This window comes from Castor canadensis, chromosome 9 (genome assembly GCF_047511655.1).
Source record: "Castor canadensis chromosome 9, mCasCan1.hap1v2, whole genome shotgun sequence".
Classification (NCBI taxonomy): domain Eukaryota; kingdom Metazoa; phylum Chordata; class Mammalia; order Rodentia; family Castoridae; genus Castor; species Castor canadensis.
In genome coordinates this window covers 23183270-23255358 of record NC_133394.1, presented here as the reverse complement: position 1 = coordinate 23255358, position 72089 = coordinate 23183270, and the positions used below count along the sequence as shown (strand labels likewise).

Sequence of the window (72089 nt, the reverse complement as noted above, 5' to 3'; positions counted from 1 at the left end):
AAAACGGTTTACTTTAAAAATGGTACAAATATAAAATAAATGTTTTTCAGAGATACATGTTTCTGGAAAAATAATTTCTCAATTTTCTAACTCTTTACTTTTGAATGTATAAGTATTCTTGTGTCAAAACTGCCATATGAAGAAAAAACACTAATCAACATTATTTTATTTCAAATTATAGCATTTTAACCAATATATGCCTTCAGATCTTTTTAGTTCTATGTGGTTACCAGTATTTTTCCAAATTTTTATTTTGTTCTAAAATTGAAAGCAGATATTTCTACAAATTCTATCCAGAAGAAGAAACCAAAATACCCTGAGCAAAAATTTTTGTTTTCCATTGATAAATTAGATTCTATAATACTCTCATATGGGTTATTTGGGTTTTTTTTGTTTGGAGAAAAATTTTGTGACTTATAAATGTAACTTTAAGTAAAATGATTAAACATTTAGATATTTATGTTGTATCAATGATTAGATGTTCAAAATTTAAAACAATACTTGGAGTATGTAAACATTTTGTTTTACAGGAGAGTCAGCTCTAGAACAGATCTTGTTGATAATGAACCTGGTGTAATATAACCATTACCTTCTACTTACCCCTTTTGTAATCTGTTTTCATTTACTTTTGTAACTTTTCTCAGTTGTCTTATTCCTGTTCCTTCCAAGTGATCTTATAGTTGAACTAGGATAGGCAAGAACCTGAAAGATAGCAAGTGGATTTCTTGCTAGCAAGTTAAAGCTAATCTTGAGAAATGAAGGCTAAATAAAGTCTTTTCCAGACAAGCAAAAAGGAAGGAATTCATCACCACTAGATCTGTCTTACAAAAATGTTTAAGGGAGTTCTTCAAGCAGAAATGAAAGAACAGTAATTACTGTCATGAATATATATGAAAGTATGGAATTTACAAATTGAGGTGACTACCTACTGCAGTGGTGGTGGGTAAGTCATACAAAACTCTAGCATGAGTGTTAAAAGCCAAAGTAGCCAAAATTAACAATGGATGTGATAAGTTGTTGTGGAACATACAATATAAAAGATATAAATTTTGATATCAAAAAGATAAACTGAAGGAGAGCAACAATAAAAGTCTAGAGTTTTTTGTATGTTATGTTGTTATCGGTTTAAAATAGTTGACTGTAACTATAAGATGGTTTATATAAACTTCATAGTAATCACAAAAAAGTACAGCAGATATACAGATAAATGATAAAGAGAAAGGAATCAAAGTTTAGTACTACAGAAGATTACCAAATCCAGTAGATTTATAGGAAAGGAAGAAAGGTGCTCGGAAAGCAAATAACAAAAAAGCATAATAGCAAGTCTTTACTTTACTACAATGTTATTAGTAATAGCTTTGAATGTAAATTGGTTCAATTCTCCAATCAAAAGAGATAGAGTGGCTGGACAGAGTTTTTAAAAATGGTCCAACCTTCATGAATTAGAACTTCCACATGATCCAGAAATCCCTCTTATGGAAATATACTCAAATAAATCATCACCCCATAAAGTTACCAATACATGCATGCTTATTACAGCATTATCCACAGTTACCAAGATTTGCAAACAACCTATTCTACCAGTGGAAAAATAAATAAGCAATAGTGTGTGTATGTATACATGCATGTACATATGTACACATATATGTGAATATATATATAAACCAATATTATTCAACCCTAAAAAGAGAAAAGATCTTGCCATTTTTCACAATAGGGATGAGACTGAAAGACATTATGCTAAGTGAAATAAGTCAAACAGAAAAATAAAAATATTGCATAACACACTTACATGTGGAATAAAAAAATCAAACATATACAGATAGAAAACAAAATTACCAGGGATGGGCTGACTGTAGAGATACAGGGCATAGAATACAAAGTAGCAAGCATGTATGGAAATCTAATGTAGAACATGAAAACCATAAAATGGTAATGAATTTGGGATTCCTGATAAATGAGTGGATTTTTAGCTCCCTTGCTATGAAAACAAAAGCCACAGACAATTATGATAGATGACAGGTGTGTTAATTTGCTTCACTATAGTAATATTTTCACTATCTCTGCATTCTGTGTCAGTGTGCTGTATACTTAAGTATATTCAATGCAATTTATTCAGAAAAAAGATATAGCTGTGTCCTTGCATTTTATAACAGCAGCTAAGCAATACACCAAAAAGAGAGAAAACTGCAGTGTTGACCAAATAAATATAAACCAGAGAAATAAAGTCAGACCAGATGATATTTAGGCTATTCAACTCTTTTGATCTCAGGACTTGCTGTTCATTAAACATAATCATAGATCGTTTAGAAGATATCATTATGTTCCTTCCAAGCTCACACGCCCACATGAGCTAGGTCACAGGGAAAGATATGGAGCACAACTGCAGACTTAAGAATTGAATTTGCACCCCATGTGCCTAAAGCCCTGAGCAATTAAATGAAGCTTCTCCACTCACTCTCTGTATTGAGTTTTCTAAATGCAGGTCATTTGCCTACAGCACAAGGACTGCCTATCCTCAGGACTGAGCCACATCCATCAGTCTAGCATTTCAATCAATTCAGGTCAATGATTACAGTGAAAACAGCTTTTTTTCCCCAATATCCCCCTTCAAATTACTCCAAAAAACAAGAGTCAAACAGCAATTATTTAGAACTGAGTTTAAAAAATAGTTTCATTATTCAATTTCAAAATTAAGTAACTTGGGTTAAAAATGTTTTTCTGATAACATTTTGTCTGTTAATTTTAAGTATAAATGTACATTTATTGTTACAATAGTGAAAACTAAACAATAATTCATGTAAAAATTATTATCTTGACTGAATCTTTTCTAAGCACTGTGAAACAGTAAAATGAATTGGAAAACAGATCAACCTTTATGGATATTTAAAAAATATATCACATAGATAATTTTAGGCAGAACACTATGTTCATTTGGAGCCAATAAGTTGCTATGAATAATTTCAACACAAGTAAATCAGAAGAATAAATAGAATATTATTTTTTAATCTTATATTACCTTTATAATATATAAGAATATATTTCTAATCTATGTAGACTTTTTTAGGGACTAGTATACATGAAACATTAAATAAGACAAACTCTAAGAACTGTACTGTATGTACTGTTTATTTAATTCATTGCATTTAATGTTTACTTGTTTGATTCCCATTTGGGCCACAAGTGTTTCAAGGAAAAGTCCCACATGGTGAGTTTTTTTGTTTGTTTCTTTTTTTCAGTTCTGAGTTTGAACTCAGAGCTTCTTATTCATTAAATAAGTGCTCTTTCATTTAAGCCACATCCCCAGCCCTAGTGAGTTCTTTATTCTTAGGAAAGGTGATTTAAAACACAGACCCCCAACTTTGCCTCCTTTTATTTGAGACAGGCAGTAATTATTTAATCACCAGTATCCTAAGCAGAATGAGCCAAATGATACCCACATTAATTTAGTGTTCCAAATGTTCAATGTAGTAACTAGAGGAGCAATCTTGTATCCCAGAGTATTACATTATTATTCCTGCAGTGTAACTACAAACAACTAATTATTAAAATAATTGATTTGTAAATTAAAATGTCAGAATTACTCTTTTATGCTAGATGTTCATTCTAGAAGTTAATAGTCTATGTAGGCCAAATAACTGATTTTTTGGTAAATATCTTTGGGAAAATATTTTTAACAATAAAGGAAATTCACATTGACTATAGAAAACCATGAAAATTTAGAAGAATTTTTTAAATTCAACAAATACATTTCTCATCTCTGTAAAACTATGGTATATAATTGTCTCTGTATGTATAATTCAAATACACAAAAACACTCATAAATACCATCTTTGGGTTGTATACATAAATCAACAACTCTGAGGGAATACTTCTTGATAGAATTTTTTTATTTTTTGCAAATGATTATTCTCCACTGTTAAAGACCTACCTCTGCATTTATTTACTAATTCATCTAGGCAACCTGCACATCTTTATATGAGACAATCTTCACCATAATTTGTCCAATAGGAACAGAATACCAAATTTTCACTAGATATGATAATTCAACACTTTGTGCATGTATATGTAGACCAAAAATAAATAGCTTAGAATACAAGAGTTTATGAAACAAATTAGAAAATATTTTCTATAAATTGCTCAAACTAACTTTGAGAAAGTTGCCCAGATGGTTGATTTTCTGGATATTTCCTTTCGCTCCTTTTTATAATCACGATGAAATAAGTCGCATTTGTCTAGGAAAAGAAACATATGCATCTGTGAGCAGAAACAACTTAGTCTATATTTAAACATGAAACACTATCTCAATCACCTTTTTCTGCCAAAGAATTGCTGGTGAACCAATACAGTATTTTCATAAGTATTTATTACCAAGAGAAATGTGGTAATTTCTCTTGTTCCATATCCAGTGTTAGTATTATTTCATCTAAACTAGAAGGGCCATGATTTAAAAATAAAGATAAGTGTAGAAGTTCACATGAGATCCCTCATTTTCTGCCCTTCTGTTCTAAATTTTAATGTTTAAAGTCTGATACTGCATCTCTATTTCTATTTTCTCCCTGCCAATCCTAACAATTTTTAACAAGTTGTAACTATGTTCTCTGCTTCAGTTTCTAGAGGTAATGGTCACATATCATGACATCATTGTGAGTAGATTAGCTCTGTGGGTTTTTTTTTTAATGTGGCATGATCTCCTTAGTTTTTGCTCAAGCTCACAAAGTTTAATGGGTTCTGAGATCTCTTCCCGTTGATTGACTGTTGTGTTCCAACTGAACTTCATATAGGCTCTGTGTTTCAGGACCTGCCTGTGGAACTTGAGGTTTTTCAATCAGAGAGCTTTTATGGAGATTTGTGCAACTCTCTGTATCAATTTATTTTTTATTTCAGTTTACATTTAAATTAATAAAACTATTTTAGGACCCTTTAAAGATTACTTTTATTCTTCTGATGATCTCTATCATTTTCATATGGAAACATTAGGAAAGCTATTTTTTGAAGTGGAAATTGCAGTAGAAAATGTTTTAAAGAAAAAATCTAAACTACAAAACAAGTAATTGATTATGGGATTCCTTTAGAGTTAATTGTCCTGTCATTCAAATTAATTTTTTGGTGGTACTGGGATTTGAACTCGGTTCCTTGCACTTGCTAAGAAAGTGATCTACCATTTAATCTAGGATCCCTGCCCTCCAATCCCTTTTTGCTTTAGTTTATTTTTCAGATAGAGCCTTTGTGTTTTTGCATTGATTCCAGTCTCCAACCTTGATCCTGCTGCCTCAGCTTTCCATATAACTGGGATTACAGGCATGTACCACCATGCTCAACTTGTTTTTTGAGATAGGATCTCACTAACTTTTTGCTCAGACTGGCCTCAAAGTATGTTCCTCCCATCTCTACCTCTCTAATACGTGGGATTGCAAGCATGAACCATCACACCCGGTCCTAAACAGAATTTTGTGTGCTTTCTTATCTGATAGAATTCAATGAGAGAGCAAAGAATACAAGAACATAAATGAAGAATAAAATCAAATTATTAAATTATAGATTTAAAACAATAAAAGAAATTTTAAATAATAAATACAATTTTATAAGATACTGAAGAGAGCTCAAAAATCATATAATCCAACCATATAGCAAAGGGTGGTCTTTGCAGTCTTCTGTGGTTTGGCTGAGACACAGCTGTAGCTTGTATTTGAAGTGCCGCTTTGGCCTTGTTAAAGGCATGGTCATCAGGCTGCAGCATTATTGGGAGGATCTAGAACCTTTTGGAGGAGGGGCCTAGAGGAAGGAAATCAAGTCATTGAGGCTGTGACCTTGAAGGGATATTAGGACCCCTGCCCACCCCCTTTCTTTGCTTCCCAGTCACCATGAAGTGAACAGGCCTCCTCTGCCATGTGCCCCACCGTTCTATACCATGGCACCACAGGCCCAAAGGAACAGGGCCTGCAGTCACAGACTGAAACCTCTGATCCATGAACCAGAAAACCTTTCCTTCTTTTAAGATCACTAGCTCAGGTCATTTGTCACAGCAATGGAAAACTGACTAACAAAGGCACCTATTTGTATACACTAAACTCCATTTGTGAGGCAGGCTTGACATTTCTTGTTAGAACTAACCACTCCCTCCCTTGTATATTTATAGAGTTTGGAAAGGTCTGTATTCAGGCTGTAAAATTATTTTTATGTTTTTATATGTACATGTGTGCCACTTAGGTAAATACGCATATATAGAAGTCACTTTTTTATTTTCAGTGTTTTTTTAAGACCCTGGAATGCAAATGAACTAAAGAATTTTCCTCAATATTAAAAATCCTATATCCTTGGGAGTCAGCCCATCGCAGTTTTGACAGGGTAGACTTGGAGTGTAGTGCACTGGTGGAGTGCTGGTTTAGTACATGCAAAGTCCTGGGTTTGATCCCTAGCACTATAAAAAATCTTTGATAGTTACATTGTTAGTTGTTATATTGAGGTCAATTCTGTCGGCAGAATCTACTTAGTAACTTTGTTTTTTCTTGAGACCATTCACAAAACCCTAAACCTAATTCATAGGGAATAATTCCACATACAATTATTGAGGCAATCAATTGTATTTTCCCCATTTTACACCCCTTTTCTGAATGCTAGGTATCCCAGCCCCAATGTATCGAAACAGAAGCCATGGGGCATAAATTCTATGCCTCTATAAAACTTCTTGGTTCTTCTCAACAAATGAAAATATTCTTACATGAACAAATTATTGGAAAACTGGCTCTTAAAACTGACAAACCAAATGTTTGAACATAAAGGTCAGGATTCATTTGATTCTAGAAACTTCACTTCTGAGAGGCAATAACCTGCTTGTTACATGCTACATACAAAGTTTAGTGACCTATCTCTCTGGTTACAGCAGTATTTTACAGTGTTCGACGGAATATGGTAGGTCCTATACACATACACAGCACATGTACATAATTTATTCTCTGGACAAATTAACTCAGAAAACTTTCAGTTAATTTAAATTTCAGAGATGGAGGTGGGCAGTGCTGGGGATTAAACCTAGGGCCTTGTGCATGCTAAGCTAAATTACCACAGTGTTGTACCCAAGCCCTTTGTTTTTAAGTCATAGGACACATCAGAACCTTTAATATGCTACTGTACCTGATGACTCCTCAAGTGATAACTGCATTAGAATGTTTTCAGAACTTTTTAAACCCAAGAAGCTTGTTATAATGTGTATTGCAGGGTACACTTTGGATACCAGTACTCTTCGGGATGTGGAAAAGCATGTTTTATTCCAAGTATAAGAGACACAAGATCGCCTAAAAGATAAAATTAAGTTTATTCATGTAACAGGAGTCTGCTAATTGTTGTAAAAGTTCGTGTTTCTCATACTTAAATGCTAAACTGAACAGAAGTCTAGGCTGAAGCTGGGCACTAGTGAGTGGCTCGTGTCTGTAATCTCAGCTACTCAGGAGGCAAAGATCAGGAGGATCAGAGTTTGAAGTCAGCCCTGGGCAAAGAGTTCACAAGACCCTATCTCAAAAAAAACCTTTCACAATAAAGGGGTGGTGGAGTGGTCATGGTGTAGGCCCTGAGTTCAAACCCCAGTACTGCAAAAAAGAAGAAGACTAGGCTATATCAACAGAGCAAGGTGGATAGCCAGCTGATTTCTAGAAAAGACTCAAAAAACAAATTCTCCACTTCTGAGAGACCTAAGAGCTATAGGTAACTTTGGTCCTCAGAGATTTCTTTTTGGTTGTGTGCCCACTGTGAGAATCAACTTAGGTTAGGACTTTTCTGTTAATGAATGTCATCAGTAACCACCGCTGTTACAAATGTTACTCTCACTAACTCGCTTCCCATATGTTTGCTTCATGGAGTCTGCTTAATGTGATAAAAGTTTCTATTAAGAACAATGGGTTGTTATCCTCAGACAGAAAAAATTCTGCTAGATGCCCTGGTTCCAGAGCTGATAACCTAAAACAGTTATTGCTTCCCTGAGTTTTAAACTTTGTCTTCAAAGCTCCCTCTCAATGTCCTCTTTCCAATTAGCCAATCGCACAGACTTTGAACCCAAAACCTGCGCAAGTCAGGGGAAGGACAGCATTGCATTAGAGATAAAACCCCAGTGGTCTCCCCACTTGATGTGCTTTCTGTTTGTGTATGGCACACCCTTCTGCAGAAGTAAACTTTGACTTGCCCATTGACTTCTGAGTTGTTAGTCTTTGTCTCTCATGATACCCCAATATCGTAAAGATACTTCCAACAGTATTAAACTATGAGAGCATCCTAGAATGAAGGCAGGTGTCTCTTCTTTCTTTTGGGACAATCTGTAACCTAGGCCAAATTTCAGCATTAGATTAGTCATTGGGAAGAATTATTTCTATGTTTCTTGGAGTCTCTGGGAATTTCTGTTTCATTTTTTTCTCAGTGCTCATTAAAATCTATGAAAATTGCAACCAGGATCAGTTCTGTGATGCAAAATTAATATTTTTGTCCTCCTTTGTGTTGAGGACCAATGCAGACTGCTGTCCAACTTCCGATGGCAACTATATTCTGATGGTTGAATTCCATCAGTGAAGATGTACACACAGTCTCGTAAGATCTGTTTCATCAGATGCCTTTCCTCATCTACAGAATCCTCTTTAGCTGCTAGCTCCCCAAACCTGGAAGATTCTGCACTTACTAAGGGAAATGATCCCTTCACAAGTTGTGTTTCTTTCAATGTGAGTCAATGCCCTGTATAGCTATTCTTATCTCAACCAGCAAAAACCCTTGTTCCTTCCTATTATTGCTTATACTCTCTCTACAACAAAATTAGAAATAAGGGCAAAATAGTTTCTGCTGGGTATTGAGGGGGTGGGGGGGAGAGGGAGGGGACGGACTCTCTGGGTGGTAAGGGAGGGGTTGGGGGCAGGGGGGAGAAATGACCCAAGCCTTGTATGCACATATGAATAATAAAGGAAAAAAAAAAGTTGTGTTTCCTTTGGACAGGAATGACTTTCTCCTCTTTTAGTTTTGTTTTGCTTCTTTGAGGTGACCAGATTTCCCTATTGATTTACCTTGAACTGACAATTGAAAGAATACAACAGTCTTTTTTTAATTTATTCTACTTTTCCACCTCTGCTTTTTTATTCCCCTAATGTGCTACTATGATTATAGAAAAAAGAACAAGAATTTATTGTAATTCCTTTCAAATGCAATTTCTAAAGATTTAGCCCATTCTAATCTCATTGTATATCACTTGTCCCTGATTCTCCATTGTGTCTGTGTCATGTAAACAACCATATCATCTGCAAAGATAATAAGTGTGCTTCTTAATTTTTCATTACAGGCAAGGATACAGTGGTAACAGACTGGAAACAATCCATTGATAGTGTTATGCTGCAGTAATAGAAGTACTTCCTTTTCTCCTTATTATATTGAGTAAGCTTATTTCTTGGTATTATCTCTAAAGATATCTTGAGACACCTTGCAAAATATTTTGTCAATTGAGACAAAGGAAACAAGAGAATTCAGGATCATGTCAGAATGTACTATTTACCTGAGTAATGACTTTCTATAAAGATAATTGGAATTTTATAGTACTACTACCATTTCTTGCTTTATAATGGCTTTCTGATTGAGTTCAGAAAATGACCATACATCCATGTAATACCCATAAGCAAACCTGTACTATTTATTATAAAAACTTCCCAGTTTTTGTAATAGTTTGTAATTGGTCTGTGCTGCTGGGTTCTTAAAAAGTAGGTTGTGCAATGTATTTGGGAAGCAGTAAAATTGCTTCCACCAACAGTTCAGGATCACTCAGAGGAGAATTAAGAAAAGAGGCAGCATTTTGCTTTTATATAGAAATTTTAAGGGGAACATTTCTTGCTTAGGAAATGGTAAAGAATTTGGTGTGACTAGAACATTTGGTCTGGGCTGTCTTGTTCTTTTCCAAACAAAGAAATCCATTATGTGTTTGTTAACTTTGTATAACATGTTTAAAACTTTGAAACTTTTTCTTTAGATGTTGTTAATTTAAGGGGAATAAGATGTGCTTAAGAGCCATTTAGGAGAAATGATGGATTTGAAACTAGTTTTACTGAATAATGAAAGAGAAACAGATCAAAATGAATAAATATCTATCATGGGTGACTAAGTAAGCAGTGATTAAAGCAATAGAACTTGGAAATTATGAAACAGTAGCAGATTTGGGGGATATGTATGTAGCTTGAGGTTTCATGAAAATAATTCAGCAAGTAAATTCTGGCATTCACTGGAGACTAAAGCTATGCTATTAGTAGAAATTTTGTATGCCATATATATCATTTATTTTTATGATTAGATGAACCATATAGGTATATTGCAGAAAATATGAAATTCAGAAGATAGAAAATAAAATTTCTTCTAATTCTATTATCCATCAATACATACAGGGGTTAACATTTTGACAAATATTCTCCCAAAATTGGAGTAGTAATGTTCATTATTTTTTCAGTTAACTTTATATTGTTAGAATATTTCCATGTTCCTAAATAGTAAATACTATATTACATAGACACACCTAAAAATAATTTAATTAAATCCACACTTCTAAGTATTTCAATTTGCTATAGTAAATTGTTATTTCACAAGTATATGCATACATCTCTGACTTTTCCTCCATTGAATACATTTCTAGGAGTAGATTTGATTTAACAAAATGCTTGAAAATTTAATGAGATTGATGGAGAGTTTCAAACTGTCCTCAAGAAACTTGCACCTATTTTTCATTTACTTTCCCAAGCACTGTGTGTTAGCTGATGCACAAGATTAATGAATGAAGAGGGACATTATGCATTCTGATGCTATCTGAAGGTCACCAGATGTTCTGGGCTCTGTAACTCTAAAGCAGGATTATTTGTTAGTTAATATCTTAATTGTTTAGGTGAAGCTTTTCTTTAGAATTTAGAATGCCAGGCAAACCAGGAAGTAGTCTATGGAGTAGACTCCCAAAGGACTGGCCACTGTCACAATGTTAATGATTTTATTTTACTTTATTTTATTTTTCAAAGAAATTTCACATCTTGTTGAGTAGGCAAAAGTTGATTGAACACATAAGCTTTTTCATGGTGAAAGAATTTTCCTAATAACATCTGATGAAAATAGATTAAGAAAAACAATTGGATAATTGGATATCCCTATAACTAAATTTCAAGAAAGATTTAAAGATATTATACAAAGCAACTACTAATACAATTTTTTCCACTAAGCAAATTTATTTTCTTATCAGAGGTTTACACTGCATCTGCCTTTAGTAAATTTTCTTAATTTTTTGAGTGTTCAGATTACAATATATAAATTCTAGGGCCTAATTTAACTCTTCTATCTTAGCAATACAAGTTTATCTTAAAATACAAAAATGTACATCCTTTTTTAGTATCTGGATGACCCCAGGGAAATAGTGATCATTTGAACAAATTACAGAAATTGTAGCCAAAAATAAAATGAGGATTATGATACTATTTATTAATGTAGGTCTGTGATGTTACATATTAATTTCTCTTGAAGCTTCCAACTTGTTAGGAAATTGTGAGGTTGTTTTCTGTTGCATGAGTTTAAAATTTAGCTTCACTTTCTAATTAGAATTAATGTCTTATCATATTTGTTTTCATTCTGAAGAGGAAGATAGCCTTGAAACAGGGTTGTAAAACATGGTAAACTGTCAATTAAAAGCTGTAACCTTGGACAGAGCTGTGAGGAATTGCCCATTAGAGCCATGCAAAAGTTTGGGACCAAGATGAAAGGCACCATGTAGAGATAAGCACCCATTCCTGCCTTCCTTTGTCTCCACTTGTAAATAAACTTTCCAAAGCAGGCCTCCCCTGCTGTTCTTATCTAAACCTTAGGTCTCTAACCCACTACTGGCCCTATTTTATGGGAGAGCACATTACTTGTAACCTGATACCCTGCACTGCCTTTTAAATATCCTGTGAATCCTTTGTTCAGGGCTCAGACACAGGTATACGCCTGGGCCTGCTAGCGCAAAATTAAAATCTGAGTTCTCCACTCCTCCAAGTGTCGCTTGGTTTCTCCTCTGACTATATTGCCACAACAAATGGAGGCCCCAGCGAGATTCCAACCGACTGGCCCCTTGTGCCACCAGCTAGCAGCTGGGCTGCATTGGAGTAGGGAGGGACATGGGACTGAACGAGGTGGCGCACCACCCGATGGTATTCTGGGTCCTCCTTCACCCTGGTGCCCCAACTCTCTGAGCAGTCTTGACCCAGCTTGGACTCCAAGGAGAAGTGGACCAACTCATCTGGCAGTCTTGTCTAGACTTGGTAAGCAACCTCCGCCCCCCGCCCCACCCCGGAAATCAGTCTTAAGTCAGGAAGTCAGGTCCCACGGAGGGGAGCTTGATCCACTCCCAGGAACCTCCGAGAGGAGTTCCAGAAGTCAGGCACTTCTCCCAGAGTGGGGGAAGGAAGGTGTTATAACTTTGGTGTGAATGTGTGTGTGTGTGTGTGTGTGTGTGTGTGTGTGTGTGTGTGAATTTGTTTAAAGCACGGGCAAAACTTAATCTGCTCCTGGAATTCCAGCTCATTTTATGCGCGCTTAAGTTGACAGTTTTTCTGGCATGCTTAATTTATAAAACTTTTTGTGTGTGCATGTAAACATCTTAAAAATGGTTCTTAAATTGATACTATAAGGTTAATATGATATTCAAGGAAAAAAAACAGGATATTTGTTTTAAAGATCTTTGTTATAAACTGCTTAGGCTTTTACATTTAAATATGCAAACATCTTAAGGGCGATTCTTATTATAGAGTAAAGGTAAAAGTTATTACTCTGTTCTACTGCCACCTTAAACAACAACAACAACAAAAAACAAGTTTTCAAACTTATTTCAGTCAGGTCTCACTAGGATGCAGACACTCAGGGGTTAACACTCTGGCTTAGCCAGGAAGGAAAAAAGGAGGCTACAGTCTGCAACAAAGTCTTGGAATTTAGGTAGTTAAAATGACCTTAGCCTGTTTCATTCTGTCATAAATAAAATCTGGGATTTAATTCACTCTTATAATATATGGGTCTATTAACAAATGAGTTTTCTATAAGTTACTTTTATACAAAAAAATAATTTCAGGGTTGCTTTCTTTCTTGTTTTTTTTCATGCAAATGTAAGGCTCTAAGTTAAAAGATTTTATGAGTTATTTTCAACAAGTAACAAAATATATAAAAGGTATTAAGGATATGGTTTTTTCAAAATAAATAAAGGGTTAAAAGAATACTTTTAGACAAAGAAGAGGATAAAGACCAGCTCCCCAGAGGATATGAAATAAATTGTCACAAAGATACAGAGTAAATTGTCATAAAATGATACAGCTTATAGATGGTATATAACTGGTTAAAGTTAACTAAAATCCAGTTACATTAAAGGTTTTATAACTTCGAAATTTAATGTACTGATGTTAAACTAAAACTTAAGTCTCTAAGCTCATAACAACAAGGCTACCTTAAAAATATTATATTGGTCTAGATAACATTTACAAAAATTGCCTTATAATTGTTTTGTTTTGTCAAGGTAACTCAGAAATTTTTGGTACTACAGGTTAATCCATAAATTTGTCAAGATAACAAGAGTTATTAAAACACAGAGAGACAAGAGGCAGCTGAGCACAGGGAGTACTGCTGCACTGATATGAGGGTTAAGACAGATTTACTTATGTAAAGCCAAAGTGCACCCTCCAGATAGGAGAAAAGTAAATAAATAAATAAGTAAAAACTCCAAAAGGAGCACTACACTGGAAGTCAAGATCTCCAGTTTTTATTAGACATAACAGAGTGGAGGTGTTAATCCTACTCCTTTCACATGGCAGGTGGAGGGAATTTTTCCCTGAGATGACCAGATTGGGGCTGTTATTTTAGGGGGGTTCCATTGACTGCAGGTTGATGGGATTCTGCTATATGTCAAGAGCCATCTGTTAATGTCAACAATCTGGGATGTGATCGCTTATCAACATCTGAGCCATGGTTCTTGGCCACTATGTTTCCTAACTTCACACTTAGTCCCCATAAATATTTACCTGTGTTCTCTGGTGATTTTTGTCAGCGTTTTAACTACTAAGGTAACTGAGTCATGTTCATTTAAGAGTTGGTTTATGTAGGGGTTAACAATGAGGACAGCCATGTTAGGACTAGACTCCCCCCCCCCTTGCAGCTGGCTCACCTTTGTCATCCTGGATATATGCCAGGGACAGCTGGGCAGACAGTGACTTTCCTGGTACTTTTCCACTAGCCCCCTATGTCTAGCCCAAGCCTGTATATGGCAATGGGCTCTTGATGTCTTGCTGGGGTCCCCCTCCACGAGGCTCTTGCCTAAATAATAAACCTTGTACCAGTGTTTCAGCTGTCTCTGTGCCTATTCCATGCCTCTTATTTTCTAACAGTTATGTAAAACTTTCTAGATGACCTCATGGTTAAACAACTGTTGTCTTGGATGATTCTAATACAGTTTGTACCCTAGGCTAGTTTGTGACTTTGCTGTTTGGGTTTGCTAAAACTGTTCTTTCCCCTACAACTGATAAAAATCTAGTTTTACTTCAAGAGCAACAACTAAATTAATATGTGTATTAATCTCTATAGAGTTGTGATGCTATTGCTGGTTCCTGTGTATTAAATATATTTGTATTTTTTTAAGTATATCAAGCCTTCTACAATACAAAATTTAGATAAACATGGTAACATAAAGTTAATGGTACTGATGTACTGCTCTGCTAGTTGCTAAATTGTACATCAAAATTTTAACCATGGCTCTTTTAAGTTTTTGTCATTTCAGTTCTGATCCTCCTGGGACATTTATAATCAAGTCCATAAAAATGACTCTCATAAGTGCTTATGTGTCAACCAAGCTAACTACTTAGACATCTGCTTTTGTTAGATTTTTGTCTTGTATTGTCCTTGTCTAAAAGACCACTGCCTAAGAGCCACTCCTTCTAAGCCTCTTTGTTGCTTAAGTTTGGCCAAAAGGGTCTAGTTGGCACTGACTCCCACCTGATCTGCTCGTTATTCCCACCCAATGTGGGACTGAAACCAAACAAACAGAATCCAGGAAAAAGTAGCCAATCAAGAAAGATCTTCAGTCTGCAGCCATACCACCCTGAATGCACCCGATCTCGTCTGATCTTGGAAGCTAAACAGGGTCAGGCCTGGTTAGTACTTGGATGGAAGACAGATCTTCAGAAGAGACTGTTCAGAGACTAACAATCTGGAGACAAAGTGGGGAATGCCATCAAAGTTCCATTGGTGCCAGACCTCTCAAAGATAACCAAGGCCGAGAGGATTAAAGAAATGGTTCTTATACATGTGTGGCTATCTGACATTAAAACTTTTCCAGACACAAACTCATATTTTTAGACAGGGTGTTCTACTTAAATAGAGAAAAAATAACTATTTTTACTGGCCCTAAACATGTCCTTTAATACTTAAAGATGGTGTTTTTAACTTTTAAAAAAAATAAGTTTTCTTAGACATATATACTGACAGTATATTATTGCCAAGGTAATTCTACTCAGTTAAAAAAAAGAGAGAGAGAGAGAGAGATGATACATAAAAGATTAAAATGAAATTACTCCAACCCAGTTGGACGGGTCCCCATCTAGTAATGTTGGCAGCTCTTAGGACTGTTGAAGTTACAGGAGTCACTCCTGGGACTCATCACTCCTGGATAAAAGGACAGCCACCCCTGCAGAGCCCAACGTCTGACAGGCTCTCCATGATTCAACTAATACCCCTCAGATTAAGGTTCCAGAGAACTTCACAACAGCATGCCATCACTGGAGAGATCTCCAGCCCTGCCCCAGCCACATCCCAGAAGCTGGTTGGTCAACGCACGGCAGAAGCCTGAGGATTCATTCACCAGGACACAGATGTATCCTCTTCTCTGTCACCCATACCTTATCCTGATGATTAGCATTGGGCAATCTGTTTGCACTAAGACCGGCTGTCGCTGCTCCCCAAGATTGGAATGTAAGCCACAGATTACTGCTGGCCTTCTGTTATCTCCTCATAGTAGGAAGCCTTACTGCTGTTTGGTGTCGTCTGTAGCCTAGACTCCAGTCTCAGGCATGAGGTCTCTAATGTGTTATTGCCTTCTGACTCTGCTACATTTTGAGGTTGTCCAATTGGGAGGCTGGGATGACTGCTCGACCTGCATAAGGCTGCTTTCCTTCCAGGGAAAACTGAAGTATGCCTTCACCTTTTATCAGTATCTGTCACTCGTGTGCAGCATATCAATCTCTGAATGCACCAGGAGAGGGACAATTTACTATAAAGAAAGCTGATAGCCTAACTGGGTTGCAAAAACAAAGGCACTATAGGGCATATGGGTTGCTGGGAGAAAGACAGGGACTCCTTAAAGTCATAAAACAGTGGAGGAAATAAGCCTCCTTGTGCCACCCTACCCTTCCACCCCACTCCCATATCAGTTTACTAAAGGGAGAGCCGCAGATCTAGAGAGGCCACCCAGAGGTGATTACCTAGGTGGACCTGGGCCAGTAAAAGACATTGATCTGCCACCACCATGACCCCCATTAAAGCTTCCTTCTAGGACAGGAAACCTTAACTTGGAATCTCAACTGTAGAGCTACCACCATTAGATGTACAGTTGACAGGCTATGGTGCACCAGCCTGGGATTCTTCCTTGTCTGAGTTCCTTGCTTATCAGTATTTGCCAGCTGACTGGAAGGGCATTTGCATATTAGCATTCCTCACCCTAGATAAACATAGTGCCTAACAGTCAGACCCCCCCCACCTTTAATGGCTCATATGTGGCTGAAGAGAGCTACCCAATTCATACCTTTATTAATTGGACTGGGGATAATGACTGGGAAAGGAACAGGCATAGGAGGGACTGCCTCATCAGTCGCCTACTATAATCAGTTATCTGTGGACCTAACAAATGACATAAAACAAATGGCTAGGTTTATAGTGACCATGCAGGACCAGCTGAACTCTCTAGCATCAGTGGTCCTCCAAAATGAGAGTGGGTTGGATTTACTCACTGCCAAGAAGAAGGGCTTTGATTTTTCTCAGACACAGAGTGATGTTCTATGTAAAGCAGATAAAAATAGTCAGAGATGGCTGACTCCATTATCTGGCCTCTCCTTATGCTTCCATTGGCACTTGTGTTTGGTATGTGCCTTCTTAACGCCATAACTAACTTCATTAGCTCACAAATGGAGGTGATAAAGTTACAGCTCCTGGTAACACAATATAGGTCTTTGGGACAAGAAAAACCTTATAAGATTTCTAAAGTCTAGTGTTGATGCTTGTCCACAAGTGGAAAAAGCATCAAAAGGGGGGAATGAAGAGGAAGATAGCCTTGAAACAGGGTTGTAAAACATGGTAAATTGTCAATTAAAAGCTGTAACCTTGGACAGAGCTGTGAAGAATTGCCCATTAGAGCCATGCAAAAGTTTGGGACCAAGATGAAAGGCACCATGTAGAGATAAGCACCCATTCCTGCCTTCCTTTGTCTCCACTTGTAAATAAACTTTCCAAAGCAGGCCTCCCCTGCTGTTCTTATCTAAACCTTAGGTCTCTAACCCACTACTGGCCCTATTTTATGGGAGAGCACATTACTTGTAACCTGATACCCTGCACTGCCTTTTAAATATCCTGTGAATCCTTTGTTCAGGGCTCAGACACAGGTATATGTCTGGGCCCGCTAGCGTAGAATTAAAATCTGAGTTCTCCACTCCTCCAAGTGTTGCTTGGTTTCTCCTCTGACTATATTGCCACAACAATTCAACATACCAAAGGAAACACTAGTCAAGAAACGTTAAGCCAAATTAGAATTCATTTTATATTTTCATTACCATTATGTTGCTTTTTTGTTTTATTGTTTTACTACCTTGAAAGTAAAGAGAAACCTAATTGGACCACTGACTATGATCCAGAATATTTCTAAATAGTCTAGAATTTAATAAAATTACAATAGAAAGGGCATTAATCTCACTACATATTTAATGGTCACTTACTATGTGCCACTTAGAATTAAGTCCTATATATACACATTAAAGTGCTGAAAATGTGGAGGTGGAGTTGTGTTTAAGTCTAGCTCACAAATACACAGAGGTTCAAAGGCTATAGACAGATTGTCCAACACATGTAGTTAAAAATGGTGAACCTGAGATTTGAACCTGAGTTTTTCTCACAACAAAAGTTTTGTACCGCCATGAAATCAGGGTAGGATTAGCTTATTGGTATCCAAGACACTAGACTGAGAGAGGCCTGGGGTTGCCAGGAGCCAAATGTCCTCCCATGGCATCTGTCCCTGACCATGTTAAGAACTGAAGCTTAGAGCCAGAAGCCCAGTCCAAGTAAGCAGAACACTTTTTAAATGAATTTCTTGCCTAGTTTTATTTTCTGGATATCTTTGACACTATTGTCAACACTTACCCACCTTCACGCTCCACAAGCCCTGCTAAGTACCTCTCTCTCTCTCTCTCTCTCTCTCTCTCTCTCTCTCTCTCTCTCTCTCTCTCTCTCTCTATCTCTCTCCCTCCCTCCAAGACTGGGGATTGAACTCAGGGCCTTTATTATTTGAGCCATGCCCCAAAGCCCTTTCTGCTTTTAGCTTGTTTTTCAGATAGGGTCTTGTGCTTTTGCCAGTGAATACAGACAATAACTAGGGACCCCAGGAAAACTCCACTAAGAGGCAGACCCAGTAACCACTTATCTTACAAAAACAGCTCTGCACACAAATTGCATAAAATGTTTTAAATTCCAGAGAAAACCATCCTGTTTTCTAGTAGACATTCCACTGACCTGAGTGGGTAGGAGTAAGGAGGAGGGGAAAGGGAGGAGGGAGAAAGGACAAGATGGACTTAAATGGAAACTGTTGCCCTTGATGCTAATAAGGTGAATTTAACTCTCCAATCTGAGGTTGCTGTGTTGGCAACCAGTCAATGAGCATAGCCCTTTCATGTACCTAATTAGTGTGTAAACTGAGCCACACCCAGAATTAGGTCAATAAAAACCCCTAGACCCTGCTACTTTGCTGTCAACCCATTTGGGTCTCCTTCTTCCCCGTGGAAATTTTCCCTTTTTTGCTTAATAAACTTTCCTATTTTTATGCTCACCCTTCCTTGTCCTTGACCTTAAAGTTCATTCCTTGGATTCATGAACCAAAGACACTGCATCTGGCCAAGATGCTGCAACACCTAAGCCAGCAAGATTGAGTGGAAGCTTTCAGGCCTGCACAAATCTCCTGTATCAACATGGCCAGTCTGGGACTGCTATCCTTTTATTTCTGCCTCCTGAATATCTGGGCATAGTACCACCATGCCCAGCTTGTTTATGAGATAGGGTCTTACCAACTCCTATCTCTACTTCCCAAGCTGCTTCTTAGTTTCTTTCACCTCTGTTGACTACATTTTGGTCACTTTTTCTCTGACATATTTTAAGTAATCTGAATGATAATATTGAGTCCTAGTTCATAGGGCCTTGTAAATTCATAATGTTTTAGAATATCCCTGTCTTTTATGAAATAGAATTTTCTAAAATGTGTGAATTCAGTTACTGCTTCTTTCCCTTGGTGAGTTCTCCTTCTCCTAGGCACTGTAAATTAATATCTGAATCCGTAGACTGGGAGTGGAGTTAAAGCAACTATGAAGCATCATTCTAGATTCTACTAAACAAAGAAAAGACTCTTTCTAGAATTTCTGGTTATTTTGGAATATCTCAATCATTGCATCGAACTTTATTTAAAAAAAAAAAATTCATGATGAAATTAAAGTTGGCAAATATCTCCATGGAAGAAAAGCATAAGACCTGGCTTTTAGTCTTGCTGCGGAGTAATTTTGATCAAAATGCTCCATTTATGTAAGCTGTTAATGTCGTTTGAGAAATGAAGAGGAAATGTGGTCTCTAAAGCTTGTAAAAGTCATAAGATTATGTAACAGTCTGACTCTGACTAGCAAAGGGGTAATTTAAAGTTTGGAAGTGTAAAAGAGTGGCCTGATTAACCAAGCCTCAGTGCACAAAGTCAAAACTAGATCAATGTTATTTCACTTCCTCCTGAAGTTTCAACTCCATATTCTAAAGTTGTTTGTGTAGTTGGGAAATGACTGAGAGAAATGCCAGCAAGACTTTCTTAATGCTCTAGATGATTGGAGCAGAAAACAGTTTGCTAACAGAGCAAACATTTCAAGGAATTTTGAACTTATGTACTCAAACAGATCTGAGGACCTATGATCCCATTTGTAAGCTGAAATTTAGGATGTTTAAGATGCAACTGTATTGATTAGAAATTTCAATTTGATTAGATATATTATTTAAATTCAAATAGGAATTATCATTAAAATAAATACAAATAATAAAGCATGTTTTGCTATGCCTATGGCAATTAATTTATTTTGCAAAAGAAAAGACATTGAGCAAGTATGTTAGCTGAGTATGAAATATGTTCAAAGTCATGGTAAATTAAATAAATGGGAATTTACAAGAAAAGCATATTATATTTTAATTCACAGTTTGGAAAACATTTTAAAGTATAATTCCAGGTCTTTACAAGACGTAGAAAAATGAACACTGTTACACTCTTTTGGAAGGAATTTCAATTGATACCATTTTTTCTGGTAGACATTTTGCTAGAATGCATTATTCTGTTTGAATTAACAAATTTATTCCTATGAAATCATGCTGTAGATGTATAAAAAGATGTGTATGTATAGAACATAAATTATATAATTACATTTATGGCTAATATTTTTGCCATGACATTAGCTATAATCTTATGGAAAGATTATAGATAAAATTTGGAGAAATGCAAATATCCAAAATTAGGGTTGAGTTAAATATGCCACGATACAGTAGAATACTATGCACATAGAAAAAACTGATTCTGTTGTATTTTGTTCACTAATATTAAGTAAATTTTACAAAATATTGTTAAATAGAAGGCAGTTTTACTTTTACTCATATGCCTATATTGCATGCATTTATGTGTTTCTGTGCCTAGAATAAACAAAAGGGTACTATAAAATGTGTTCATATATATTGAATAGCATAATTTTTGTGCAATATTCTATTTTTTTCATCAATGAATATTTAGATTTGTGAAACAGAAACAGCAGAATTTAGTTCTTTTGCAGTTGAATATTCTCTCAATGGAATTTTAAATTCCACAAAAGATCAACACTTGACAATCTTAGTGATAGTTTACTCAGATAAAAATGAAAACAAAAGCAGAGAAATAAGAATGACCTTCACTTTTATTAACTTGTCAAAAAAAATAACAGGAGAAATATTTTGGAAGGGGTTTTAGAAAGACAAGGATTTTTGTGGCATCGTGTTTAAATAGCCTCTATTTCTCATCTTGCTGAAATGTTTTAAGTCTCATTGAAAAGTAGAAATGTATATATTGATAACTGCAAACAATTTTATAATCATCAACTTTGAATGTTAAAAAACACTCCATTCTCTGTAACAAAACATACCATCTCAATCCATTTTCTGTTGCTATCACAGAATAGCTGAGACTAAGTGATTTATAAAGAAAAGAGGTTTTCTTGGTTCACAGTTCAGGAAGCAGAGGAGTCCTGGACCAGACAGGTACATCTGGTGAGAGCTACGTGCTTCTTCAACTCATGGCAGAAAGAAGCAGAGGCTAAATGGGTATGTCAGAGAGAGAGATCTTGAAGGTAACCTTGCTGTGTAACAATCTGCTATGAAGGTAACTAATCAGCCCCATGAGAGCAAGAACTCACTCCTACATGACAGCAGGAGTCTATTCCAGACAGCTCCACCCTATGACCCAATCACCCCACATTTAGGAATAAAGCTTCCGTGAGAATTTTGGCAGGAACAAACAATATTCAAATCATAACAACATCCAAGCCTAGGGGAAGTTTTCCTGCCTTCTAAAACAGGAAAGTTGTTATGTGCAATTGTGCACGTGAGTACCAACCACCTTCCAGGATGAGGCTTGATCTTATTATTAGCTCTGAAGTTGTTTTAAAGTGAATTATTTCTCAGAAGACTGAGATCCTATTTAAAACTCTCAGAATGACTTTCTTTTTCTGATTTCTTCCCTCAGTTATTTAATTCTCCACCTCAGGACACTTAACAACATTAAGTCCCCCTAGGATATGGGTTTCATGAGCACATAATAGGTGCTCAGAAATACTTATTGTCATAGGCAGATGTTAAGATACTTCTTGATGATTTTTGGTCAGGATTTAATAAAAATACCTGAATGCCTATCATTTAGTAAGTGCTCAGGAAATTAGTTGTTATTAGTTTAATCATTGGCAAAAGATCACTTTGGGATGTGTGATTCTCTGTATAACAACTACAGAAATTTGTTTCTGTAATTTAAGAATATCATATAATAGGTTGTCTTCTTTGCAAAGTGGAAGTTAGACTCTATGTGCCCTATCAGAGATACTGTTTTAAAATGTTGCCACCATTCCCTTACACAAAGCAGAAAAAAAAAACCCAAAACAAAAAGCATGTGAAGTTTTGAGTAGCCTTGACTGTATTCAAATCCTGGTTCTGCATTTATGAAGTATGTGAACTTAAGGAAGCCACTTCTTCTCTCCAAACCTCAGAAAACAAGAGCAGCTGCATGTACTTCACTGAGTGGCTTTTGTCAGGACTGAATTAAATGGAACATAGAATACTGGGTCCAGGTTGTAATCCAGTTAGCACTCAAAAAGCAAAAGCAAGTTCTCCTATTGCTGTCTTGAATACCATGGTAAAGTAATCTTTGACAATTCTAAAACTCAAAACCTTCAAGAGAATCCAAGAAGAACTGAAACTTTTTCACTTGGTACCAATTTCTTTGTGCTCAGAGTTGAACCAGCAGCCACTGCTCAATCTCTTTGACATTCTCCGATTTTTGGCTCCTGATAGTCATTGTTCCCCTATATAAATAAGACCTCTTTGGGTCAGTCTGTCACCATTCAACATGGTGTCGATCCACCTCTGATGAAGGCACCTTTCTTTATAGCCAATATAAGTGACTTATTTACAGTGAACAGAAAAATACAGTAAGAGCAAGTTTGAATGCTATATCTTAATTCTGTGGTTTGCCATTGCATAACAGTATAAATATTATTGCCTTTGACTTGAGATGCTATATCTATAAAATGGGGGTTATATCCACTTCAAAGAATTTAGGGGGATCAAGTAATGTAAAGTGGCATGCCTAAAGAAAATGACTAATTATTCAGTGAGTGACAGCTATTACCTGCTTGTGATAAATATGATTATGATCATGGTGGCCACAATCAATTTTGTAGTCTCAGTATTCAAGAGAGCCTAGAACAATGTTTGCATATGAACAAATGATTGGATTTACAGTCTTACAGCAGCACAAGAGGTGTCATTTTTTGCCTATGAGGGACAAATGTCTGTGTTTCCTCCTAGAAACATAAAGGTATATATATATCTGTAGCATCTACAGAACCCCCGGCACCTCTTTGTCATTTCTGATGACCATGTGACTCGACCAACCATATAACTAAAGATTCTGGTGAGACCTCCACAATGCAACTGACTCAGCCTCTTTAAATAAAAATGACACAAAAAAGTGGAAAAGAGATTTACTTATAGACCATCCTACATAGACACAAGGTGCTGTTTTGTTTTTGTGACACACCAGCAACTCTTTAAATATTTATTGTCAACCTGGGGAATTCATGAGCAGTATGCAGGCATATTTAGGCCTTTAATATGCCATCTCAGCAGGGCCTGCTTACAGTCGCCCATCTGGAAGATGAAACTTTACAGCCAATTTTAAAACATATTTTCAAGGACATATAAAACTGTTTCTAGCTGATTTCCACCAACACATATGAAAGCAAACCTGGGTCTCTTGTATTTGAGAGTCAACATTTAAGCCAGAATCAATACTTCTTTTCCGGAACACCTGTAGCAAACTCCTGCACAGTCAAGCCTAATTTATATGCAGTTCTCTAAACCAGCCTGAGAACAGTGTATGAATCATAGTAGAGAGGTATGTTTTCACATTATGACACCAAAAGCAGTAAAAAGTATAGCTAAAATTTTATTCCGATCTCTTTGCTTCAGACTTAATGGATATATATAATGTGTTAAGTCTCTGACATTTGAATAAAATTCCCCATAATTCTACCAAATGCATTTCTAAACATAATGAGGTGTTGTAACATTTATCATTACTTTATTGTTACTTTTTTTTTTTTTGGTGGTACTGGGGTTTGAGTTTAGGACATCGTGCTTGCAAAGCACGCACTCTACTGCTTGAGCCACACCTCCAGCCCCGTTATGCCCTGGTTATTTTGAAGATGTAGTCTCAAACTATTTGCCTGGGCTGGCCTCCAACCATGATCTTCCTGATCTCAGCCTCCCAAGTAGATAGGACTACAGGCATGAGCACTGGTGTCCAGTTACATTTGTCTATATAGTAGTTGTTTTACTGAAAGTCTGATGAAAGATACATATTTAAGTTTTTAATCTGCTGCAAACATTGCATATCAAAATTAAACAATCAAACATGTTACCTTATCAGTTTGTGAAGCTTTAAAAGTCATTGCTGTGTTATAGAATCTCAAATGCCTTAAGGTTGAAAGAAATTTTCAGTTAGTCTGCCTCAAACACCCATGCAATCCATGCAATTTAAAGGACTATCCTCCTTTTTTCTGTCTCTCTCCCCTCTGCTTCCTTCCATCCTTCATCCCTCCTTTGTACCCCTCCACCCCCTTCTTTCTCTCCTGGCCTTCCCTCCCTTTCTCCACCCTTGCCTTTCACCTTCTTGCTTTCCCACCTACTTTCTTTCCCACATTCCTTTTATCTCTCCCTCCCTGCCTTCCCTCTTTCCCTCCTTCTTTCCTTCCTCTGATTCTCATAAGCTAATGAAGTTGATGCTCAAGTGGAAACATATCTAAATATTCAGTCCCCCCTCTCTGTCCTGATAGTTCAAATTATTTTCTTTAGAAGGTATATTTAGATCATTTCTCCATAAAATAAAATAATAAAAACATTCTGTATGTTATCTAATATGGGGGCATAAGAGACATTTATGGGAATTGGGTGAAGAGGAATGGGGAGTGCAACAGCCCGTGTGAAAGCATCCACAAAAGTCTCTGTGGAAGCATTTAGGTCACTGACCAAATCCCAGCCACTTTCCAGAGCAGAATCATGATATCTCCTTGAAGTGTTCCCCCACCCTCAAAATGACCACTGTGAAAACACGAATGAAGAAAATCAGTTCATCTAAAATGATTTTCTATAACTCACATTTATATAACAAGTTTAACTTGGGCTAACATTGCCTTTTCAAGAACTAAGAAGAAGCACATGATGTAGCTCTCTCATCCCTCTCAGTCAGGGGAATAACACATCCTTGAAATTAGTACTGAAATTGAGAAGTCTGATAAAATCCAGGGCAGTAATGGTAGATGGTAGGAATGATCCTCTTTGTGTTACCTCTATTCAAATGAGATCTGATGTTACAAAGGACAGGGGATGATTTTCCTCTTGGTGATGCCTGGTTCCAGATGTCTACAGCTCCCCCATTTACTTGACAGGAAAACTACCCAGGAGAATTGAGTAAACTAGACTCTATTCACTATTTACACTAGGTTTCATGTAGTTTGAAAACATTGACCATCATTAGCAGAATTTGTTGTATCCCTCTGTGCCAGTTCCTGTACTTGAAATTGAGGAAGCACAAAATTGGGCAATCATTACATTTATTGGAGAGCAAATTATTTGGACAACCATTTTTAAAGAGTCTCCATGACTTTCAAACAGTCTGATCCTTCTTTCACTCATTTCTTGGCTGGTATTGAAAGAAATATGTTTGCACTATGTCTCAAGTCCTTATCGTCCATTATTATTCTTTTTCTTTTTTAAATAAAAAATGATGCCATATGGTGAAATGCCATATTAGCTAATCATTCTTAGGACATTACTACAAGGCTATAAAACTAGAGGCTGCTTTGAAGATTTTTGCTTAGACCCAGGCTCCAATATATGAGTGATTCATTCATCTTCTACAAGACAGTTCCTTGAGTGTGGATTTTCCCAAGTAAATTGAATTTATATCAGTAAGGAATAAATGTCTATCAGGGTTAAGCCACTCTTCATTGGGTTTTCTGCTTTATACAAGTGATCCTAATTCTAACTGATTCAGCTAGTTATCAGTAGTTGGCACAGACAGTCCTTACCTTCCCAGGGCAGCAAATATTTGATTGGAACCTGGAACTGGATCTTTAGCCAGATGGAGCTCAGGTTAGTGGAAAGAAGATTGTAATGACCTAGAAGATGGAAAATGAAAGACTTTTTAGGTGGAATAAACTCTATGTTCAGATGAACTACGTATAAGTACACTCTAATTGAAATCATTAAAGCTTGTCAAGGAGTCATCCCAAAAGGTGCCTTGGTAGTTGTCTCTAATCTCCCCTCTTTCTGTTCATGTACTATGACCCAGCAGGGTGACTCCAGAAAACTGGATCAACAAGCTCCTTTGTGTCCTGTATCTGATTGGGTTCAGTTAAAGAGAAATACCAGCAGAACTTCAGAGTGAAGCAAGAGATGGTCAGGGTCCTTTAGCTGACTTATCTTATCAATAGTAGTCAGTGTTCCTTTTCCTTCCAGGTTCTCTTCCTTGGTCCTTTGAAACCTAGAGGTAGCAATAGGGTCCTGCTGTTACTAGCTTTTAGGAAAAACAACTTTCTTTTTTCTATACTCACACTAATGTTTTGGATACTGGATACATAGATTTCCTATTCCAAGTATTCTGTAACTGTTGTAGTTAGCATGAACCCCACAAACTGCCTATCACCCACTTCAGATATCAGCTGCCAAATAGGGATCCCCAAGTTATGCACTATTTAGCCAAGTCCAACTTGGCTACAAGTCAGAGGTTCCCACCATCCCCTCCTCAGGTTCCATCATTTGCTAGAACAACATCATTTCCTAGGAAAGCTGTTTACTTACTATATTACTGCTTTATTACAAAGAATAAATTAAAGGATGAACAGCCAGATGAAGGGAACAGCCAGAAATATTGTCAGCACAGCACTTTGTCCCCATAGAATTTTAGGGGATGAGCCTTTTTCTGGTACTTGAATGCATTCTTGTTCTGTCCACCAATCAGGAAGCTTTCTTACCCTTTTAGGTCTTCATGGAGGCTTCATTAGGCAGCCATGTTTGATCTGACAATTGACCATTGGCAGTCAACTCTATTTTCAGCCCTTTCTCCCTCCCCAGGATCTAAGGCAAAACTCTCAAGTCTTAACCCTCAAACCACATGGCCAGTTCCTCTGGCCAGGCTCTCCAAAAGTCACTTCACTAATATAAACTCAGGCATACTGAAAAGGGGCTTGTTATGAATAATACTTTCACTTAGGATATTATAAGGGTTTTATGAGCTCTGGGATAAAAACCAAATACATATTTCTTATTATGTCACAATATCACAGTAACACAGAGGATCTGAGTTTCTGATTTCTCTTATTACTGATGCTTTTGTAAATGTTCCCTTTAGTAAGCATTCCTCAAGTCAATCCAATTTTAATATACTTTTTGCTTCCTTATGGGATTTCCAGAACCTGTCAGAGTTCTGATTGCTTTATTTTGCTAATTTGGTGTACTTATTAAAAACAGTAGGACTATACTACCTAGCAAATGTACTTTTACCTCAAAGTACCTGCAGGTATTTTGTAAACACAGTAAGAATTCTTAAAGAATGATTGAAAACACCCCTTAATTAAGCTTGTAAGCATTTTTAGCCTTTGGGTTCCATCTCTCTCAAGACACGTCAATGCCCAAATGCATGATGCTTGTCATGGAGGCTTGTTGTTGAGTTCCTGCTATTGTTCAGTTTGTTTTGAGAACTACTAACCAAAAGATTTCTGCAAAGAATTAGCTTCCTTCTCTTACCCTCCCCCAACCATCTGCTCTGCAAATTGCTCGAAGAATCTTTCACTTGTTAACCCCTGAAATGGCTTTTCTCCTCTTTGCTCATAACTGTAGATGAATTTCTGTTTGCTACTTTTACCATGCTGCTGGAAAGAAGAGTTTTCTTCTTTTTTTTCAGAAAAAATCATTACATTCTTGCAATCAGTAGAAAACAGATTGTCTGTGCTAGCAGCTTCACAGTTCCCATGAACCTCCTTTGATGGCTATACTTGCTGACAACAGCAGTGGAGGTAATTCAGGACTGCATTACACACATACACAATGGCACTGATGCGTGAGAGAGGAGATCAGTGTCAAAAGAAATATGCTGGTGTGTGTCACTAAAATTCAAATGGGTGCCAGGAGTCAGAAGATGAGGAGGAAGAAGTAGGAAAATGCTTTTATGCACATCCTGACTTACACATTATTCATGAACTAAAGTCAAGCAGCGGAGCTCTCTGATAGAAAAGTGTCCTCTATGGACAACAGGAGCATCACACACTTATAGAACATCCACATGCAGCAATATACTAAAAGGATAAACAAGACTCTAAACAGTTACCAAGATATAAAGAAGAAATGAGCAGGAAATTTATTCAATATGAATTGTCTGGCATTGTGAAGTTTCTTCTAATTTTGAAACTACTTGAAAAGTCCTTCCTATGTCTATTGATATTACTTCTTGGTATTTGTATTTCAAATAATTTTGATAAAATGTGATCTCCTTTATTAAAAAAAAAACCTAGGTGTTATAACTGTATCACGATAGGTATAGCAATACTGAATGAAAGCATGAGCACATAAACAGTAAGGACCAGAGGTGAAACAAAGAAGGGGAGCGGATTAATCCTTGTGTGTCATTTTTTTTTCTTTTATTCATGTGTGCATACAATGTTTGGGTCATTTCTCCCCCCTTCCCCCCACCCCCTCCCTTTCCCCTCATCCCCTCCCTCTCCCCTCACCCCCTAGCTACTAGGCAGAAACTATTTTGCCCTTATCTCTAATTTTGTTGAAGAGAGACTATAAGCGATAATAGGAAGGACCAAGGGTTTTTGCTAGTTGAGATAAGGATAGCTATACAGGGAATTTATTCTCATTGCTTTCCTGTACATATGTGATACATTCTAAATTAATTCTTCTAGAACTAACCTTTTCTCTAGTTCCTGGTCCCCTTCTCCTATTGGCCTCTGTCACTTTAAAGTTTCTGCATTAGTTCCTTTGCATTGAGGACATCAAATGCTATCTTGTTTTTGGGGGGTTTCTTGCCTATCCTCATACCTCCCTTGTGTGCTCTTGCCTCATCATGTGATCAAAGTCCAATCCCCTTATTGTGTTTGCCCTTGATCTAAAGTCTGCATATGAGGGAGAACATACGATTTTTGGTCTTCAGGCCCTGTCTAACCTCACTCAGAATGATGTTCTCCAGTTCCATCCATTTACCTGCAAATGATAAGATTTCATTCTTCTTTATGGCTGAGTAGTATTCCATTGTGTATAAATACCACATTTTCTTAATCCATTCATCAATAGTAGGGCATCTTGGCTGTTTCCATAACTTGGCTATTGTGAGTAGTGCTGCAATAAACATGGGTGTGCAAGTGCCTTTGGAGTAACCTGTGTTGCATTCCTTTGGGTATATCCCCAAGAGTGGTATGGCTGGATCATATGGCAGATCTATGTTTAGATTTTTAAGAAGCCTCCAAATTTTTTTCCAGAGTGGTTGCACTAGTTTACATTCCCACCAGCAGTGTATAAGGGTTCCTTTTCCCCCACCAACACCTGTTGTTGGTGGTGTTTCTAATGATGGCTATTCTAACAGGGGTGAGGTGGAATTTTAGTGTGGTTTTGATTTGCATTTCCTTAATGGCTAGAGATGGTGAGCATTTTTTCATGTGTTTTTTGGCCATTTGAATTTCTTCTTTTGAGAAAATTCTGTTCACTTCACTTGCCCATTTCTTTATTGGTTCATTAATTTTGGGAGAGTTTAGTTTTTTGAGTTCCCTATATATTCTGGTTATCAGTCCTTTGTCTGATGTGTAGCTGGGAAATATTTTCTCCCATTCTGTGGGTGTCTCTTCAGTTTAGAGACCATTTCTTTTCTTGAGCAGAAGCTTTTTAGTTTTACGAAGTCCCATTTGTCTATGCTATCTCTTAGTTGTTGAGCTACTAGGGTTCCATTGAGAAAGTCCTTGCCTATACCTATTAGTTCCAAAGTATTTCCTACTCTTTCATGTACCAACTTTAGAGTTTGGGGTCTGACATTAAGGTCCTTGATCCATTTTGAGTTAATACTGGTATAGGTAATAAACATGGATCTAGTTTCAGTTTTTTGCAGACTGCTAACCAGTTTTCCCAGCAGTTTTTGTTGAAGAGGCTGTCTTTTTCTTGTAAGTCACTTTAAGAGCTAGAAAATCTTTTTCGAATTGAGCATCATTCTTCTTGTTCATTGGCCTGAACTGGATCTCATGGAACCCTTTAACCAATCAATGTCAATAGGCAATACAATTACCAACACTGGCTTAGTACAGTCATAATTATCCCATAAACTTGAGTTATTGAGATTTCTGCACTGGGTAGGGGTCAGCCTTCCTTGACACATCCCTCACGTGAGGGAATACCAACACCTACACAAAAGAGTTCCCTTAGTAAGAAAATGAGGGAAATAGCCCTAAGGAGATAATCATTAATGCTGGAACAGTCTAAAAGACCTAAATATAACAAGAAAAGAAAATGCCAACAGTAATAGCAGAATTTGAGTAATCACTGAATGGAGAGAAATAAATTCTTTCTCTAAACCTTCACTCATTCCCTGGAAGTATTACGTAAGCAGTATTTTACCTTTCTTGGTAAGAAAAAAGAAGGCAGTGGCTGGAGAGTGCTCATGCCCCATATCAAGAAAGAATCAAATTTATTATACTTATCTTTTATTTAATTTGTTGTCCTAAAAGTTCTTCTACAATTCATGCAACAGTGGGTCAAAGTGTAATCCAATTTTCCCATTGAGCTGATTGACAGATTCTTATCTTAACAAGATTAAGACTCTGAAGCAGAACTTTCTCTGATGCTTCAGAAGGCAATAGCTTTTCTCTGATTTTCTTGCCATTTGATGTTTGCTTGTCCTCGTAAATTGCCCTTTCTGCTTTAAAAATATTCATCATCTTTTATTCTTAGTGCTCCCTAAATCAATGGCAACTGTGCTTTCTATTTGCCATTTAGCCAAGTGAAAGTGAGGCTGTTTGAGACACAAGAAACATCTCTAAGTTTCTTTAAATATTATAAAGAAAAATGTATAAAAAAGGCTATCTTGAGAGCAGAATCCTAAATCCTAATGCTAAATTCACAGTACAATATAACCTGTTATAAGTATAGGAAAATTCAATGTGAGTATACTATAAATTTGGGGAAATCCCATTGTGAGTATGAATGTATATTTTCATCCAAAAAAGTAAATATATTATAAAAACTGTCTTTCTCATTTATCATTCAGTGAGCAGCATGAGGGAAGGTTGACCTTTCCCAAAACCTTTTTTGGTGTGTTGAGTATCAATTTCTAGATCCATCTCCAAATATGGGAGCCTGGGTTCTCTAGAAAGCTGGCCCAGATCTGGAAGGAAAGCTTAAAGTGGCTTGTCTGCTCATGAGTAGAGGTTATCTAATATTAGCTTCAGCATGATGAGAACAACAACAACAATGCCCTAGTCATTAATCACTGCATAGCAGACTGACTTCAAGATGTAAAAAGGATTTCAAACTCATGATCATTTTAATTAGGGTGAATGCACAATTGTATTTCATCCATATTAATCTGATTTTTAATTCTTTTGATTCAATTATTCCTTTTAATTCTTCTAGAACAAAAATCAGCTTTTCTAATCTTAAGCTTTAATTATTCATTTTAATTCCTCCAGGAAAATATGGTTTTTAAATTTAATTATCAGTTTCAAAAATGTCAATGATCAGATGCATTGTAATTATTTTAATATCATTAGGAAGTAAAAATGAGTACTATATGAATTAAAAGGAAATTTATCTAGCCAGACAGTATATAAACTGAAAATAGTTTATACATATAGTATAGATATACAGATATAGATATTATATAGATATTGATATAGGAAGATATAGGAAGATCCTATGTGTGAGTGTGATAACCATCCTCCTACCCAAATAAAGATAATAAATTTAAGAACAAAAGCAAGTGCAAACAAGTTTTTTTTTGTTGTTTTCAGGCAGACTTTTACTATGTAGCCCAGGCTTTTGACTCTAGCAAAAGCTGATCTGAAACTCAAGATCCTTCTACTTCAGCCTGCTGAGTGCTGGGATTACAGATATGTACCACTATGCCCTGCTTGAAAAGACATTTTGAGGGGCTGATGGAGTGGCTCAAGCAGTAAGAGCACCTGGCTAGTAACGGGGAGGCCCTGAGTTCAAACCCAGAGCTGCCAAAAAAAAGAAAAGACATTTTGATCTATGAACAGGGACCTGAAGAAATTCAACAAGTCTATAGCACTTTGCTTAAATCTGTGCATCTAAATCATACTACCTGGGTTAAAATCCCAGCTTCATGACTTTTTTTTGTGCATGTGATTTTTGAAAGTTTCTTTAATGTTTATGTGTTTTAGTATCCTTATCTGTTAAATGGTGATAGTGACAGAATTGGGTCATTGGAACCATTAAATTAGATAGTAAAAACAGAGTGCTTTGGGGAGAACAAGAGTCAGTATTTGGTGTTATTAGTATTATCTTACTTTCCTTTTCAAGGTGAAGAACTTCCTTCCAAACTAATTTCTATAATTTTGAGTGGAGGTAGAGGCAATCTGAATCAGCAAGGATTTCCATCACTGGTTTAGCCATTCATCCATCATCTTGCAGGAAATAGAAAACAATGGATCCATGCCATTCTATCAATAAGTTTTATTAAGATCCTGGTATGAAAACAGACCCTATGCTAGCATTGAGTAGAAATTATGGAAGGAACAAAGGAAAGGAAGAATGTTTTGTATGCAAAGAGTTTACACACAAAGAGTTTGACCAATACATATGTGAACAATCAGTAATAAACCAAAGTTAGAAATTACGAGCAAGTTATGCATATCTATAACATTTTACCTATCCCAAGATATAATAATTATCCATTGCTCTGTGTCTCCCCCTGAGATTATGAATTCTTTGAGATGGACTATGAAGTCCTGGTTGTCACAGGTCTGGGTTGGCGTGCTGTGAGTGTTTAAGAACAAAGGATCTGCAGTGGTCAGGAGAGTGTTTGCAGTTGCATGAATGGAAAGGACAGTAGGTCAGAAGGGAAAGGAATTGAGAACACTGAGGTTGGCTTTTCCACTACTTCTCTATATATTTCAGCCTCAGAGTCACAGCCTATGAAATAAAAGGATTAACTGGAATCTAGATTAGCAGTATTCCAAGTTTTTCCATTTTCATTTTTAAATGGGGAAAAAACATTTTTCAGGGGAAATCTTATGAGTGAAAACAGACAAAAGTGAAAGGCAGCAGAGCTTTAGGATTGTTTCAGCTGGACAACCCACTGCTTCAACTAAGTCCTGAAGGAAAAATGGGGGTAGCCAGGAGAAGGATGTGAAACCAAGAGAAGATTATTCCAGAGGACAGAGAGCACAGAATTGAAATCCATTAATTCTGGTTGAATTCAAGGGTGTGAATTCAACCAGGAAATAAATGGGCATAAAAAGTAAGCAAAACTACAGTACTGAGCTGGGTGTGGTGGTGTACGTCTATAATTCCAGCACTTGGGACACTGAGGCGAAAGATCAAGAGTTTGAGACCAGCCTAGACTACAAAGCAATACCTTGTCTCAAAAAAAAGTACTAAATTACATCATGGGAGAAAAGCATTTCCTTTTTTATTTTTTACTTTTCTGATTTTCAAGGAAAAACTCACAGACAATGCTATAGCTTCTTCAAGACCTCATTCAAGTAAACCAGAGATGGCCTGGGGCCTGCAGTCTTCAGACAGCAACAGCATCTAGTATTTACATTATTTCCTTGTGTTTCCAGAAAATAATTCTGAGTTTTCTTTTTTGTAGTAATAAAATATTTTTCTCCACAATATGTGCATTGAAAGAAAAGCTAGTTTACCAACATGTGTTACATATTTAAATGAGTAGCTTTAAAAAATGGTAAGCAGTAGCCAGATGTTATCCATTCATAGAAACCATGTTAAGGACTCTTAGACTTTGTTCTTGGGTGACAGATAACTTCTGAAGATATATAAATAAGAAAGTGATCTCACATTAGTTTTTCAGAAAAATCATTCTGGCTATAGCACAGAGAGGAAATTTGAGAGGAGCAAGATTAAGGCAAAGATGACATTTAGGAGATCACTGCAGGATTTTGGTAAAAAAAATGTAGTTTAAGTAATTCCCTTGATCTTTCTTCTTTACTACTCCTCTTTGGTGTTAATACCACAACCCTAGTAAAATCTCTCTGCCAAGTTCATGTCTATACTCGAGAAGTTAAATGTAGTTGGGTAAAAACACAACTGGGCTGACTGGTATCAGTTTAAATTCATGGACAAAAAGCTGCTGATAGGCCCTTAAAATACTGTTCAACAATATGCTACATCCCCATGTCCAATCACCCTCCCATTGTTTTAAAAATATATACAAATTATAAATGTATACATATAGTACCTCTTTCCCCATTCTCGTTCTCAGCCTATGACCTTTCTCCCTACTTCACTAGCAAACTGGAGCGCTCCTAAGGAGACTCCCAGAGAGTCTCACCACTGCATTTAACCAGCTACTTAACTACATAAGTTCCTGCCACCTCCCAGTTATCCAGTTATTACAGGTGAAGTTTCCATGCTCCTATCCAAAGCCCATCTTTCTACGAAATCCCACCTTCTCTCACCTCACCTTACAGCACACCATTTCACAGCAAGTCAGTAGTTCTTTCTTTTTTCCTTCATCAGAAACTTTCATTTTTACTGAATTAGTCATTGAAATCAATTTTCTCATCTTATTATGACTTCACTTCCTTTGCTAGCTACCACCTGTCATTTTTTGTCCCTTTTGGCAATAACTCTTGAAAGACTTCTGTATCATTTTTCCCCTCCATTTTGCCCCCCTTTTTGTAATTCATTTTAATAAATCTACTCTAATCAGGCTTTGACTTCCACCACTCCAAAGTCATCAATGAATTACTTCCTCTGTGCTCTTCCCTCCTTCATTTGCTTAACTTATATAAATATTTGACTCAGTTAGACATCCTGTCAATCTAGAAAATAAACTATTGACTTTCAAAGAATAATGTAATCTCTTCATTTTTGTCTTACTTTATTGGTACTTCTTCATGGTTTCCTTTTTTTTTTTTACTTATTCTTTCTCATTCAACTACTTCATAGTAAGTATTATAGTGCTCAAATCCTGGGCCTCTTCTCTGTCGACATTCCCTTGTTGATTATATTCAATTCTATGAGTTCAAATACTCTCTAAATGTTAACACCTCCAAAATATATATTCAGCTCAATGCTCTCTGAGCAATGTACTGGTTAAAAGCAATCTGTGTATCTTACCAACTGGCCACAGTAATTGATTCTGCAGTGAACATCTAATGAAAGCTAGTTTAATAAGAACGAACTTTTGTAACTGCATGGACTCACATATTCTCCACTGCACACACAGATTTGGGACTTAAAACTGTTATAATCAATATTCACCAGAGGTCTACTCTCCTTGAAGTTGGAGCCAAAATAGGGAGGAACCAGGTCCTAAACACAGATTCTGTGACCTTTGAGTCCTGAATGAAGCCACAGCTCAGGTCAAATATGCTCTTGAAATGCTCAATTCCATTTGGAAGAAGTTAACTTTTATAGTTGGCATTTCAGTTCCCTTGAAAATACATACATCCTATAATCTAATTACTGTGGGCTAGACATTATTGCTACTTTACACAAGATGAAATGTATGCTAAAATATTGATATGATTTTCCCAGTCATTCATTTCATAAGTGATGGTACCAGGACATGATCCAGATAGCCAGATTTTAGAATGCATGTTCATAATTACAGTGCCTTGTGAGTGGGGCTTTAGTGATACTGAAATTCAATGCTCTATTGGATGTGTCTCTTTCAAGTGTGTGCTCATGTATGTGTTGAATACTAACTACTAAGTTGAACAGATGTTCGTATTTCTTAAAAAAATATCAGAGTGCTGATTCTCACTCATTATTCAGTTCAATTTCTATTGAGATATCCTGAAAACAAAATCAACTTTACTCTTTGGTCTGTGTCCTTAACTTTCTGTTCTACGGAGAACTTTATTTCTATTCTTCAATGGACAAAATCTATTCTTACCAATGGATTTGGGGTTGTTATAGTTTCAGATTTTCAAACAATAATCAAGAGTTTGGTTTGGTAATGTCTGAATATTATGAGACAGCTTAATCATTTTCCCATGGAAAGATCACCAAAATGATGTTAGTACAAGTTGAAAAGTTTCCCAAGATGTACCCAGAAAGAGGAATCGGGGAAACCTGGGATCAAGCACTGACGCCTTCCAGTGTGTAATGTAGGAAACACAAGCATCTAACTTGCAGGACATGATTAAATGAAACAACAAGCACCTTACATCTAATGGACCCTGTTTTTCAAAATTCTATTGGGATTTAAATTTTTGCATTAGCACAAGACTCCCAAGTATCATTTATGAGCACGTTTGTTTCAATAAATGTTAACCTTAACAAATATATTTTGTTATTATGTTATAAGATATAACTTCAAACATTTGAATGAGAAATTAGCCCTGGTGACAGGAAGTATTGGAGTGTACCAATATTGAGCCACGGGAATGGTTCGGGAATGTTCTGGGCAGTGAGAGAAGACAGTATGACATTTAAAATTATTCAGAAGGGCTGGATGTGATGGTACATGTATGTAAGCTCAGGTACATGGGAATTGGAGATTTGGGAGGATCTCAGTTCAAGGGCAGACAGGGAAAAAAGTTAAAATCCCCATCTCAACCAAGAAGCCAGGCATGATGGTGTGCATTTGCAATTCCAGCTATGCAAAAGGCATAGGTAGAAAGATTGTGGTCTGAGGTCAGCCCACACAAAAAGCATAACCCTGTCTGAATAATAATCTAAAGAAAGAAGGGCTGGAAGCATGGCTTAAGTGGTGGAGCACCTGCCTAGCAAGTGCAAGGCCCTGAGGTCAAACTCAGTATCACCAAATAATCATAGTAATTAAATAGTAATTAAGTTTAATAGTAATTAAATAAAATAAAACTATTCATAGACAACACAAGGATAGATTAGTAAAATTGCCTCCATTAGTGTAATATGCCCTTGCCCATTCTATAGTTGGGGAAAAAATTCACTCCAAACCTTGCATTACAGAGAATTCAATTTGCCACTGTTTAGTATCCTACAGAGTGAATGGGGAACTCATTGCATCTGCTATCTCATCTCATAATGGAAGTGTTTTTCTTCAAGAATTCTCAGAAGGGAGTTATTCTTTGATAATTGAACTCCCTGTGGTTTTGGTCAAGTGGAAACAGTAATGCAGAGGCTTCAAAGAAATGAAAGCTGCAAGCACAGAACAGCAGCTTTTCCAGCGGTGATAAGAATTGGCATCTCTTTGACCCTTCAATGAGTGAAAGCCAATTGTTTATAAAGAAAGCCCAGGAAGAACTCCCCAGAGAGAGCAGGAGTGAGCAAAGCCTGCTGTGGGGAGAACTTTCCACACCACTCATGGACCCTCCAGAATGGTCTCTAGCATTTTCAGTGTAAAGTTTTTGTTCATGAGAAATAGTAGATAAATCCAAAGTTAGAAGCAAATGGAGTTAAGTTGTATTTTTAAAGAAAAAAAGAATTGATATCTTTATGAGACTTCTCCAATCCAGCAAAAAGGAAAGAAATATCAGAAGTGAAATGGATAACCAGGTAGGCAGGAGAAATGATCCTTAGTGAAGACAAAACATTTTCATTGAAGAAATTCCAGCTAAAGCCAAAACACAAACTACTTTGTAGAAATAGTTCGGTTGAATCTGTACTTGTTTTTTCCTATAGCCAAATTAACCTACAGGATTCTTACTACAAAAAACAATAATCATTCCCAAGTACTGGTTAAAGCCAGAATTACTAAAGAGTTAACATTTTTCTTCTGCTGAAGAAATCTGGGGAGATCTGGTACAAATCTCAGTGTCTGCCTGGTGTTCCATGTACATTCCATTGCTTGCCACATATATTATTTTACAAAGTAACCACATATCCATACTGTCAAAACATTAATCTTTTATTTATTTTGCTAAATGTGAGGTCATTCTGAATCTTGTTGAGAATGTTTTATCAGAAAAACATAGTTTTACTTTTATAGATTTACTTATATTTTCTTCTCTCTCTCGCTCTCTCTTATATTATTCTCATTTAAGGAAGAAATAGAAGAAGTGTCCCCATTCTGGCCATATCACACAAAATGTAATTCCTTTGAAATGCCATTATCCCCACAGCAGGGATGGTTTCATATCCCTGGAGATTTGGTAGCAGCCTACACTACTTGAAGAGCAGCAAACTGTGTTTTACTCTGATTTCCTGAGAGCAGATGAAATAGCCACTGAAATATTGAGCTCTCAAAAGAGCTGCCATTCCTCATAACCACGGCTCCCAAGAGAATTAAACCTGCTGTGGGCTCTATTGGTGAGAAATTTCATCAATGTCAAAGCAGTACCAATCAGCAGACCTGAAAATAGCTGTTCAATGGTTAAGACATCCTCATAATCAAAAGATACTTTTTATTTGACTCACAAAGAATAGGATACCCTGTTGGGTAACAGGGCTATAAAATGTCTCAATAACCTAATACCAAGTACACAATTCCTTGTTTCTAGTTCATTTTGATAATAAAGTCCCTGAAAAGTATGAAATTTCTTAGAAGGGTTTTCTCATTTCTTATACATTTCTAAACCAATTTTTCCAGGCAGCTATCATCAAATTTATAGGGAAAACATTTACAAGTGCCTTTCCAGGAATACTATATACTGATTTCTGTGAAGGAAAGGAACAAGGCATAGGTCTGTAAGATCCACTTCACTACCAATATATTAGGAATAAAGCAAGTACCCAGCACTAGAAGAGTTGATTTTGACTTGCATTTATGTCAGTATAATATATTTACCTGCAAAGAATTAATCATTGTTTACATCTTAAGGTAAATTCATGACTGCCACAGCAATATGAACTGTGCAAAGAAAAGAACAGACACTAAAACTTGCAGTGGGACTAGAAACAGAGCTATTTAATCACCCATTTGGCATATACTGGGAATAGAGGCAACATGAACAGTTGTACTGTTCATTATAATGCAAACTCCAATACAAAAGCTGATTTTGCCTTTCATCATGTTCAAAGTAGTATTGTTCTCTTCACATTGAAAGAAACACACTGAGAATCCAAATCAACAGTCAGCCCCTTCATATTATTCAGGGCACAATTTGCAGCAGCCAATAAGAAAAAGTGCAGTAAAACCCCTGGCTACTGGACTGGAAAACATGAGTCATGTGTTGCTTTAGGCCACTCCAGTCTGGTAATTATTTAACCTTTACTCTCTGAATGAGATCAACAAAGGTACTTCTTGAACTTTAAAGGTAAGAATAAATTCTGTTCTATTTATTAGTATTCCCAGTGCTTCAAGATGATGCATAGATGGGAGTATAATAGCTAGCGGTTATTGTATGTAAGACACTAATAGAAAAACTTTATAACTTTATATATACTATCCTACTTAATCCTTATCACAAACCTATAAAGCAGGTTATGTTAATAAGCATAAAAGCCCCTTACCTAATTTTTATGAGGTCATATAGTTAAAAAGGGATGAACCAATAAAGTCAGGCAGTGACTTTTAAACTCAGCTTCTTCTGCCTCATAGGTGAGTAGGAAATAAGTAACTTCCAAGTGGGGGAAAAATTCTGCTTTTTCTAACAATTTTGCTCCACTACTTGAAGATTCCAACAGTTATATTAGCTCCAGTATTGTCCTTGCTGAAATTCAAACAGGTATCTGGAATAGATAAACATTTTAATCCATTCACATCAGTAATCCTGTACTCTGAAAACAGGTAACTATCTTAAGCAGGAAGGAGCATTGAAAGGAAGTGCCCATGAGTGTCATCTCCTGTATTAGTTACTTTTGTGTAACTGTGACAAAATACCTGACAGATACAACTTAAAGGAGGAAATATTTGTCTGGGTTCATTGTTTCAGAGGGTTCAGACCACAGTCACCTGGCTCCATGGTCAGAACATTGTGGTGGCAGGAGTGTGTGGTAGTGAAAAGTCATTTACCTCATGGCAGACAGGAAGCAGACAGACAGGAAGGGATCATGGATAAATATCCCAGAGGACTCACCTCTTACTACCTCTTCCTCCAGCTAGGCCCCACACCTTAAAGTTCCCAGAACCTCCCAAAATAGTGCCACCAGATGGTGACCAAGCCCTCAACACATGAGTTTTCATACCCAAAACACACATTTTTCGTAGCTTCCAAAAGACTCAGTTCCATCTCATAATACAAAATCCATTTGCTCCAGCTCCATGAGTCCCCATAGTCATAACAGGTCCAATGTCACTCAAAGTCCAAATTCAAAGACTTTCTCTGAGACTCAAGGCAAATTCTTAGCTTTGATTCCTGTAAAATCAAAAAGAAAGATACATACTTCCTAGATACACTGGCACAGAATAAACATTCTCATTGCAAAACAAAAGAATGGACCCTAGAAGGAGGACTGGGATCAAAGAAAGACCAAATTCCAGCAAGGAAAACAAATCCTGTGGCTCTGTGTCCAGCATCCTCAGTTACCAAGGGTTTGGGCAGTTCTGCCCCTATGATCTTGCCATTTGCACACTACATGGTCTCTTTCATGCACTGCCTCCACTTGTTGCCTGAAGCTTCCCTCCACACACACTCCATGTTCCTGGTATTTCCAACATCCCAGGGTCTCCACTGCAGCTTAGGCTTTATCCACTCAGCTTTAAACATTGCCCTCTTGAGGGCTACTTGCAGGGATCTTGACCCTGTTACATATGGCCTGGCCTCTCAGGCTTTCCTCTGAAATCTCAGTGAAAGCTCCATGACCCCATAACTCTTGCATTCTGCATGCCTGCAAAACCAGCATCATATGAACAATGCCAAGGTCTACCACCAGTTTGAGCAGTAGCAGGGCCTGTTGGATCATAGCTTTAGTGGTCTTTGAATGCCTGCATCACTGAACTCAGGAAAACACTTCTCCAAGTGGCCCTGTGATAGCAGGACATCTCACCACTCTCTTCTCAAGGGAAAGTCCTTCAAATGAGTTTAAAATTTAATACCATGGAGCCTCCCATGGGTCCTGAAAAGCCATCAAGTTATCTTTCTTATTGTCCCAGTGCTAAGCGCTTGGCTTCTTTTTATTGGCACTCTTTAACAACCACTCTCTTCTTGTCCACAAGGTTCACCTCTCTTTTCTGACCAGACTGCATGTTTTTTCAAATCCTGGTTTTAAAAAGTCAGCAATAAATATAGCTCTGCCTGAATGCTATGTTGTCTTGAAATTTCACCTGCCATATTAATGAGTCCATTACTTGTTGATTCAGTCTCATTGAAAGTCTCAGGACATAGACAAAAGGTAGACAAATTCTTTGACAGAATGTAACATGAATGACCTCCAGTCAAATTCCCAAAAAAAGTCATTATCACTTGAAAATCATGAGTCCAATCTTTACTGTCCACATTTCTATAGGCATCCTGGTCTTCTGAGCTTCCACCAGAATTGCCCATGAAGCTCTGCTTAAAGCATCCCAGCCTTTCTCTAGCCCACATCTCTAAAGTTTTCCAAGTTCCTTCCACAAACCAGTTCCAAAATCTTAAGAGTTACATGGTCAGATTTAGTCGCTTCACTTCTGTAGTATCAGTTTTCTATGTCAGTTATTTTTCTTGTTACTGTGACCAAAATACCTAAAAGAACAATTTTAAGGAGGAAAGATTTGTTTTAGCTCATGGTTTCTGTGTCTGTTGCAAGCAGCACATCATGGTGGTGGAGAAGCTTCTTCATCTCAAGGCGGTCACACCTCAGTGACCTCCTCCAGCCAGGCCTTACTTCCCAAAGTTTCCACAACCTTCCAAGTTAGCACCACCTGCTGGGGCTAAGCCTCCAACACCTGAAACTCATGAGAGGACACTTCATATCCAAACCATAACAATTCTTGAATAAGGACATCAGATGAGCATTGACCTGGATAGAGAACCTGAGGCCCAGGACAGCCTGAAGTCATTGAGCTAGAAACAAAAGTAGGAGACAAGGATAGAGGAGGCAAAAATAAAAAATGAAGCTGTAGGTAGAACATAGCTATAAGATGGAAAGTTAAAAATCTACCTTACAGTTTTCCATGAAATAAACACTCTTCGTGCAGCAGTTAAAGGCATTGGGTGGCCAGTTGCTATTCCATTCTTGCACAAATCAACAAAAGACTTTTGTAGAGAATTCTAACTCATGTCCTTTTATAATGTGAAATTCATACTTGTAATAATTTCTACTTTGAAATATCAAAATCTTATCCAAACGAGAAAGCATGATGGTGGCAATTCTAAATCAAATTAATTTAAAATCACTTACAAATTATTCCAACATAAATGTAAATTAATATCTATTTTTTCTAAGACATGTTATGAAAATGTCAAATGAAAAGTTTTTTCCATTCTTAACAACTTTGACTCACATGAAGTCAATGTGAACTTCCCCCACAGCAATAGTCCATGATCACTTTTTACATAGTGGGATGAATTTACTAATGTATAGCTCATTAGCTCTGTTTTTGCAAATTGGCCTTCTGATAGCATCAGCTTCTTGTTTGCACTGCTGATATTCAGATTATGAAAAGTAATATCACTGGATCATATCTCTTACAGTATCAAGACAGCTCTTTTAAAATTTATTCTCATAAAGTAACTTTAAAGGTACTTTACATTGGAGCATATTATTAATTCAACTTTTTTCCCTACTTTAATTTTTAACATGAGAAACTCCTATGAGTTCCTAAGGTTTGCACAATGATGTTGACCTGCAGTGGGTTAAAAATTACACACAATGAGACACGAAGACTATACTGGTAATATTTCTCTATTCTGGATTAAAAAAACAAGACACATAGAATTCTAACCATTCTCTAACCTAAAACTATAGTTGAATTTCTATAGATAAAATGTAAAATGGGAGTAATAATAGCTAACATTTTTATTAGTAGGAATCTATTATATAAAAGATTGGGTTTCATTTGGATGTATTTGTACATGCATAAAACATCTCTCACCATTTCTCCCCACCTTAACCCCATCTTGCCCACAATAGCTGACCTTTATTTAGCATTTGCTGTGTAGGAAGATAAAAGTAGTAGCACTTTATAAACATAATCTCATTTACTCCTTACCCCCAAACCTGTGAGGTGTGTAGTTATGCTATTGAACATAACTAAGCTTACACAAAGTTAACTCAATGGAGCTATAAACTCAGACAGTGACCAACCTTTTAAACTCAGCCTCTTTTTCCTCATAAAGCTACTCAGACAAGTAAGAAATAAGTACTTTCCAACCGGAAAAAACAATTCTTCTTTATCTAAGATGCTTTCTGGTGACTATATAGAAGAATGGAAAGAGCTTGGACTTTGATGTTGTACAAACTCAGATTCAAAATATATTTCTGTTTCTTAGGAGGTAACAGGTGCATTGAAGGGGTGAACTCAAAACTATGTAATGATAAGCAACTATCTATTCTCCCATTGGCATTCCAAATCTTTTCGCTGGATGGGTCTTTCCCTGTCCTTGGATTTCTCTTAGTCACATTTCACAACAAAAGTGGCATTTCAATATGAGCACATACTCCCTTCAAATAATGAAAACAGCTGGGTGGTGAAGATTTAACTTTACCCAAAGAGAGATATGCCTTTTGCCAGGCTTCTCAGTGATAATCTCTAAACCCTTAGAATTTCCCAAATGGTAGGAATGTCTTTATTTTTTCTTGAAGGTTCTTGGACCACAACTAATAGCTTATACTAAAAAAAGGACCCAGAGTAGAGCCAGTCACATGCATAGTTTTAAGGTAGATTCTGGCTATGCCAGAAAGACAATCATGTGATTCAATAGTCAGAACTTTGAGGCAGGGAATATCACCTTGACTTCTTGGAGAGGACTGGTGATCCTGTTTAACCATGTGAATAGGCAATCCTATTTTTGTAAGGAAATTTCAATAACAATCTCTCAATGCTGAAGTTAGATGAGCTTTTCTGATTATTTCACACCAATCACTCCAGGAAGGTAACATATTCCCGAGCGTATGGAAATTCCACATATGAAACCCTTCCATTCCCACGGTCCACCTTTTGTACTTGTTCCTCTGGCTAATTCTAATGTGAATCATTTTCTTATAATAAATCTGTAATGATAGTTCTGGCTCTTTCCTGAGTTTTGTGAGTCATTCTAGAAAATTATCAAACCTGATAGAGTCTATAGGGAACCCTGGATTTTTCAACCAAATGTTTAGAGGTGAAGGTGACCCTGGGGAAACCTGAACTTGCTACAATATCCCAGATGAAGATAGTCTTCTGGGAATTATTCCCTGCAAATTTTTAGTTTGGTAAACTCTACAACTGCTAACATGAGTCTTACGTAGACTCTCTCTCTGGAGAGGTACGCCCCTAACCTTGTTTAGCCTCCATTATACCATAACTATTGGGAATACCAAACCCTCCAGTTAGAGGTGTCTGGTCCCCAAGTTTTGTGCTCCATTAAGCTGAGAAGCCAGGCATGAGAAAGTTAGGCCTGGTCCTAAGAGGAGGACCATCTCTCTCCTGACAGTTCCAGTCACATATATTAGTCACCATTTCCATGTTGTTAGTTAGTTGTTATCCTGAGGAAGAGAGAAGTTGGGTTGGTTCTCCATGTCATCTGGCATTGGAACATAGCAATTCTTATGACAGCATTTTCTGGCTCACTAATACTGACCTCTGCTTAGCCCCTGGGACGCTGTTCTACTTTGTGCCTCTAGAGATCTTCTTGGGTAGAGTCCTTATTTGATTTAAGATGAGGGAAAGTGCATTCCCCATTCTTACCACTTACTCTTTTAAAGAGAACCTTCACTCTCAACTGGTCTGTTCCTACTCTGATTTGGTTTCCTGGGTCCATCTGAGAGATGGAATGATTCCCATTTTAACTTGATTAAGGTCCGGACCTTAATCAAGTGATCCAACTTCTCTCTCAGCAGCTATTTCTTCACCAGAAAAATTAGAATTCAAAATTTCTACCCTGAAGACCTTTTGTGAGATTAAGTTAGAAAGTAGTAGAATAGACAGGGCAGTCTTTGTGATAGGCATTAGCATTTTATGTATGATTAACTTTGGCTTTTTTTCTTTTCTGTCTATATAATGAATACAAACATATTGTTTTCAGTAACCTACTGACCTACCTAATAAAACATCCAAATTTAATGAGTTTGCAGCCTTTCTTCCCCACACAGAATATGTGTGTATACATTATAAAGAGACAAAGCAGTTGGGTTTTATTTTGCATATCTAAAACATGGATAGAAGGTAAAAATAGAGCACTCAAAATCTCAATTATTTTTGTATCCTAATCTTTCGCTTGTCTTCATGATCAGCAAAATGCATTTAAAATCAGAAATTTCAAATTAAGCAATAAAATACAAGTACACAACAGCTTCCAATATAAATATGAAAATAATGAGATGAGGATATGAGTATATGCTGGCAATTTTGTTTCTCAAAATTGATAGTTTATATCAAATACTTAAATATGGAAATGGAAAACTGCCACAGCTTGAGTTATTTTTGAGATATGGTTTAGCGCTTATTTCCTGCAGTTGGCTTTGCATCTTGATCCTCCTACCTGTCTCCTACATAGATGGGATTAGAGGTATACACCAACACACCTGGTAGGCAAGATGAAATCTTGCTAATCTTTTGCCCAGGTTGGCCTTAAACTGCTATCTCCTAAATAGCTGTGATGATAGATGTGTTAAACAATGCCCAGCCTGCATCTTGTGGAATTATTTTTCATACTTTCTTTTAGTTCTTTAATCATAGTTCCTTTTTCTTAGGACATATTTATATTCTTTGATTTAAAGTCTCTATCTACTAAAGCCAATATCTGGGCTTCTGAGGATATTATATGATTGGTGCTTTTTTTTCTGATATGTTTCTTTCTTTTCCATTCCTTTGCGTCCTATCAATTTTGTTGAGGATGGACATTTTAGATACTATGGTATACAACTGTGGTATTCAATCTTTTCCCTTCAAAAATTGATATTTGTTACCATTTTGTTGTTGTCATTGGTAATTGATGGGTTTTTTATGCTTATTGAGGTTTTCTTTAATAACCTACAGATTTTATATTGTCTACAATGTGTGGCATAGCTAATGACATCTCTGCTAATGTTTATTTTCCCTATGTTTTTTTTTCTTTTTAAATAAAAAGATACCTTCCTATGAGGTATCCCTATATCAAAATAACTTAGTAAAAAGTCAAGAATCAATCAGAAAATATCCCTAAATTCCTTGTTATTCTACCCTTAGCCCAGGGAATCTGTGTATGATTCAAACTTCAAAACATATAGCATAAGAGTTGGAGTTATTTGTTTTACTCTGCTTTTAAAGTCTTTTCAAATTATTTTCTTTATCTTTGTCTCATTTTAAATCCTGCTATGCTAACTATGAAATCAATAGCTTAGGCATATTTGAATTATCAGAACTCAAGGAACCCTGACTCCATCAGTGATAAGTGACAGACATTTCTATAATTGTGGAAGCCAGGTGATCAAATTGATCTTGAAAAATTCACCTCTGGAGACATTCAAAGTACATGAATGTATTAACCTATAAGAATTTAAAGTAGAATATGTAAAGAGATAAGGTGTCCAGAATAAATAATAATTCGGTCTTATATTTAGCCTTAAAAATTCTAGTTATTTTGCAGGTAACCATCATCCAGGTAAAACTGTTGGCGTTGGAGCTGAGAAGTCAGATGGTCATTCCAGGTCTAATAGGTGCCATACTCAGAAGTGTTGGCTTTGAAGCAGAGCCAGAGATGACAAGGGAATGTAGCCTCTAGCACAAATGCTGCTCCCTCCCTGAGAGTAACTACATTCTCACCATTGCTTCTGGATCATGAACTTCATGCCCATTAAATCTCTGTAACATTCAATGAGGCTGCCTTTTGCACTTTCCCTCTCAGGATCTGTCATTTTGGACTATGTTGGGACCAATGACTTTCACCTACTATATCTCAAATTGCTTTTTTCTATCTTTAAACTCTCTGACCCAACCACTTATTATCTTTTAAACCGTGTCTACCCCATAGATCAGATGTTATTTGAGCTTAATCTTTATGTTAGGAATGAATTCCCTTGCTCCTGTGCTCCTGGCATCTTGATAGACTAGCCTTAGAACTGACTTCCAAGTTGCCTCAGGATTGAATATCAGAGGTTTATGGAATGCTTCCATTTTTATTACTGATGAAACAAAACATATTATTTACTTTCATTTAAGCCTGATCCTCAAGCATATGTTAAAAATGATCAAAATATGAATAGATGGCTATAATGATTAAGAAAATGCAAATTAAAATAATAACAGCCTATCCATCAGGCAGCTAGAAATAAAACAGTAATAGCACCCATTGCTGGCAGGGATGGAGGAAAAAGGGCAGAAAAACGAATCGTTGTAGGGTTTTAGAAAGCCATCTGGCAGTGTTTATTAAAAATTTAAAATGCTGGTGTCTTTAATCTAGCAATCTCACTCCTGGGAAATTATCCCACAGAAATAAAAGTGTCAGTTAAATAAGGTAATATGTACAAAGATGATTATTCTAGATTCTATCATGGTAAAATACTGAAACAAAGAGAATGGTAGTCAGGAGGGAAATGCCTAAACAGACTCTGGCACATTCTTACCACGGGCATTGTGCATCAATTAAAAAAAAAAAAAAAAAAAAGAATGCACTGGAGCTCCACCAGGGGAATTAAAGGAATTACAACAAAAACATCAAGTAGCAGAAACATGTATGCTAATACATAATAATATTATTATCCCACTTCAGTGAAACAAACAGTGTCTAAATAAAACTTCATGTATATGTATGACTATATGAGCATGAGGTATGCAAAGAAAAATACACATGAGGTTTATAACGTAGCTCTCATAGAGATGGGAAGAGGAAATGAAAGCAGAAGAAGGAAGAGAGAAATTAAGAACTGATAGAAAAATGAAAGTTTTTATTTAAAGTAGTCTATCTGGTAAGATTCAGGTTGTATAATATTATGTGTGCATTTGACATGTGCATGCATACACTAAAGGACATACTCTCCAAATGGTAAGAATGGCTTTTTTTTCAAGTGGGGCGATTCAGATCATGTTTTTCATGTAATTTTTTGCACTATTTGAGTTTTTTAAACAACTGTATGTCATTTACATAAGATATACATATAATATAAAATATTTTCTTATAAGGCATGTGAGTTGCTCTAAAATAATACTGGTAGTTTGGAGCAGTAAGATATTCACTCTGAAATCTCATATTCAAATGGAGATATGGTTTCCATTATCAGAGAAGTAAAAGAATTTAATTTGAAGTTAGATGTTCAATCAGTTAGCCTTTTATTCCAGTTCACCTTAGCAACTCTATTTTTATTTACTGTTCTTACATATGCTTATTCATTTCAAATGCTGGTTGAATGAACTCTTGCTCTTCTCCTAAATATTGGCATTTGGATCAGATGATACATTTGGGTCACCGCCCGTATGTCTTAACCTCTTTTCTATTCTTCTTTTTTGTGTCCCATCTTTCAAATAAGGCTTAAAAACATATTTCGCAAGAAATGTTTTTAGGGTCCCTTTTTATTCTTGACTTTCATACTGCCTTACACTGCCAATGGTCTCTTTTGAATATCAGGAAATGCATATTTGATTTTCTTTTTATTCATTTATTCATATGTGCATACATTGTTTGGGCCATTTCTCCCCTCTGCTTCCTTCCTCCCCCTTTACCCCCCTCCCCCCTCGCTTCAAGGCAGAACCTGTTTGCCCTTTTCTGCAATTTTGTTGAAGAGAAGACATAAGCAATAATAAGAAAGACAAAGCATTTTTGCTAGTTGAGATAAGGCTAGCTATACAGAGAGATTCCTAGCATTGCTTCCATGTACAAGTGTGTTACAACCCAAATCGATTCATCTCTACCTGACCTTTTCACTAGTTCCTGATCCCCTTCCCATATCGACCTCTGTCTCTTTAAGGTTTCTGTATTAGTTCCTCTGCAGTGGGGACATCAAATGCTTTCAAGTTTTGGGTTTCCTACCTATCCCCATACATCCGGTGTGTGCTCTCCCCTTGTCATGTGACCCAAGTCCAACAACATTGCTGTATTTGGCCTAGATCTAAAGACCGCATATGAGGGAGAACATATGATTTTTGGTCTTCTGAGCCTGGCTGACCTCGCTCAGAATGATGTTCTCCAGTTCCATCTATTTACTTGAGAATGGTAAGATTTCATTCTGCTTCATGGCTGAGTAGAATTCCATTGTGTTTAAATGCAATATTTTCTTAATCCATTCATCCATAGTGGGGTATCTTGGCTTTTTCCATAATTTGGCTAGTGTGAATTGTGTTGCAATAAAGATGAGTGAAGGTGCCTCTAGAGTAACCTGAGTCACATCCCTTTGGGTATATCCCCAGGAGTGGGATTGCTGGATCATATGGCAGGTCTATGTTTAGATTTTTAAGAAGCCTCCATACTGTTTTCCAGAGTGGTTGCAGTGGTTGCACTAGCTTGCATTCCCATCAGCAGTGTATGAGGGATCCTTTGGTGTTGGTGTTTTTGATGATAGCTATTCTAACAGGGGCAAAGTGGAATCTTAGTGTAGTTTTGATTTGCATTTCTTTTATGGCTAGAGATGGTGGGCATTTTTTTATGTATTTTTTTGCCCATTTGAATTTTTCTTCTTTTGAAAAAGTTTTATTTAGTTCAGTTGCCCATTTCTTTGTTGGTTCATTGATTTGGGGAGAATTTAATTTTTTAAGTTCCCTGTATATTCTGGTTATTAGTCCTTTTTCTGATGTGTAGCTGGCAAATATTTTCTCCCACTCTGTGGGTGGTCTCTTCAGTTTAGAGACCATTTCTTTTCTTGTGCAGAAGCTTAATTTTATGTAGTCCCATTTGTCCATACTTTCTCTTAGATGCTAAGCTGCTGGGGTTCTATTGAGGAAGTCCTTGTCTATACCTATTGCTTCCAGAGTATTCCCTGCTCTTTTCTGTACTAACTTCAGAGTTTTGGGTCTAATATTAAGGTCCTTGATCCATTTTGAGTTGATACTAGTATTGAGTGATAAACATGGACTTAGTTTCAGTTTTTTTGCAAACAGATAACCAATTTTCCCAGCAACATTTGTTGAAGAGGCTGTCTTTTCTCCATCATATGTTTTTGGCACTTTGTCAAAAATAAGGTGGGCATAGCTGTGTGGATTCATATCCACGTCCTCTATTCTGTTCCACTGGTCTTCATGTCTGTTTTTGTGCCAATACCATGCTGTTTTTATTGCTGTGGCTCTGTAATATAGTTTGAAGTCAGATATTGTGATATCTCCAGCATTGCTCTTTTTGCTGAGTACTGCCTTGGGTATTCGCTGTCTCTTGTGTTTCCAAATGAACTTTAGGGTAGATTTTTCAATCTCTGTGATGAATGTCATTGGAATTTTGATGGGAATTGCATTAAACATGTAGATTGCTTTTGGTAGTATAGCCATTTTACTATGTTGATTCTATCAATCCATAAGCATGGAAGATCTTTCCATCTTCTGTAGTCTTCCTTGATCTCTTTCTTCAGGGATTTGTAGTTCTCCTTGGAGAGGTCATTCACACAGGAAATGTATATTTGTAATCATGAAAAAGAATTTATATTGTAAGCATTTCTTTATTTATCCTTATTTTCTATGCCTAAAATCTGAGCTCAAAGAATCAGCTATTCATCTTCCTGATTCTTCTCTTTTAGAAATTTCCCTTGTTTTATTTAGTTTTAGAGAATAAACTCAGCTCCCATAGCAAAGACAACAGTGGACAAAACATACTACCTTCAAATATTTCCTCAAAAGCATCTCCTTTCTCACTGCTTAAACATGGTCATTCTTCCTCTCAACATCAACCCTCCTCATCTCCAAATCTGTGATGTGTTTGCTTAAGAAAAGTGTAAGTCAGAAAGAAAAAAAAGATGACTGTCAATACCATCTTCCAAATTTCCTTTGAATGTTAGTTTTTATAATCATCATTCTTAGTCTGTTTCTATCTGTCTGTATTTTTCTCTTTCTTCCTCCTTACACCTCTTTTCTCTATTTTTCTCTGTGTGTCTTTTGTCGAGCTGTTTGTAATGAGTGCCTAATCCTTCAAGAAGGTTTTTGGCATCTTGAACACCATATTGTGTTACATTTGCCTTTTTTGATTTATCGCCTCATGGGAGTTTTACTTCTACATTTGATTTTAATGTTATTGCCTTAATTGCATGGTAATTTCCTTAGAAATTTCCAAGTCTTTTGTTCCTCTACAATTCTGGGTATTATGGTTTCTAACTAGCAATTCTTTAATTGTCTTTACCCACTAACAAAATACTGGTTACATTTGAGCAGTTGTATATATGAAATACATTTCTGATAATATTCTGTACCAACTTCTTTATCCCATTATAATCATGATTTAATTCCCTGACTTTCTATAATTGACATTAAATTCTCTAACATCTAGGTACCATGAAAAATACATCATAATGCTTTACTTTTCTCTATAATTAATTTTAACACATTTCAGATATAAGAAAAATGACAAATCAGCAATATGATGAGAAGAACTTGGAACAGAAATTCCCTATTAAGTGGGAAGATAATATCCTAGGAGATCATATCTTAAAGATATAAAGAAAGGAAGTCTTAGAAATTAAATAAAAATTGAAATGTATATATTAGGCCTTAGGACTGAAATATTTACAGAAAGGGAGCTATAAAATAGTTTATGTTAAAGGTAGTTTAGGAGGTTATGAGGGAATAATAAATATATCTAAGTGAGACTCCTTTTTAAAATGAGGAATCCTGTCCCAAATTCACAAAATGAAAATCATCTTTAGTCGAATGTGAAGAACGTATTCCTTTAGGAGCTTATTGAATAGTTCTTGCTCTGGGCAGGCACTTCTCACTACAATTCATCATGCTTTACTCTTATGAAATACTTAGATGTTCTTTTTTTTTAACTTAGAGCACTATCCAATTATTTCTATTTCTAGAATGTACATAGCATAAAAGACAATTTTCAGAGCCAAGAGCACGAAACAGACACAGTTCCATTTCAATGGCCATTTTCTCCCTTTATCTCTATACAAGATGAAATATATAAATACAAGGAGGAATGGGACCAGGTACAAAGTGGAGAAAGCAAAAGCAATTATGTACTATTCTGGTAAAACTATATCATTAAAAAAGTTTTAATAATTCCAAAAATTTATTTTCACAGTTTAATTATCTCTTATGCCCTTCATATACATTTTAAGTTGATTCAGAATAATTCAAAACTTTTAATGATGCCTTTACCAGCCTTTTCTAACTGTGACTATAAACAATGTTAAAATACATCTATTTGCAAAACTTTCCAAAATAAAAGAATGGAAACCAAGCAAAACCTTCTTGGAAACAGGCTAAGACAACTGACAGAGGACACCTAGTGGTGGTGAATAGTAATGTCAGATTCTTCTGTAGCTCATGGTTAGTGTCTCACAATTACACAAAAGGACTTAGCTGGAAGAGATCATCAGGTATCTGCTGCCTATGACACTTTCAAGAGAGAAGTCAGACAGATAAGTCAATTAATAAACAAAATATTGTTTTCTTTCTATGTGAGAACTTTTCTCAAACTCTTTAAATATTTAGCTTGGAAATTGTAGAATCAGGGATTGCACAATAAATGGTCCTAGAACAAACAAACAAATAAAATTTGCTTTTTAATTGTAATATTAATCTTGGCTATTTTCCAAAACATGACAGATGCATTCAGTAATTCCAAAAAGCAATGTTATATTGTTATTTTCATTGTACATATCATGAACAACACCTTGTAGTAAGTACTGGAAATACAAGAATAAGTAAGGCATAGCTCAGGCCTTAGGATGTAAGGGAAGAAGGGATATAAAAGGAGAATTGCTAACTTCACCAGTTTTAATTGAGAAGTTAAGTCAGGAAGTGCTTCAGCAGAGGAAGAGTTTTGTTTGTTTGTGTGTATTAAGACCTCTGTTGGTGATCAACCATGTTGGATGCCTATTTAGTTTTTAGAGAAAAGGAAGAACAGATCTATCCTTGTTCCTCATTCTGCAGTAGCCTTGTTATATGATCATGGAGACTTATTTTTAAGTATTTTTAGATCTTCTTAAAACCATTTAGAAAACTTTCACTCTATTCCAAATGCCTAAGAAGCAGCAATGAAATCTATTTTAAAAATTGACACATTTGCTAAATCAAAAAAGAATCCGGACAAATAAGGCTCTTGCTAACATCTCTGTCACTAGCAAATCATGAATTTTAGTGAAAACGTTGAAACATCACCAGTCTCAATTTTATTTTACGTTAAATGAGCATTGAGGACATGGCGCTACCACCAGTCCTTCTAACTACATCAAAATGATGTACACACATGATAGTTTAACCCATCTGTGATAGTTTAAAATATGTCCAAAAATTCTTTCTCAGTCCTTCCGAGAAAAGGTAGAACACAGTTTCCTTCCTGTTGAGTATGGGTGAGTCTAAAGGGTAGAATGTAGTGGGAATGATGACATCTGATGACCCAGAGAAATTGATAACAGGCATCACAGCTTTCTCTTGACCATGTCTCTTAGATCACTCATTCTGAAACCAATTTCCATTTCATTAGAACATTCAAGTACCTCTATGGAGAAGCTCACATGCCAAGGAACCAATGTTTCCAGCCAACAGTTATGTAAGAATGCCATCTTGAAGACCCTCCACCCCAGCCAAGCCTTGAGATAACTCCATACCTAGTCAACATTCTCATTAGAGACCCTGATCTAGAACTATCCAGCAAAAGTGGACCAAAATTCTTGATCCACAGCAGCTTTGAAATAATTGTATGTTTTTGTTTTAAGCTTCTAGGATTTGTGGTAATTTGTTATGCACCAATGGATAACAAAGTCATCCTCTCTCAAGACATCTCTTCCTTGTCTCAAGACCCAACCCATATTCCTTGCATTCGAAATTCAGTGAGAAATAATGTAAATACATAATGTTTTTCTTTTTGAAGGAGGTAGAACATCTAATTTTTATATTTTCCACAAGATAGAAATCTTGACACTCAGCCTCTCTTTACACCTGCCTTTGCCTGCAGTGTTATTGTTAAAAGCTCTTTACTAAATTCAAAGTCTTTGCAGTTTAAGAAGGCAAATTTGGATGGCTACAGAGCATCACTTTCTTGCAATTCTTTGAACTGTTCTTCTGTAGTTTTTGCTAAGATATATATTCTCCTCCAATCTAAGGTAAACTCTCATCCCTCCCAAGGTGTTTTCACTGCCTGGAACTCCTGATCAATGGGCATAACTCAAGAATCCAAAACATAAGATAAGAGTCTCAAATTATTTTATAGTCTCCCAAGGTAAATATAAACACTAAATTGATTGATGGCAGTGGATTAAATGGGAAAATGTGCAGCACAAAGTGTCATGACTGTAAATGGCCTTATAATTGAGTCACAGAATTGCTATTATTTGCTGTATGAATGTGAAAAATTTATTAAATTCCTCCAAGCTAAACTATCCCAACCAAACAATGAAAATTGGAGTAGTTTTACCTTTACAGAGCAAAGGTAAGAATTTAGGAATATATTGAATATGAGCAGACCTTTATAAAGTCCTGTGTACCTTTCAGTCATTGTTATTATACTAAGTCACCCGTGAACAATAAATATCACTTACAAATTGGGAAAGAAACCCCAGTTCAAAGTGCCTTACAACAGAGCAATTTATTTCTTCTCTCAACACTATGAAATTTTTGCATGCATATTGAGGAAGCCTGGAAGGTGAATTTCAGGGTAACACTTCCTGGCTATATCACCCTGGACAAGTTCCTTATCTTCCTGGAGCCAATGTTTTCTCACCCAGAAAATGGAAAAAATGAGTAAAATAGCTTTAACATTTCTCCTTGGATGTTAGTAATTGTTCAATAACATTGTGGTTAAATGGAAAAGTAAGAATTTTAAGATTAAAGGAAAATAATTAGCATAGAATTTTTATTCTGCCATCATTTCATGAGGACCAGTAAGTGTGAAAATGTTTTTATTTCTATGCTTTGATAAGTTGCCAGATGGTGTCTAAGCATTCATTTTCTTTGTAGTTTAATGCAATTGAAATGAGTTTGCTATTCACCTCTTGAAACCTCTGGTGCTCTAAAATCAATCATTTAGAATATGAAGAATCCAGTGCAGCTATTAAACTCTATGACTTTTACATGTTAATATCACTGAAGCACCTTTAATTTTACTGGTAATGATATAAACAACCTTTAATACTGGATATTAAGTACCCATATTAAATCATAATATATATTCATGCTGAACCATAAGCCACCTGATATTGCAAATGGTCATTAATTTTGTCATTTATGTACCACTGTCAGATCAGATAGGATAATGTTTATAATTTATTAAGCAATATGTCAGAAGAAAATGTCCAATTTCACACTATTTCCATAATAGCAGCAATGGATGTTGCTGGGATATGGGGAGTATAAATTATTTCTCAATTTAAACATGCCGCTACTGCAATATAATGCCCTATGGCTAAGAAAGTCATTAGCATGCATTATCAAACCAGTTTGTCATACATCACACACAACACACACACACACACACACACTCACACTCACACATACCCACACAAACTCACTCACATTGTCTCACACTCACTCACACACACACTCACACTCATACAGTTAGAATACTTAGTACTATAGGAAAAAAATAACAGAGGAAAACATTAGACTCTAATTTGCAGCAAGCACAGCAGGGATGGATGTCTTGTAAAGACTGAAGAGATGCATACAGAAAGGTGTATCTTTCATAGCAACGGGCTCAGTTCAAAGCCAAGTCAGCAAGGCAAACCTGGAACTTAAGGGAAAAAGAAAACAGATCATTTTCACAAAGCTGTGTTCCCCATGGTTGACTATGGGACAAATAAAAGTGGAAGGCCTCATTAATTTTATTTATTTGTTAATTACCAGATGTTATGAACCATATGGAGCAAAATTTAATGTTGTCAGATCTATGAATGCATGTGCGTCTGTGTATGATAGGGAATCTAATCAGAGTATAAGCAAACATAGGTAGATAGATAGATAGATAGATCCTTGTAAAAAGTTTGCTTTAACAGGTGTTTTATCTCAATAGTAAAGAGAGCACTATAATATTTGTGGCAATGTCACCTTAGCACAACATCATACTTTGCAGTTTATAACATATTTTCATAGACCTATGTTCATGGTTGTTTTTTGTATAACAATAACAGTTTTCATTATTTTCTTTCAGAAGAAACTGAGGTCCCCAAAAGCTCACAATTACCAAGACAGTAAGTCTGAAGACTAGAGTTTGAACCCAGGAGATCCAGACACTTCACTAAAGTTTATGATGTAAAGAAAATACATGTAATTGAACAAATTTCCCTGCTATCTGTGAAAAAATACACTAGATTAGTTCTTGCCATATATAAATTATTAATCTTTTTACAAAGGGTGCTAGTTCATAGTCCTAACTTCTGTTACGATTACCTGGAAACTGAAGACATGGAACACTCATTCATTCAACAATCTTTTCGGTACTTACTATGTACCTAGAAATGTGTCATCTTTGAATAAAGCACTTCAGGTTGCATTTGTTTATAGTCTACTACAGGAGAAGGTCAAACACTTTAGCATTTTACCCTGAAAGGGAGATTAGAATGGTACACTAAGAGGGCCTGTGTACCACGGACTTCAAAGATTCTGTGATACGATTGAGGAGCTAGATGCGCTTAATCTGGTTTAAACATTACACAATGTAAACATCACACGGTACCCCAATACTGTGCACAATTTTTAGATATATAAAATACTAAACAAAAATCTTTTTTAAATCAGAGAAGTTTTTAGGACCTGGAAGACTAAGAAGCTGAAAAAGCAAGGTTGTAGGCACAGTAGACGTCTTGTTATCTGTGGGCTCAAGCTCAAGAAAGGTCAGTAGAAACAGGGATAAAAAGCCCTGGACTCCATCTGACTTAGAAAAGTAATACGGGTATGATAGGAATTGGCAATTTCAAGGCAAATAAAGTCTAAAATTCTGGCTTTTTCACTATTTCCACTAGCATGCCCACTATGACTAAATAAAGCCTTCATTTGGGGCTGGGGCATGGCTCAAGTGGTAGAGTGCTTGCCTAGCATGTAGGAGGCCCTGGGTTCAATCCCCTGTACTGAAAACAAATAGAGCTTATATTTTTTTTTAAAGAGAAATGTAGCCACAGCAAAGACTTAGAGGTTGGAGTATCATGTTGGTCACTTTTTTGTTACTGTGATAAATACCAGAGAGAAACAAGGCAAAGGAAGGAGGTTTGCTTTGGCTTACTATTTCAGAGGCTTTGTTCATAGTCACATGGCTGTAGCTTCTGGGCCATATGTGGTGAACCAGAGCATTACGGCAGCAGGCACATGAGGGAGCAAAGTGGGTTCACTGTTGCAAAAGGGGAGTGAGGGGCGAGAGGTGGTAGCTGGGACGAGAGATAGCCCCCAGTGATTTACTTCCTCCAACTAGGCCCCACCTCAGAAAGCTTCTGTCACCTCTCAAAAACTCCATCAAATTATATGATTCCATCAGTGAATTAAACCATAGATTTGGGTACAGAGCTCATGATCTAATCACTCTCAGAGAGTGGATGCACCAGCTAGGGAACAAGCCTTAGACACATGAGCCTTTTGAAGACACAGTTTATATATAAACCATAACAAGTATACATCACCATGAAAGCTCAATTGTTCCACAATGTGTGATTTACAGAAGTGGTAATTTCTATGCTTGTAGAATATGTGTGTGTCTGTGTATATACATATATATATATGTAGTATATAGTTTCTGAGTAGGTCAGGAATAGTAAATTCACTTGAAAGACTTTTATTCTTTAGGAGTAAGTGTTTGTAATGTGAAACAGGTAGTGTGAACAAATATATAGAATGCCACAAAATTTGAAAAGAATTATTTGCACACTGGTAATAAATAGCAAGTGGTTGAGAGTTCACATGATAGGTTACAGGGGTCAAGAAAGGATTAAAGAGGCTGTAGGTCTCAAAAATTGCTACCATCAAGAACAACACCAACAACAACTGTTGGCAAGGATGCGGGGAAAAAGGAAACTTCATACACTGCTGGTGGGAATGTAAGCTAGTACAATCACTATAGAAAACAATATGGAGGCTTCTTTAAAAACTAAACATAGATCTGCCATATGATCCAGCAATCCCACTCCTAGGGATATACCCAAAGGAATGAGACTCAGATTATTACAAAGGCACCCTGCACACCCATGTTTATTGCAGCACTATTCAAAATAGCCAAGCTATGGATACAGTCAAGACACCCCACTACCAATGAATGGATTAAGAAAATATGGAATTTTATTCATCCACAAAAAAGAATGAAATTTTGTCATTCACAAGTAAATGGAGAACGTCATCTTCAGTGAAGTTAGTCAGGCTCAGAAGGCCAAAAATCACATGTTCTCCCTCAAGTGCAGACTACAGACCTAAAAAATGCAGAAATATTATTGGATATGGGTCACACACTAAGGGGAGAATGTGCAAGGGGAGGGATAGGGACAAGAAAGGAAACCTAAAACTTGAATGTGGTTAATATTTTCACTGTTTAGGAACAAATACAGTAATCTTAAACTGGCAGAGGCCACTATGGGAAGGGGACTAGGAAGTAGTGAAGAGGTCTGGTAGAGATGAACCAGTGTGGGTTGCAATACACAAGCGCATGGAAGCAATGCTAAGAATCTCTCTGTACAGCTATCTTTATCTCAAACTAGCAAAAACACTGTTTTTCTCTCCAACAAAATTGGACAACAAGAGGGCAGAACAGGTTCTGCCTAGAAAGACAGGGCGGGTGGCCCAAATAATGTATACACATGTAAGTAAATGTAAACACAATAAAATGAAATTTAAAAAGAAGGACTTGACTGAAGGAGAGAGCAGAGAGCTGACACAACTGCAAAGAGAATTGTGACAAGTGGTTAGATAAGATATTAACACAGAAATCCTGCCACAGAGCTGTTCTGGTACAAGCCTGCTAAGGTACAGAGCAGGCTCAAGATACATAGCTGGTTCCAGACTTGCTGGTTCCAGATGAATGGCAGTCCCAGGGGGTCACATCAAGGGGTCGGGATGAGTAAAGGAATTATGCTGAGCTGCACAGAAGTGGGAGTTTCATCCGTCAATCGTAGGATGTATGCACTGGATGCTCTGATTATGGGCTGATGGTGCTGCCATATTCCAATATTTGGTGTCCACCTTTTACATGATCCAGTCCCTGCGGCTGTATCATTCCTTGGTCTGATGTGTTTAATAAGTTCACAGGCTTGTTTTTCTGATATGCTTTTGGTACATCCATGTGCCTGTGTTTCCCTGATTTAATTCAGTAAGTTCATAGGTGCTAATATTTTATTTGAATAAACAAGTTAATTGCCAGTCTGTGCCTCATGGTTTGTGCTGAACAGATGGTGGTTGTTTACTTGCACAAACAAGATGTAGAGTCATTCTGTCTTAGCATTTGCACTCAAAGCAAACTGCTATATTATAAAATGGAGTCACTCAAGACAAGGTACAGCCTAAAATCTACTGTTCTATGTAATATGGAGTAACTAAGAGGAAGACTCAAACACAAATGCCAGTCCCAATGTAACAGCTTCTGGGGAAAGTTAAGTGAGTATTTAGGAGACAACTATTGCCGTAGAAAGATAGGAAATGTACTGGGAGAATTAGAGTTTAAAATACACAGGGAAGAGCTCACTGAGGTTACATTTGAACTGAGATCCAGAGAGGTGAGTGAACAGGGCATCCTGTTATCTATGAAAGAACATTCCAGACACAGGAAAAACAAAAGCAAATGCTCTGAGCCCTGAGCATATCTGACATTTTTGAGGAAAATTGAGAAGATCAGTGTGGTTAGAAAGAAAATGAAAACACCAAAGTGGAAAAGTAGGGGAAGAGATAAGGAAAATACCCAGACCTACATCTTTCAAGATCTATATCCTCTCCTCTTTAAAACTGGGAACCTCCATTATGACCTCCCTGTGACCTTAATGGGTGGAAAGGAGGAAAAGCAGGACAGACCAGAATAAGTATGAGCACAACCAATCAGAGTGTTATTGGCATAGCCAACCAGAATGCTGCTTTCTGCACACCTAATTAGCATAGAGATTGAGCAATGTCCTCAAAAAAATGGATAAAAACCTTGGACCACGTCACTTTCCTGGCACGCCTATCTTGGGACCCCTTCCAGCTCTGGAAGCTCTACTTTTTGCTTTGTTTTTATCTCAATAAACTCTCCTGCTTTACTCACTTTCATTGTTCATGATTTTCATTCTTGGAAATTGCAGGACAAAGAGCCTGGGCTCAGACAGACCAACTCTGGTAACACTATTGACACACTGAAGAAATTCGAATTTACTGTTCATGGAAGCCATAAGTTAAGCTGAGGAGTTTTTCAGTAAATTCACTGCAAACAAACACTGGTATTATTCAGTATTGGATTACTCCATATCAATTTAAAATAAAAGTAATGCCTTATAAAGAAATGTTTAAACTCTACTTTGTCTTATAAACTGTTTCAGTTATCGATATTAAATTATTCTGCCATTAATGAGCACATGATATTCTGGGCAGTAAAGGAAATGGCATAAACTTCACAGACAGAATAATGTACCTTGAAAAATGATCTACAAATCATTTTAAAACTAATTATGACCAAAAACATAGAGGGAACATATCCCCATTTATAAGCTCTACTTTTCAATTAAAATGAAAGAGACAGAGAGAAACTGAGAGAATTTTCTTTCCCAGAACAGTAAATCCCTTTGGGAAGAAAGACACATAAAGGAGAAAATGACTATCATGTTGTATTTTGTCTCTTTCTATAGTCTTTAAATTCTGTTCCTTTTTTTTATTTTTGGAGGTAATGGGGTTTGAACTTAGGGCCTTAAGCTTAGTAGGGAGGCTTTCTATAAACCATGACTTCAGCCCTCTTCTATAATTCTTTAAAAAAAAAATTTTTAAGTAAACCTTTATGCCTTATTTGTTTTGGTTAGGAAGGGCTATCAGATAAGAAGACATTAGGATATATTCTCTACTTCATTTTATCCTTTGCAGTCATTAAATGAGTGTTATATTACAAATAGTAAGATCAGAACTACAACCGGGTGCGATTGGCTCATGCCTATCTACTCTGGAGGCAGACATGAGGAGGATTACTGTAGAAGGACAACCTGGGCAAAAAAATGTGTGTGAGACCCTAGCTCAAAAATACCTAACACAAAAAAGTACTGGCAGAATGGCTCAAATGGTAGAGTGCCTGCAAGAGTGAGACCCTGAGTTCAAACCCCAGTACTGAAAAAAGTATTAATTAATTAATTCAAATTACAATCTTAACATGAGGATCAGGTGAGCAATATTAACAAACTTTTCAGAACATTTCAAGTAAAGGCAAACATTCCTACAAACTGTTCTTTAGACAACAGTTCTTGGATTTCTAAGAAATGGTAGCATTCACAGATCAAATACACATAGATCTGGAACTAAAGAGTGATGTACAGCAAATACCCTTCCTAAAACAAAATCTTTCAAGCTCAAAGAGCTGCAACATAGCATAAGCAAATTTTTTGAAAGATATATTTCTTCGAGTCATATATCACTTCATATTTTCCGTACTCATTGCATTAGAAACTCACTTTAATACCTGTAACCTTCAGTTTCTCATCTGTAAAATGAGTATACTCCCATTTACCTTTCAAAGTTGTAAAGTGGACAAAAAACAGTGTAGGTAAATTATTTGACATATCACCCTGTACAATTGCTTAATCAGTTCTAAGCAAATTGAATTTCGGTGTTTAGTAATTTCCTTAAAAAGATTAGCAGTGACAAAAGCTTGTGTCACAGCTTGTCAGTGACAGTCTGAATTAGAATTACTGATTGTCACATGACAAGTGTGAATGTATGTTTTTGTTTATGGAGCTGGTGGCAGTTCTTACTGCTTATATTGATTCCTAAGAATCAATTACCTACAACACTTCACTCCTCTGCAGTTGATGACATCATTTAGTAACATGAAATTGATTTTGAGGGGAATGTTTATACCACAGAAATTAACAAATGCTGTTAATAAAGGATTCCTTTTTAGATGAGCCAGTTGTTCAATATTCACTAGCATATTATTAATCCAGACCTATAGATTTGGACTCAAATTGCACAGATTGTGTCTCTTTGTTTCAATATAATAAATGTGACACAGACATCATGTCCTTGAGAAGCCACACAAGATTTAAAGTCACAGGGTTCCATTTATAGTTAATATAATTTCAGTGTAAACTTAATTACCTTGGGGCAACTTCCAAATGGGTTGATTCTCATTCCATAAGTTGCTACATGTCTTTTTAAACTTTTTATAGCATTAGTTTTTTGAACATTGGCTTTCCCTATATTTCTTGAAAGCAGAATAAAAGGCCTTCAGAAAAAATCAGAGCATTGATTTTTTTTCCATCTCTTTTATGTTGGCAGCTCACTGAAACTTCCCCCTAGGCAGAATTAATCACTTAGGACCCTGCACTTCCCAGCATTTTGCTCAAACTGTTAATATTGCACTTATCACATTGTGTTACTGTCAGATTTTTCCTGCCTCTTTTTTTGACAGAATCTTGCACTGTTCAAAGGTCTCCCATTCATTCATGTTTCCACCAATTGCACCTAAAATGCTGCCTGACCTTCTGGAGGCATTTGGTAACTGTTGAGTTGACTTGAGCTGGCTCAGAAGAAAATAGATGCAGCCAACTTCTTTTGGTAGGTATTCATCAATTAAAAAAGAGGACTGCATTTTGAAAAAGTAACTATAAATCATTTTTTAGGTCATAGAAATATTTAAATAGCTCCTACAGTGAAATGCAAATCATATACCAAATGGAACTAGGGAAAGAAAGACAGAGCAATGAAGTTTTGTTAAGAAAACTGCAGAGACGATGCACCTGAACTCTTCAGAAGTTACCAAGACCTCGAGGAGCTGATACCACAATGAAATCACTTGGAGTTAGAGTACATTATCATTTAACAATGCGACCTGAATGTGTCATCTAACCCAGAAATTCTCAGTTCCCTTAAATTCAAATCCCCTTTTAGGGCAAATATTTCCAAGACCCCCTTTACTGTTCTGGGATTAAACTCATAAATAGTGTTACCAAGTTAAAGACATTATTTCAATAAATTGATGTAATGCCCTAATTATATCCTAAAAGAAGAAATCTAAAAACCAGCAATTACTGAAATAATGTCTATTTTGATATGAATGCTGAAGGACATATTTTGTGGAGAGATGTTTATCTTTACAAAGCATGACTAGCAATCTGTCAGTCACACAAATGCTGCTATAGGTGGTGCTTGCCACTCAGGTGAGAGGGTATTGCATCTGGCAACATGACTTTAAAATAGGCAAAAAAGTTGCAAGAGCTTAGATCAGGACAAAGGGCCTGAATTTACATGATAGTCAAACTCCTAGAAAATGTAGTATGTATTAGAAAGGCTCTAAAGTTGAATAATTATAAAAGGCTCATAGGTTTTAAACACAAGTGTCTGAGAGGACATGAAAAGCCACAAGCCACGCTCAACACAGCTGAAGTTCATCAAGTGGACTTTTCATCCACAGTGTGGGATATCTTTCACACTCACCCACTGACTGCTGGGAATTCAGCTGCCACTACTCCATCCCTGTCATACCTTAAATTGCCTCAGTTTCCAAACAGCTTATAGTGTTCCAGAAGTTCTGGCCTAAAGAGACTCTGTGATCTTCTGGTAAAGTGAGATAACATATCAAGCTTCTGGAAATCCCAACACTGGTATGAAAATTAAGTGATAAAACTGCTTTTGAAACTGCCTAATAAACTGTAGCACATCAAACAAATAAAACTATGTCTGCCAAGACTTAACTTACAGCAAATTTAGAAATTTCTGCTAATTCTATAATTTTGAATGCTTGTCTCTGCATCACTATCACCTTCAGAAGACTCTTTCCCCATGCCAGGGTGACACTCACCCAGTGTCACCACTGAATTAATTAATTTAAATTCACACCATCTTTTTTGTTTCATTATTTAAAAGCATCTCTATCAGAAATATGGCATCCTACTCTCCAGTTGGGACCGCCATCTAGTAATTTATCTGAACTAACCTGCTAATTCCATAAATTTTAGTCATGCAGATATTCAAACAAATTAAGTGCATAAATATCTAATTTTCTGAAACTGGTGTTTACCTCTCATATATGTGAATAATTTTGTGAGAACATTTCTGTTAAAATTTCTCTTAAACCTAGTGTGCACTTTGCTTCATAGCTGCTTTGTGGCATTATCAATTTTGCAAAGTGTTTCAACTTAATCTCGATGTTCACATTAATAGCATATCTTCTTCCACATCAGTAGAGGAAAGGATGTTTGGGTGCTGTGATATATAGATTTATTCTGGACTTATTCAGACTCTGCTCAAGTATCCAAACATCTGACCTCAGTGGAAATCAGCTGGAATCTGACTTCTCAGGCAAGCCCTCCTCTTGCCCGAAGAGCACCATCAGTAGAAACTGGATGAAGATTTGTGCGGGGTGCTGTGAAATGTCATCTGAGCTCAATGTGTTGTCATTGATGGTTTGTGCAGTTAATGCCAAGATTCAAACCTGACATGAACCCAGAACCTGCTTGCAATTTAAGGTGGTTGGCTCAGAAGAAAATTCCAGAAAGGACAGGTAATAAAAAAATTTAAACTTCTCTTGTCCCCAAACGCACAAAAATATAGTTTGTAGATAACATTTGTAACAAGTGTTTCTGTTCTATCATGCTTTTTGCCCAATGATAGTTTAAAAATATATTTCTCCATAGCTACTAACTTATTTAAATATAGTACTGCATTATTTGCTACATTTTCAAAAAAGATACAGCGTAAAAATTTGGATTCTCCAAATGGTTGATGGATTGAACTTTGTTTGTTTGTTTTAATCTGATTCATTGAAGAAAGTCAGAACCCTTTCTCTTTTGTGTTTTTAACATCCGATCTTATTTTCTGAAAGTGTTTATCACAATGGTAATTAATTTTTCTTGAAAGGCTGCAAGATAGAATGAAAAAGACCTAAGAGCAGGCGAGCATTATCTATCTGCCTACACCCTCTGGCCTCTCAAAGCCTACCACAGTGTCTTGTTGCAAAGTTTGCACTCAAGGGAATATTTACTGAGAATGAAAACTAAGTGAACAAAATGGTTATTTCTGCTGACAATTATCTCTATTTAAACTACACACAAGAAGTCTATCAATGCCAATTTTTTCCTAACTTATATCTATAACACTATTTTTCAATAAAGGGCCATAAAACCTAGCTTAAAGTCAATGTCTGTCTTCATTGCTTAGTTTCTTTACTTAAGAAATCAGAAGTCAGCAGCAAAAGAGTAACACCTTTGTCTCCTTTTGTTAATTATACCTTATTTTTATTTTATAGTTTACTGATGCAGCCAAAACTGAAAGAACAATATTAGATAACAGTTCTGATACAAGAATCAGAACCAGGGTTTTTAAAGACCTGTGTGAAAGGCCATTTGAATATACCGATGACATTACCAGTGACAACGCAAAGATGTGTTGTCTGAGTTAATTTTGAATAGAAACCTGGCAAGGGTTCTAAGATATTTCAAAGTCTTACAGTTTAAGATCAAAATGAAGAAAACTGAACAGAGAAAGATCACAGTTTCTTTTAAACAAGCTACATTTAATACTAAAATCATTTGAGTGCTGGCAATTAGTTAAAAAAGAAAGAATGATCACATTCTTAAGATGATAATTTGCAGAGAAGTCCATGGAGTCAATATTTTAAGTACTCTTTAGCAGATTGATCAATGTAATCTTCTTGTTCATTTTAATGATGATATTAACATCAGGCTGTCCCTCTCCTTTGGTTTACTGCCAGTTGTTAACTTACGAGCCATGCTCAGTAGATTATCATTCATGCTTTCATAGATATCGTTATGTGACCCACTAAATGATTTTTCCCTTGCCAGTTTAAAGCCATAGACATAAAATGTAGGTAAAATAGTAACTTTAAAAGTAATTTTTCTTCAAAATCTAAGGTTTATTTCGGTGATTTTTCTCCCTTCCTTCTTTCCTCCCTCCCTCCCTCCCTTCCTTCCATCTTTCCTTCCTTCCTTCCTTCCTTCCTTCCTTCCTTCCTTCCTTTCTTCTCTCCTTCTTTCCTTCCTTCCTTCCTTCCTTCTTTTTGGTGGTACTGTGGTTTGACCTCAGGGCTTCACACTTGCCAGGCAGATGTTCTACCACTTGCCATGACTTCAGCAATTTTTACTCTGGCTATTTTGGAGATAGGGTCTCACTTTTTGCACAAGTTGGCCTAGACTGTAGTTCTCCTATTTTATGCTTCCCACCCATTGCTGGGGTTACAAGCATGTACCACTGCACCCAGATAGTGACTGAGATGGGTTCTTGCAAACATTTTGCCTGGGTTGGCCCTGAACCATGATCCTCTTGATCTCAGCCTCCCAAGTAGCTAAGATTACAGATGTCAGTAATCACTCACCTATTTCCATGAGTTTAAACTAATCTATCCAACAATGGAGAGAAAGCTGCTCTGACTTTGTAGAACCACTTTTAATTGTTTTTTCCCTAAATACCTTCTCATATTTTCTAAATATTCTAAAAGAACCCACAATCATTAAATAATTTTTCTTTGTCATTTGCTTTACAAGGGAGGTCAATTCTCAGCAATCCTTCCAGGGAATTAATGAGACAAATATTTACATAACCCAGCCACCCTGCCTCTCGATGGGCAGGGTAGCCATAGCTCAGGAACAAATTGCCAATAGCAAAAGTTCACATTGCGACCCTAATATGGAGCTATTCCAAGGGTGACCAGAAGGATGAGAGAGGGATACTTTGATTTAAGCAGACATTTTTTCTCACAGAAGATACGTATTTTCTACAAAAATTTTCTTTCCTGCCAAAATTTCTGCAAACAGTGATATTGATAGAACTATTTACAGAATAATATTTTACACAACGAACTCTCTGACAAATAATATTACAGTGAAGGAAGTACAGTCATGTGTCTTATCCACAGAATTCTCTGCTGTAACCACAGTTCCCACCACTAAGAAGCAGGTGGTCATTTGTCCTATTTTATTTCATCCCTCTTAGCTCAAACTGGTAATGTGAATCTATTGGTAAAATCCCATCTCTCCCTGGTTTCTTCTGTGAAGGCTGAGTAAAAATATTGGTAATCTCTCTCTGTTATTGTTTTTTGTTTGTTTGTTTGTTTGTCTTGGTGGGAGTGGGGTTTAGTCTGGACTTTGTGCTTGCAAAGTAGATACTCTGCCACTTGAGCCACATCTCCAGTCTAATTTGCTCTGCCGATTTGGAGAGGGGCTCATGAACTTTGCCCAGGCTGGTCTCGAACCACAAGCCTTCCAAGTAGCTGGGCATGAGCCTGCATGGGTAATCTGTTTATGAGTGATTGTCTGTCATACTCAGAATCCTCTCCCGAACACTTTCTCTCTCTTTTTCTTTTTTTGCAATATGAATAAACTTAAAAATTTTTTTAAATATTTGTTTTTGTTCCTTTTTACTTAACAGTTACTTTAATGGATTTATTTCCTTTTGCATTTTATTATTAGCAGTAAAGAGAAACCAAGCTATGTCTCCAACACTTCGCTTAAAAATCTCCTCAGAGACTACAAGAGGTGGGAGAGAGAAAGACAATGCTAGCGAAGGAAAAAATGGAAACAACCCATCTATAAATGAATATAATGTAATGCACTGTAGAGTGAGCAGTTGAATCTTAGGGGAGCGTGATGATAGAGAATGAGTAAATAATGGAAGGGATGCAGTTAATTTGATAAAAGCACAGTATTTACTAACTTGAAGTACCAAGGCAAAACCCCTTTGGACCATCAACATACACTTAATTTTTAAAAATGAGGGGCAGGAAGGAAAAATGAATCTTGGGAGTAGGTATCAGCTGAAGAGGGGTGAGTACAGGGTGAATAAGGGTATATATGGTGGATGTATTTTGTATCCATATATGAAAATAGAAGAACCTTTTGAAATTATTCTAAGCAGGAGGAGAGGGTGGAAGAGGGAGAATGATGGAGGAGGTGAATCCAACTAAGATGTTTTAAACACATATAAAAATATTACAATGTATCCCCCTCTATAACTCTAATATGCTAATAAAGTCATAAAAAATCTCCTGAGCTAAATGTTCAATTTCATCACTCATAAGACCAAAGACAGGAACTTTACAGAAGCACTGCACTTGAGTTGATAGTTATTTTCCATGGCAGTACATGCTAATAATTCTAAAACCACAATACACATAATTAGCTGAGTGATTAATTAACTGAGCAAATGGCAATGGTGGAAGCCTGGTTTCTCAGAGTTGAAAGAAGAGGTGAAGCAAGGGGAGAAGGTTAGAAGAATTTATGTGATAATGAATCAAAGTTCTAGACATCAGTATGAATTCATTTTACTACATATGTTTGCACAATTAATATACATATATGCACAGGTAACTATGTACACATTTATTTTTTGTTCTGTCAACTAACATAACCTAGAAGAAATGATACCTCAGTAGCAATGTACATATCTAGTGTCCAGGTCTTGGCTCCCTATACCCTTCTCCAATAAAGAATACCAGATTTCCCTGGATAAATGACTGATTCTAGGACTGATTAAAACATACCTAATATGAACCAAGTGCATATTGTAGTGCCCAAAAATCCAGGAGTATTAAACATCCACATGTGCACAGGATGATTATATCAAAAGAACGTAAGGGTCAAAGGAGAGAGCTCCAAATGGTCAAAGCTGAAACAATTTGAATGATAAGTAAGTAAAATGGAATTGAATTTTTACCCAAAGGATAAAACATATCCATGACTGCACATGACATGAATGAGCAACTAAATAAATACATAAATGGGAGACAATAAACATTATTCTCTCTATTGTTATTATTGGCAGAAGAATTGCCATAATATATGCACACTTCACTCTCAGGAAAGGGGAGAGTAATTCCCCATCGTTTACATGTATACTGCGCATGCTGACTTCCTTTCAAATACTACAGACTGAAATGGAAGCAGTAGAATAACTTTATAGCACAGAAACTTGATCAACCATGATCCCCAAGCAGGTGATCAAGGTTAACACTGATTGTGTTAACCACTCATGTGGCTACCAGATAACCTAGAGAAGATGTGAAGAGAATTCACACTCCCTCTCCAAAATCCTTATTCTAGTCTAATACTAAGAAAAACAAATTCCAATTGAGGAACATTCTATATTATTCCAGATCAATACTCTTGACAATTGTCAAGGTGATCAAAAATGAAGAAATAGAGTAAAATAGACAAGAAACTTAAGAAAAAATGGTGAAGAGGGCTGGAGGTATGGCTCAAACAGTAGAACACCTGCTTTGCAAGCCTGAAGCCCTGAGTTCAAACCACAGCTCCACCTCAAAAAAGTTAGGTAAAAAATGTTAAGGAAATACAATGTGATATGCTGATGGGAGGTTGGAGCAGAATAAAAGGAGACATTAGAGAAAAATCAAAGAATTTGAAAGAAAGTATATGCATTATTTAATAATAATATATCATAGTGGTTGTTTAATTATGAAAAATGATTCAGTCTAATGTCATATGTTAATAATATAACAGTAAAAGGTATACAGAAACTATGAACTATCTTTGCAAATTTTCTGTAAATTGAAATCAATTCTAAAATTTAAGGGTTTACTTAAAAAACTATCACTGAAATTCATTCTCCAATACTAGTTCATTGAAATACACTTTCTTTTCCCCAAAAGTTTCCAATTCTGTCACTGCTTGGCCACATGAACTCAACCCTCTGCAAAGTGGAGCAACATTTTACTGGAGATTGGCATTCTTAGTTAATTCATTTGTGCATTGGATTTTGAATGGTTTTATCATTGTAAGAAGAGAAAACAGAACTTTTATCACATTAATTAATGCCTCTCCCTTTATGTACTATCAATTATATCTGTGTTATTAGTACACATCTGTGTACCTTTTGTAAATATCAATACTTAACCACATGTATTGTTAGCACAGTGAATAGAGGATCACTAATTCATAAAGCCAAAAGTCAGTATCATTAAAAATGCTAAGTCCTCACCAAGCCCTGGTGCCTCACACCTATAATCCTAACTTCTCAGGAGGATCATGGTTCGAAGCCAGCCCTGGCAAATAGTTCTCTAGAGCCTATCTCGAAAAAACCCATCACAAAAAAGTACTGGTGGAGTGGCTCAAGGTGTAGGCCCTGAGTTCAAACCCCAGAACCTCAAAAAACCAAAAGAACTGCTAAAGCCTTGCTACTTGGAAGTAAGCCTTCTAAGAAAGCATAAAATACTAACTCATCAATAAAGCTACAAGAATGATAAATATTACTGGAACACATTAGAGGAAAGAATAATTGAACAAATTTTAAAAAAATACTTAGACTTTCCAGATTCTCAAATAACTTTGTTTGAATTGCAAAACAGTTCAATTATTTAAGCTGCATATGTATACAAAGACTGAGACAACCTTGCTACTTTTTCCTGAAGATAAAAACCTTTTGCTTTGCCCATAATTGTGATCCTTGACTCCACAGAGGAAAGGTTAGATCTCTTTTGAATTCTTTTCTTTCCCTTCCCAAATGAGCATGCAAATTAGCTACATCTAAGAATTATGAGAAAAACCCTTCAGAAGTATAAAACCCATCTTTAAAACTAAGTGTGTATATTCACACATTTATTTTTATATCATTTCTAAATCATTGCTACAGTTGGGTTAAGTCCTATTCTCTTTGATATAATATAAATCATACTGTCTCTTATACTGTTTTCCATAATCTTACCTCCTCCTTACTTTCCTCCTCCTCCCCCTCCTCCTCCTCCTCCTTTTCTTCTTCTTCTTCTTCTTCTTCTTCTTCTTCTTCTTCTTCTTCTTCTTCTTCTTCTTCGTATTTTGATTTTGAGACAGGGTTCTCCCTATGCAGTCCAGGTTGGCCTCAAACTGAAGATCCTATTGCCTCTGCCTCCCCAGTGCTGGGATTTCAGGTGTGCAGCACCACACCAGCTTTACTTAGCTTCTTGCTAACCACAAAACTAAATATCTCTTCAGCTGGGTTTTTTTCCACTTCTGTTTATTGTTTTCTTTAACTATTTGATGAAATACTATGTGCAGATTCATGAGCAAATAAAGCTTGCAGTAAATTACACTTTTTCTGGGAAAATTGAAATTATAAAAGTTTAAATAAGGTAAAAATTTATATTTTAACTAATAGTTCAATGCCAATGTATTTATTTATTGTACTAACTTCTGCTCTCTGGAAGACCTAGTTACTTTCTGGCTATTCCAATTTGCTTCTATGGTACCCCTGGATGGTATTTTCTTTTTACAATTCCATGAGAATTTTCTCTTTCTAAGAATGGAGCAAAATGTGGATGAGGAGCAGAGAATTCAAAAGTTTTGATATAAGAGAGTGATAATATAGACTACAGTAGCATGATTTCTAGAGGGAAAATAGCATAATTTTGACATATTCACTATTAGAATCCAGACTCCTGAAGAAACTAGAAATTAATATCAGAAATCTGGGTGTGGTGGCTCACACCTGTAATTCCAGCTACTCAGGAGGCTGAGATCAGGAGGATCACAGTTCAAGGTGAGCCTGGGAAAAAAAATTAGCAAGATCCCGTCTCACCCAATAGCTGGGTATGGTGACCCATACCTGTTATGGCAGCTGCTGCTAGCAGGAGGATCACAGTCTA

General features: G+C 36.4%; 1 long non-coding RNA gene across 1 annotated transcript; it reads left to right on the top strand.

Annotated features, from left to right (window-relative positions):
* The first annotated feature begins 11531 nt into the window (after window positions 1-11531).
* LOC141410723 (uncharacterized) lies at window positions 11532-59637 on the top strand. Its single transcript, XR_012435513.1, has 3 exons — window positions 11532-12284; window positions 53853-53918; window positions 56514-59637. It is a non-coding gene; the product is annotated as an uncharacterized lncRNA (long non-coding RNA).
* The last annotated feature ends 12452 nt before the right edge of the window (window positions 59638-72089 follow it).